Source organism: Micropterus salmoides, unplaced genomic scaffold, assembly GCF_014851395.1.
Source record: "Micropterus salmoides isolate LMB-PRFRI ecotype aquatic unplaced genomic scaffold, ASM1485139v1 Ms_hic_scaffold_1, whole genome shotgun sequence".
Lineage (NCBI taxonomy): Eukaryota > Metazoa > Chordata > Actinopteri > Centrarchiformes > Centrarchidae > Micropterus > Micropterus salmoides.
In genome coordinates, this window is record NW_024040040.1 from 65,753,837 (window position 1) to 65,825,304 (window position 71,468).

Genomic DNA, 71,468 nt, shown 5'->3' on the forward strand with positions numbered 1-71,468 from the left:
TTAAATAGTTATTTCTAATTCTAATTCATGGGTCCTTGGTGAAAAGGGAAGTACAGTCTCAGTCCAAAAGAGTTTGGCAAAAGTAGTCATAGTATGATGTTTTCACAATTCGTGTATGGGGAAATGAATGTTATTTTCAATTTTGTACAACAGGAAATAATAAACATAAACCAACAAATGTAAGCAAAACATTTCCCTAAGACCACTCCCCCATGTTCCTGTTTTCACCACTGTCCCCAACTGGTTTTAGTTAGTTTCTTACACTTACACTCCTCAATTTCTGTTGTGCCCTGCATTGTGGGGCAATAGTATCCAGTCTACGGCTCTAAATGAAGTGAATTATACATAGCAAACCTGTTTGAATGCACTTAATTGTGTCACTTTGCCAGTTTAGGCATGTAAATAGAGATGACTGATTGATAAGACTGCTGACCACCACTGTTCTAATGACCCATCATCTACTACTTCTATCTCTTGATAATGAACACATGGACTCCTTCAGACAGTTTTTGCCACATGAAATCCTCAGTGATGTCTCTACAAATCACGCAACCCCGTCTAACAATGCAAATGAGCTTTAAAACAAATATCCAGCTTTGTTTAGCTGACTTACGTTACGTTTGATACTTTGGACATGTCGTTATTATTACTAAATAGATAACGTTACGTGGCTATATCCAACTGTGAAAATATGTTCAGTTAGAAAATGTGGTGCGATGAAACGGAAGGTTTACCATTAAACGTACAGCGAAGCGGAGAGAAATGTCCGTTAAAGGCACGCATGTTGGCCAGAAAGCACAATTGATGCTTTAACGTCAGCTAACGTTAGTATGCTAGTGGGACCAGAAGCTACTGTCAAAGCCAACCCTAACCGTGTGTTTGTGTACAAACATCTGCCTAAATGCAAGCTTAACTGTTTAAAACATACCCATTTGTCTTTAGATTTCCAGTGACACAATTTCGTGTTGCGTTAGTTCCTCTTTAGATGACGTTAAGTTAGTTGGTTAGCTGACCTCTGTTAGCTTGAAGCTCAATCGAGCTCAGGCTTGTATTAAGGCCTACATTAGCTTGAGGTTTATGCAACCAGTGGCTGCGTCTTCAGTGGGACATACGCGGGGCCCGGAAGTTTCAAATTAAGCGGTGTATTATATAACTATATATTTGCTTTGATACCTTGACACAATCGATGGGGTACATAAGGCAGTGCTCCATGATTCCAGCCACGGATCCGGCCAGCATGTGCGTGCTGGTGGCTACTCCCTGAGGCAGCCCTTCATAGTCTATTTCTGGTTCGACAGAGGTCGAGGTCTCAGGAGTCGCTCGATGTAACACCGGGGCAAAGTCTTGTTCTCCAGCCATTCTCGGTGAAAGAGACCCGACAAATCCCCCCGTTGCGCCCAGGAGCCTGTCGCCGAGCCATCGAAACTCTGCCCCGGCCGCAGCGCTTGTGATCCGGCTGTCGACGCCCGGTGTTTCCACGGACGTTCGCCGGGACACGAACCCGTCCGCTTCCATTCCAAGCGTTTAGTCCGTTAAGTCAACTCAAATCGACGACCCCAGCGACCCGCCCGTTGCTGTTAGTCTTCCCGGCAGTGTATTAGTGTCCCAGCCGGCCAGAGAAAGTCGTGGCGGGTCGCTGCTACTGCGCGGTAAGCAGCTGAGGAGAGCCGAGACCGGGAACCCGGAGCACAGCGGGCGGGACCTTGGTGGGTTTGTCAATGAGTCACGATAGAAGCTGAAGCTGATTCGACAGACTGACTGTCAGTCACCGACAGTACTTTCAATTGGTCAAATCTGTCTTAAAATGAGGCGGGCAGGTAAAGTGGGCGGGGTTTCAGCGTCGGTGGGTGTGGAAGATTTTATAACAGCAGGAGGTCACATGCATGGACGGGAAATGTTTTAGGTAGGACGTCCCAAGTTGGAATTGAAACCACAACAAAATAAAAAATCTGAAATAGGGACTTAGCACTTATCTTAACTCCACTTAATTATCTGTAATATGTTTAAGGCATAATCGTGTAAAATTTATTAGGGACCCTAACCTTATCTACTCCACACCATATATTCTTCACAATGGTTTGGTCTCCGCTGCCCTTTTCAGACTTTCAGCGACTTTATTTGTAAAAAGCGACCAGCGACAAACCAAGTAAAGTGAGAAATATACTAAAGTCTAATATAATGTAGGCTAATTTATTTTTATGCACGTTGGTCAGAGTCATCTCAGTCACAGTATCTCCCTCTCCTCTGGCACGTGCGCCCACAAGGAGTGAAAGTAAATTATTATGGTTACGGGATGCTCTGCATCTTTATTGCTCTCAAACTTTGCAACAAAGTGTTGCTCCAGGTTCCTTCAAATTCTAAGTTCTTCTGATTAAAATTTCCAAACTTTAAGGCTACTGTAGGCGGTGAACTATATAATGTTTTTTGATCATTGCCTACTGTTGTGATCTGGCTGAATGATGGAGCTGGTGACATAATCTCTAAAAAAAAAATAATAGCAAATACTCTACAGCATGTTCTCATGTCTCCACATGTTGGCATATGTTGTCTCAGGTGTTGGCCGAGGTCCCTTTCAAATTCTAAGAATTTAGAAAAAGAAAGAAAAGAAATGCCCAAACTTTAAGGCCTTATAGGCTGCAGTCTATATACACCAGTTAATTGTGTGTGTGTGTGTGTGTGTGTGTGTGTGTGTAAATTCATATTTAGTTGTCGCATCACCAAGGACGCTATGCTCTTTCTCTATAATAATGTAACTATTTATACTGTATAAATAGCAGTAGTCCAGTAGTACATCTTCCTTCCTAGGGGCTCTCTGATCAGTCAATAATAGGATGCATCATCCCATTCCCAAATTTTTTAAATGTCTCAAAAATGTCACCTTGCTCAGTAGTTACTTTATTAATCACACCCAAATTCAGATCCATCGTTGAATAAAATCTTCAGTCACGTGACATGCGCGGCGACCTGGAGGGCAAAACAACAGACCAACGCTGCGACTCACAAAAGCTGTTAGATTTTATAGGATCACCTTTCAATTTATGAAAAATTAATATATGAGCACAAACTGCAAGTGTTATATGCAAGTGCATATCCAGGGGCGTAGGTATGTTTTACATACAAAAGTCTGTAGCAGTAGGCTGTAAGGTAGGCTATATAGTGAAATATATAAAATATACATTCCACAGATTCAACAGAATGATTTTAGTCTTATTTTCTTTGGTATTTGTGTCACATATCTACACATGCAGTGATGATTGCTTGGTAATATGTAAATGACTTCCCAATCTTAAGTTTCTATTTGATCATGTGACAATTGACAAGACTGCTGAACGCGAAATCTGACCAGTAGACTAACAGACCACACGTGCAAGCTGGAATTCGAGCTGTTCACACATAAAAGTAGTTTCATGAAGAGACAGGAGAGAAAAGAACAGGAGGAGAGGGTCACAAAACTCCCAGATAAGATTGTTTTGGATTACTGAGGACATTGTCAAAGATTTTGCTCAATGTAGGCTCGTCAGATGCCTTTCAAATAGGTGAGGAACTTTCATGCACGTGCAGAGGGGGGTGCAATGTGTGCTTTGGGCATCAAAGGGCAAAAGGGCAGGTGCTTTGCCCTTTGCCCTTTTGTGAAGGCCTGCCAAATCAAACTATTAGTAAAATGAAAATAAATGACCCACATTATGACCTTTCACCTGATGACCTCATCCGTGACGAGCCCTCCAGTTCAGGCACCGTTAGTGATTCAGCAGCTCTGCCTGCAGGACACCTGCGATCCTGCAGGTAAGAGGGGTTTGCCGCAACGTGCTTGTTGTGGGTTGTTGAAGGTATTTTGCAAGAAAGACGCAAAGAGAGCAGCACAGTAGTTGTATATTGCTGTGTGTGGCCTGTAGAAGTAACTTTAGCTGCCGACAAAACACTGTGCCCACAGCTAACTTTACTTCTACACACAGATAAACTAAAGGTGCTCTGTTCACTTCGTTCTTGCTGTTTGAGTTGAGAAAAATTTCTCAGGCATCGCGAGGTCTGGTATTTTTTATGTAATTTGTCTAAAAACCTTTCACTTCAACTAGGATTATTACAGTAACTTAATAAAAAACGTAGTGTGCCTTAAAATAATTATAACAGCGTTGGTAAAACAGGTTTATTAGTTATTCCTCTGAATTATAGTCTTTATCTGCCCGTTTTAAAACCATCATTTAAATCAGAACAGTATTTGAATAGATTTAATAGCAAACCTATTATATGAACTAAATAACTGGAAATACATGTGATAATGTCAGTGTCAATATGAAATAAACAATATTCCTGACATCAAAGTGAAGAGTGAAAAAGAAATAGATTTCAGAAAAAGGTATGAAATGTGTAATGTGAAAGGTAAATGCTGCTCTGTCATGGTTATTATTGGCAAACAATGAACACACATCTTTTTAGATTTATGATTAGACAGATAGTCAATCAAAATCCAAGTATATCTCAGATTCACAATACAATATATAAAATCATTATCACAATATTGCCTACACACACACACACACACACACACACACACACACACACACACACACCTGTCTATAGATTTGTCTCACTCTTACTTCCTGCCTTGGCTAACCTAGTCCTTTCTCCCAGTACTGTTTCGTTCCCAGATTATTTCCCACACTTTTTTGAACCTGGAATCTTATTTCCTCTCCCTGCAGCTCTCGGTGTGCAACAGTCTCTGAGAGCACCTCCCTCTTATTTTCTCATAGCAGTCAGCCTTGGCAGCGGCTGCAGCTACAGCAGGTCAGTCATACTGAGCCGGTCCCAAATACTGTCAGCAATCTTTTCATGGTCACATATTTGTTTCATCAGCTTATATATCTCCTATCCGAGGTTGTTGTGCTGAAGTTGCCCGAAAAAGTCTGCGTCTTTTCAGCAGGACACCTCCTGCACTCAGCTGTTTGTAGTGACGTCTCAGGATTTTGACAATGACAGCACTGGCCATGCTTCTTATAACTTTTTCTTTGACTTCTGTACTTTGCAAATTCTAGGTGACACAGTCCGACTCTAAAATCCATCACATAATGGTAATTTACTTTAGACTGCTGCGTCCAGGCGCACGCAACCCAGCGGCTGCAGCAGCAGCGTGTGTGTTGGAGAGACACGCACACAAAGAGAACTGTTGAATTTAAATCTAATCTTATCAGTTGTTAAACCGTGGCAAAACAAGGAAATAAGGCACATACATTTGCCAATATAGGGTTCTCTTCTAGACACAAACGCAGGGTGTGCTTTATAATGGTGTAGCCCAAGGGCCCATCATAACAGCCTACACTGGGGCCCGTTGTTACTACCTTACGCAGCTGGGCATATCAGATCCATTACCGTTAAAAACCGCCAGGTTCCTGCCGCCGCTGGACTGCGGTAATTGTTTACTTTTACCTTCTGGGGACTCCCTCACCACAACACAGCCCAGGCGGAATGTGACGTGACATGACAATTATGAATAGACATATTATAAAGTCAAAAAGACGTGTGTGTATGTATATTCTATTTTACCTAATTCCCAAGTTGTAAGCTTGTTATCTTGCTGATACACCCGACAAAGCATGACTTAATAATTTTAACAAATCGGCATCATGATTTAGTTAATTCGGCATCTGTTTGATCCGTTTATTGCAACCAAATCTCAGCAAAATGTTTGTTTTGGGTTCATACAGCTGTAGTAATGGCTGATGGTGGTTATTCACGTTGACGCGTTATGTGGGAACCATAGACTGTATATAATAAAAAAGTGTGAACACGTGGCGAGTAGTCCAGCGGTCAAACTCACTCAATGAAAGCTTCGTGCTGAAAAATCGCGTTGTGTGTGCAACCAGCATTATATTTCTCTGAGTAGTTCAGGTACATAGTTCTAATTTTTCCTACAGCACCCGAATGCAGCAGACATTCACTTCCTGACGTAGCCACGCCGGCTCACCGGAAGTCTGTTGGATTTTTCTGTCAGCTCCGCTTCTTCGCCTCGTCGTCTTCTTTTTTATAAGAATCTCCGTGAAGTACAGTGTGGGTGGAAAACATTTGATCACCGTTTCTGTCGAAGTAACAACACATTTAACTGACAGACTGAACTGTCATGGCGGATGGTAGGGATATTTAGGTAAGTTTTATAAGAGCTTGATGGCGTAGTGATACACTAACGTTAACGGTTCACGAACGTTAGCACCGGAGTCTGCGACCCATCAGATTCTGTGACCTAAATGTGAAGTTAAGCCCTCGGGACTTCCAGCCAGAAAGCGTTTATCATGCGGTTAACGTCGTGAAACGGTGGCATTTTGGTTATGTTTAGTTAGGTGGTTTGGTTAGGTTTGGTTAGGTTTGGAAACCAAAACCTGTTTGTACCTGAACAGTTGGTTACTTGCATTTAGCCACTGGTGTAGCTAAGGTTGGAAATGTTTTGTGTTGTTTGTTCCGTCCCCAAAGGCAAGCTAATCTGTTTTTTTTATGCAATAGTTATAGCTAGCTTATAGCTGGGAAAGAAGCCAGGAAACGTTACATATAATGTCCTTTCAAAATAATGGGTAACAAAAAACACAGCATTTTAGAGGGATTTCGCACAAATATTATAGGACAATTAAAAAAACATCATGGAGGTACAGTAGGAATATATCAGCAGGGTGCTGGATTGTGCTTACATGTATCAAAATTGAATTAACTGCGCATACATTGTATTTGTATAAACGCAGGTGTTAAGGTGTGTTATGCAACATGCAGGGATATAGGACACCATAATGGACAGAGGACATTCTAATAATAGCAATAGTTTGCACTTATTTATGTACACATGTGTATTTGTACCTATGGCTGTCTTTTGGGAAAAGTGAAAGAGAACAGCAGCAGAGTTCAACAACAGACAGTCAAAGTCTGATTTATCATTTTAAAAGTCTTCTCAGAGCTGACTATATCTTAAAGTACAATTGACCGCTAATACTCATACTCTGACATACTCTGAGTCATTTTCTTTTAATTTTGTGAAATAATTAAGCAGTATTGAGCCTATTCTGCCTCTTCTTTTCTTCAGGTAGAAGAAAAGTCACAACTCTGGACAGGGTCCTAATCAGACTGCAATCACCATGAGGTGACGACTGTGAAATCTTGTGTTTTTGCTGACGTGGACATATGGCAAGGTAATAAACTGATAACGGCCTCTGTGAGAAAATTCTCAAGAAGCCCTGATAAGTTTAGTGCTTTGTGATGTACAGTGTAACTTCATGTATATAACAGTATATGACCTGATTTTAATTCAGTCCCCCCACGGTATTTAATGTAGTTTTTCATTGTGTTCTTCCTCAACAGGATCACCTTTTCCTGCCTGCCGGCCTCCTGGTACTGCAGCGTGTCGCTGCTGTCTCTGGGCTGTGCACCCAGGCAGAGACTGCTGCTGCTGTTCTTCATTGCGTCCGCCCTCCTCCTCCTAGGAACCTACCAGAGACAGCTGTGGGGCCCACAGCGACGGCCGAGGGCCCAAGTCAACAAGTGAGTAGACCGATTCACTGATCATTGCAGAGATATGAAAAGTGTCAGAATGAGCTGGCGAGAGTTCTGCACAAACGTGATCTTTAAGTCTTGTGCAGACTACAGGACTTTCAGCGTCGGCCGATGGCCTTGCTCTTCACACTACACAACTTCCAATCTTGTGACGGGAGTCTTGAAGTCGTTCATACTACGTGACTGATCGGTGACAGGGGGTCACACACTACGTGAGCTGGCAGCGGCTGTGTCACCCAACGCTGGTCTCCAAACCACATTTTTTTAAGAAAACACGGGAAATGTGAAACAGGAAATGACGCGAACCTACACATGAAACAGCTGCTGTTTGTTATTATAAAGATAGCAATTATAAAGACAAAGAATCTGGGTGAAAGAATGGGTGAAAGAATGGATCAGCACACGCAGGTAGCAGGGGATCGTCTGAGCTACAGAGAGAGCTGGAGGTGAAAAAGTAGCTGCCTGCTCTGATTGGGTGGATGTGGATATCTGGTCGGCCGACTCCTCCAGATATTTGGCATGCTAGATATCTGGCAGACATCGTCATGTGTCGGGGAGCCGTTCTGATGCATCGTTGAGTAGTTCACACATAACGACTGGCGACCACCGATCGACCGCTGATTTACATTTACTCCCGATCACAGCCTGACGGTCACTGAGCGGCAAATCGGGCTAAAAGTCGTGTAGTGTGAGCTAGGCTTTAGGTTACGTAAGAGCTGAACGGAGAGGCAGTCTTGGCCTAAAACAACCCTATTATGCCGTCTTTCCATTATCAGTACCTCCGTTTTCCATTGCAGATAGCACCCAGAGATGGTACAACTCAATGTAGCTCGTCGTCATAGCGACGCCACACACAACTGCCTCAATGGAATATTCAATGCGACGCACACATCAGAGATCCACACAGCTTTCTCTTTTTTAAGTTAAAATGTTTCAACATTCCTCAGAATGTAAAGACAGATAAGCGGTATGAAAACCTTCCAGCTGTGTTTTCCTCTGCCGTTGTTGCTGCAGCGGTCTGTGTGACGGCGGGAGCAGAGGGCTCTGTGAGCGGGCGGCTGGCCGGCCTCACAAGCTCCTCCCGCAGGCTTCTTCTGCCGCCACGTGCGGAGCTCCTCAACTGCGAAAACTTTCAAGCACATTTTTGTTTCGCCATCACTTTTTGTAAAACTGTCAATATTTGAAATCTACACAGTTGATTTCTCACCTCAAACTTCTCAGAAGTGGATTTAAGGATAAAATATAAAACTTTCTGTTGCTGGCCTCTATCTGGTGCAGCAATGATGATGCAGTGAATAGTGAATATTCTCTCTGACCAATCAGCAGTCTGTCGTGTTTTCACGTTCCATTTTAACATTGCCTCAGCTCGCTTGGAACCTCGACAGAGGTGATACCTAAGTACCTGGTAGCAGGTACCGGTACAACTTTTCCACAATGGAAAACCAGAAAAAAGGCGAGGCGAGCTGGTACCGTGCAGTGGAAAAGGGGCTTTAGACATGCACCATCAACAAGGAACAATAGTTCCACATCTGATAGATTTGAACAGGTTTTGCCAGTTTAATTTGCAGGATTCTGAAAACAAAGGTGTCCTTCTTTGTAAAGAACAGGAGCATGAACTGCCCCTCATGTTTGTTTTAGTTTTGTTGTTTTTACTACGGATTAAAAGAAAAATAATACTCCATACGTATTGTCACCTCGCAGGGTGGTGAGGTTTTAATTCAAGAAATATTCCTTATTGATTAAAAAAACCCATTACATAGTTCAGTCATGTTGACCATATGCTGTTTCAACCTGAATATAAGTCAAGATTTCTTCTTTGCATGTGATTGGCTGTTTAATGCAAATCCCCCTCCTCTTTCATGTGAAACTGAAAACATGTGTAGCCTGGCTGGAAAATTCTCAGTAAACAGAGCGAGCTGATAACCAGCTTTGTGAGAATAGTAATCAAATTAGATTTTGAAGCTCAGTGAGTTGAACTTACTTGTGAGACTTTAGGTGCTTGTTTTAGTAACCAAGGACAGATAGACATACAGAAACGACTTGTATGAGTTAAAGGTACTTCGTCGTTTTATTTGCAGCTCCCTTCTGCTATGATAGCAGAGAGGCAGAGATTCCATTTCAATCCAGTGGACGCAGAGTTAGTAATGCATGTACAGTATTTGCAGACAGTGCACATTTAAAGACACTGAAAGATACAGTTGAGGATCTGAAAAAAATATATAGATCAAAGACATGATTGTAAGCTCACAATTTTATCAGGTTAAAGTTTGGTGATTTACCCTGGAAAAGGCATCAGATTAAACATACAGTAGATGTAGTAGATTTTACATTTCAGACATCTGTTTGGATTTTGGTTCAACAGCATTCAGTGGCTTTACTTAATGTACTTGCCACAAATGTAGTTAACTTAAACAAAGTCACTGAAATGCTGTTAAAACATGGTCAGACTATAAGCAGCCTATTAAAAAAAATCATACAATAACTATATTCTGCATACACTGCTTACTCAGAAAGATTAATGTATATATTCTCCAATATTATAGGAATTATGTTCCAGCAGGATGACCATTCAAATTATGAGTAATTACGCTTCACACTGAGTTTTACAATTTCAGCTAAGATAAGTCTTTATGTGTAATAAACATTTTAGTGGAATAGCTCTAACAAACTAACAGCTGTCTTGTGTCACAGTGTTATTAAAAAGAAAAAGGACATACAGAGGTCCTGTTCTGAGGGTGACTTGATTCTCCATGATAATTGAATGTGAGAGCAAAAGCAAGTAAAAGCAGTAACTTTAGATCAGGGGTCAGCAAATAAGTCTGGGCCAGAACATATTGATTATTTATGATCCATTACTTGTTAGGTCAGTAGTGCACAGGACTACCGTTCGAGGGGTTGTGTGTTCAATCCCCACTTGTTGCTGGTATTCTTTTTTTCTACCTTTTCAACAAATTGGTTATGAAGAGGTCGATTTACATCAAGCACAATTGAGCATGTGCAGCAGTGTGTGCTTCCCAGCGACTGGTCCACATCAAGCTATGGAGCTTAATTTCATTTCCCCAGTATCTCCAGGCAGAAAAAATTCTTGAGGGGAATCTGATCTCACGTTTTCTGACGGCTTTTTAAGAGGTGTGTCAAGCACGCCAGAGACTATGTAGAATTTCCTTCAAAACTTTTCAAAGTAAAAGCTCTCAATTAAAAACAACATAAAGTACTGCTGCAAAAACGATTGTGCACTTTTATTCTGAAGGCACAGTCACTTAAAAGGAAGTGATTATGTGAGTTACATTTGCTGCCATGACTGAGATCTGTTTTCAGCACCAGCCGCTAGCTTTTTTTTTTTTTTGTCGCTATTAAAGTAACATGGCCACGGGCCAGATATTATTGCTGGCCGGCCGGCTTTGGCTCGCAGGGCGCCTATTGCCGACCACTGCTTTAGATGGTCCAAAGTAACAAACTGATAACCAACCAGCATTTAGATTCTAACATAAAGTAAACTAATACACTTTGATATGTACTGAAACAATGAGGAAATGAAGCGTGTCTGGCTCTGTGAGAGGGAGGATACAGAGAGAAACTCAGAGTTTGTTGCAGAAAACCTGCCAGTGAGCAGCTTATGAATAAGTTAAGAGTTTTCACTAAACCCGCTTTCTGAAACGGGGCTCTGTACGCCTTACTGTTGCCAGACATGAGAATATATCATATGTTCATTCATTCCTACGCTTCTTTTAAGTACGCTATATTGTCACTGTTCAGGAGTATATTCTTCTTCTCATTATGTCTCTGTGTTTGTTCTCCTCCAGGTACCTCTCCATCGCAGAGTCCATGGAGTCCACTGACGTCCTCAACCCTGCTCTGAATTATGGGATCGTGGTGGACTGTGGCAGCAGTGGTTCTCGCATCTTTGTGTACTATTGGCCCCCCCATAACGGAAACCCTCACACCCTGCTGGACATCAGACAGATGAGGGACCATGACCGCAAACCTGTCGTCAAGAAGATCAAACCTGGTGAGGACGACTTTATCACAGCAGTGTTTTTGTTTTGTTTTTGTCACATGTTCTGATTGTTTTCTTCTTAGCTTTGCTCTCTTCATGAAACTATCGAGCGTTTTAGTGTTTTCTTGTTAAAGTGTGTTTGATTTTTAAGATGATGATTGTAAATTGTTGATGCTGTGTAAAAAGTCTTGCACACAAGCAAACCAACAGGCAGACACAACTTTGGGCTTGCTGAGGGCGTAACTGTGTATTCATGCATGAATGTTTCTACAGTCCTCCATGGACGACTGTAGTTCCTTTGTGCACGACAGACTTAGAGCGTACTCACACTAGGCCCCATTGGCTTGTACCGTGCCCGAGCACGATTGCCCCCCCCACCCCCCCCCTTCTTTAAATCTGTCTGTCAAATCTGTCCAACACAACTGTCAATGTCGGGGACGCACCTTAAGGAGCGTAGCTAATATGGAGAGCTATCTTAATGTTAGATCACAGCTGGGTTGTTGAGTTTAGCACACTGCACCTAGCTCGACTGTCATTCTGTGAAAAAAAGCGCTCTCTTTCGCACGGCACAGTAGAGTTTGTGACGGGTTCTGTGCTCGGGCACGGTTAGCGATCACACTAGATGCATACTGTGGCTAAACGAACCGGACTTTGGGAGTTAAACGTGCTCGAGCACGGTACAGATTGCCCAGTGTGAGTACACCCTTATTTTTTCCTCTGCAAACCTAAGCAGCAGCTTTCTGTTGCTTTATTTATTTCATTTTAGTAGTTTTAATCATTTAAAATCAAACTTAAACCATGGTTATGTGTGGAGAGCAAATGCAGCTAAATTTGTGGTGAACGTCATCTCTTAAACTTGTTAAGCAATCCCTATTTTCTTATTGCGTAACCTTACAGTGGTGCCAGACAGAGACAGAATTCACTCAGTGTTGTTGAACATGTTAGTGCCAGCGTGAGGATCATTACTTAACATTGTTTGTTCCTTTGGCTCACTGCCAAAAAGTGAAAGGCTGAGTGTTTGAAAGAGAAAGGAGAGAGCATTCATGGAAAATGTAAAGCAGAACGAAGGAAAATTACTCTGTAGCTGTTTCTCATTGTATGGTAACCTTGCTGGTTTCATCTGGAGTTAAGGAGTTTGTTGAGAGCAGTATTTCTGCTGACATTAGTCATAGCAACAGAATGGATCATTCAGTCCTTGTGTCTTTTTGTCTCAGTCACAGCTGGCAGATCAAATACACTGGCTTTGTTCCAGAAGTAGCAGTTAAAGGCCACGTGGCACTTCGAACCCTGCGACATCATACAACAACCTGAATGGAACAACGTGTTCTCATGCATTGATTTCAGAAAGGACAGTGTGGGCTGCACGATAATAATCCTAATTAGTCATATATTGCCATAATTTATAATTGGTTTTGGGAATTAAAGTATCGTTTATTTGCTTTTAATTAGTCATCATTGTCATTTTATTTTAACTAGAGTCCAACTATTGAATTGGCCTGGTGCTGATGGTGCTTATGTCAACCTAATAACAGATGTTTCTGAGTCAGCGTAAATATGTCAGCTGATAAATAACGAGAAATGAAAACCCCTTATTCAGTCTTCTCTTATCTCTAAAGAGATGAATCATTTCACTGTGGGTATAGTGTTTTAAATGTGTCTTGCTGTGTCCATATAATTTGCTGTTTTACGGTCAGCATTTAGTTTTTAACCTCATTGTGCTAAAGTGTGTGTGTGTGTGTGTGTGTGTGTGTGTGTGTGTGTGTGTGTGTGTGGTGGTTTTCTCAGGTATCTCCACCCTGGCGAAGACACCAACGCAGGCCAGTGAATACCTCTATCCTCTCCTCAGCTACGCCGCTGCTCATGTCCCAAAGAGCAAACACAAAGAGACACCACTCTACATCCTCTGCACTGCTGGCATGAGGCTGCTGCCAGAGAGGTAGACAGAACGACATGTGATAGTGTAGTATGTTTGAATACATCAGTTTTTGAGTTAGTCTGTGGTTACACTCTAATACATCACTGGCTTAAACTATTATGATTCAACAGCCCTGCAATAAATTCTTCCATCGTGAAGGTTATAATGTTGAAACTGTTTTGGAGAGGTGGTGATTAAACTGTATGATCATTTTGGAGGACGCAGTTTATGATGCGGTTAAACTGTATTGCGTTATACTGAGAGGCGTTTTTGTTATTTAGTCTACCCTCATAGATATTAATGGCGTGGACAAAATATATAGAAACACCTGTCAGTATGATGCAATACAATTCAACAGCAGCACAAACGCAACATTATAACCTTCATGAAGGGAGAATTTATAACCGGACTTTTGAATTAGAATGCATTAGTTTTACACAGGGCTACCTAATGAACCGGCAACTGAGTGTATATAGTGTTTTCTGCTCTTCATGCTTGATACCCTGTCAGTGTTTTCTTTTCCTCATCTTAATTGGAGCATTCAAGGAAGCTAAAGCAGAAGTCACTGCTGAAAAGCGACCCTTCCTTTTATTTTGGGATTAAAAAGCAGAAGAAACATAAAGAAGAATCAAAGATTTGCTGTCAATTGTAGATCTGTTGTATTAGACTTGACCGTACACGGCACTGCCTGCTGCTTGTGTTATTTGTGTTCAACCCTCTTCACCTATGTTACATTTCTTGTTTCTCTGCATGTAGCCAACAGGCAGACATCTTGGAGGACCTGGTCACTGATGTTCCCCTGGCGTTTGACTTTCTGTTTTCCCGTTCCCATGCAGAGGTCATCTCTGGGAAACAGGAAGGTGAGATGACATGCTTTCTTGCTATGATGCTATTAATTAGCATGATAGTATATGTTTACCGAATTAAGAGAATTTAGCACTTAACTATGGCAGGACTTATCCTTAAATCTGTCATTTCTAATTGCTGCCTGCTGTATTTTGTGTCTCCCTATCTTGGTTGTGATGACATGTTCCTGTTGCCTGTCAACCCTGAAGGAGTGTATGCATGGATTGGCATTAATTTTGTGTTGGGCCGCTTTGATCATGCTGATGAGGGTGAGTGTGAAGGTGTAATGTTAACGAGAAGTATCTGAAAATGACACAAATGTTTTGCTTTATTTACTGTTTGGGCTTTGTTTGTACAAAATAACATAATACCATAATTCCTTCGTGCTTCTCAGAGGACGCCACAGTTGATGTGACAACGGGGTCTCAGAACCAGCAGCCAATCAGCAGGCGGCGCACAGTGGGCATCATGGATATGGGCGGAGCTTCACTGCAGATCGCCTACGAGGTGCCCAGTGCCATCACCTTCAGTTCACCACAAGAAGTAAGGAAATGCAGTGAGACATAATTGGAGGAGTAATGGTTTTAACTCCTGACACAGGAAAATTGTTATTGATTAGGTCTAAAGTAACTTCTATCTTGATAAATGTTTTGATTATTTTCTTGATTAATCATTTGGTCTATACAACTTAGGAAAGAGTTATATTAAAGGCCAAATGTGACATCAAAATATTCAGTTTACAGTAATGTAAGACCAAGAAAAGCATTTGAATGCTTGGATCCATCAAATATTTGGCATTTGTGCTTAAAATCTTACCTGAACAATTCATCAGCTATCATAATAAAAAAAAAAAATTATGTCAGTTGACTAATGGGTGAATTGTTCCAGCTCTGTCATTGACATTAAAGATACATTTGTTAAGGTTGAGCCCTTGTGTTAGACTTGACAGCTGGCCTGGGGCGAGTTCAGCGCAGACAAAACGTATCAAAGCGTTTTTTTCAACGGAAACGGTGGTCCCCTGAACACCCTGTTGTGTACACAAGCGCACTGCATTTTCCTGCCTTTTTAACACCGTTGTGTCTACAAAGTTTACACAGCTGATTGGGTAACACCTGAGACACGCCCACCAAACAGGAGCAAACATACCTCGATTACCTCGTTTCAGGGAAACATGCTGTTCAATCTGCAAAACGTTTTGACATTGAACTCAATGGTTTGCAGCAATGTAATGTCTCTGTTTTCTTTTTTTTTTCTTCTTTTTTTTTAGGAGGAGGCGGGGAAGAGTGTTCTCGCAGAGTTTAATCTGGGCTGCGATGTTGAGCGCACACAACATGTCTACAGAGTCTACGTCACCACGTTCCTCGGCTTCGGAGGAAACATGGCCAGGCAGCGTTACGAGGACCAGCTGGTCAACAACACACTGTCCAAGAACAGGTTTGTAGAAAAGTGGCAGAGTGGGCCTTTTACTTTTGATTGGGGGTGTGGTTTGACCAGGAGGAGATAAATAAGGCACCTGTGAGGGGGGACGACAAACATTTCATGCATGGAGTAGAACAGAGGAGTGAGAAGTTCACAGGGAAGAGAAAGTTAGCTGAATTATTCCAGTTTTGAGGCATCCTGGCCCTGGAGTGAAATTGTGATGCATATAGAAGTGCTAGAGAAGCAGCGGTACCAAGATACGCCCTTATTCACCTCTCACTGCAACTCAGTTGAACTGGACTACACACACCTACTACACACCCAAGCCCTCTCACACCAGAACTTAAATGAACTAAACCAAACTGCTAGCTTTTGAGTTCAATGGACTTAACTGCCTGATTTCCCCCTGAACACACACATCCACACACACATCCACACACACGCCACTCACCCCCTTCCTCCTCAAGTTGGAGCACTAGTCTGTTTCTTTATCATTTGAATTGTGGACATTTAATTTGGTATATGATTGATATATTTTGAAAGGTTCTTTGTTTTCGTGTTTGTGTACCAACCATATGGTGCATTATTGTTTGACTTAGAATACAACCAGCTTTATTTGGAGTAATTGAATTAGCGTTTGGTGGTTTTCCTTTATTGGTGTATGTTTGTGGCGAAGGCAGCTAGTGATCGGGGCTATCTAATATCCTACTCATTGACCGTTTTGAGTGACAGGTTAGGATTAAGGTTATTCTCCTGTCTGGTGCTCAACCTATTTTGGATATTTTAATAAACCTCCGCTACAGGTTCAGACCTACACATGCGCGCACACACTGCATTATTTTTTTGGGCCACTATGCATGCCTTTTTATATGTTATAGCTGCAATGTTTTTTTTAAATTGCAATAACTTAGATAACTCAATAGTGAGACAGTGGTCTAGATGATTTGTAGCCTCTAATCTCCTCTAATGCCGGATTTAGTACATTTCTCACAACCTCTGTCAGTATTTACTTTATGGTCAAAGGTTTTATTATAGGTTATAAATGAAGTATTTAAAATGCTAAGCTTTTTCCATCAGCATTTTACTGCTACCAACACCTGGAAAAACTGAAATATTCAGCTGTTCATTGTGAAAACGGCACCCTTCTTTTGGCTTTGTGTCTCCAAGCACAAAGCATATTTTCTGTGACATCCAACCAGATGGTAACTGACTTAGTGTAATTCAGAAGCCCATCAGTACTGGCCGTCTGTTGTTTATGGCAATACCACTAATATCTCAAAATGAATATGCTAATTAAAACATTCTATAATAGATCATTTTATCAAAGTCTATTTTGATGATTATTATCTAAAATGTGGGCATAGATTGACAGAACTGCTGAAACACTTCCGTCCTTGAGCATTTTGTGTTTTATTCATGTTCCTGTCTGTCCAGGTTTCTAACCGCACAGACAGGCCTGAGTGAGGACAAACCGTACCTGGACCCCTGTCTGCCAGCTGGTCTGTCAGACAGAGTTGTGAGGGACAACCGCACATTGTACCTTAGGGGTCAGGGTGACTGGACTCGGTGTCAAGAGGCCGTACGACCCTTTCTGGGTCTCCACAATGGCACCATGTCACCAGGGGGCGTCTACCAGGTATGAATGTCATATTAATAATAAACTTTTAAGACAGATGAAAATTTTTACCTTACAAGTGGGTTTTGTTCGCACAATGATATAGTGGCATGGTGTCTTTAGCATTTTCAGTTCAATCCTGTTTTTTTTATTCATTAAGTCCTATTGAACTCACTGTTCACTGGACATCCTGGGTTTGTTTCTTCAGGAAGCAGAAATGCCAAACAAATCACTTTTATAATGCCATGTCTTTTCAGGCTCCCATCAACTTCAGCAACAGTGAGTTCTACGGCTTCTCAGAGTTTTTTTACTGCACGGAGGACGTGCTGAGGTTAGGAGGACAGTACGACAGTGAGAAGTACTCCCGAGCTGCTATGGTATGCAGACACACACCTGAGTCTTTTCATAAGTAACTTTGCTGAAATGTAGGCTTTTATTCTTTTAATTTTATTTGTGTTCATAGAAAGGTTACCAGCTGTGTGTGTGTGTGTGTGTTTTTGGTTTTTCTGCAGGACTACTGCTCAACCAAGTGGCCGACACTGAAACAGCGTCTGGACAACAAGCTTTTCTCTCAGCAGGCTGACATGAGCAGACTCAGGTAAGTTCATCTCTCTTCCCAAACTGTCTTCATTCATACAATAATGTATGAATGAAGCACATCTTTCATTGTATTTCCCATCAAGTATGGGTTTCTGTAGGTGGTGGTCTTTTCTTTCTCTGTTCAGCCATGGAGGTTGTTGCTTTGCATGCTAGATAGCTAGTTAGTTCATCTTCGGTTTATTCCCAGGAAAACACACACACCTCAGCTGCGACGTTCTGAGAACTTATCCCTTCTGTGTGCCAGAGGTTTTTCCAGGAAAGAGCTTAAATATCTATGCTGTAGAACAAATATGTACAGGCATTCATGAACATGAAATAGAGTAGGGTTAAGTATTCTTCTGAGTAGGGTTAAGTATTCTTCTGTCATATTGTATCAGTGCAGTGATATATATTCTGTCATTTATTTTGTCATTTTGATGTTGAACTGTTTCATGTTTGAAAACCCTGCTGCTTTATTCAGTTGATTTTGTATTGCTTACAGGAAGTAACAGATTTTTTTTTAGATGTTAAGCATGTAATTTAGTCACAAACTCACCCATTCACATTTAGCAGGCTGCAGTTTCTCCACAAGGAGGTGCTGTGCAGTGAGTGATAGACTAGCTCTTCACCTGCCGACCTGCACCGCCAACAGGAAAGGAGACTCAAACCTCCAGTGGATGTAAAATACTCAAATAGAAATTCAGTAGGACTAAAGGCTGAAAAAACACCAACTGTTCTGAGGGTTTTGTATATCTAATTTTAAAATGTAGCTGTAAATTATTTTCCTTTCTAAATATAACAGTAAGCTTTGACATGGAATCGATATTTGGACAATAAACTCTTATGCTCATGCTTGACAACTGAGCCGAAGTGTTTTTCTTGAGAAAGAATCAGAGCCAAACCTTCTACCAGTGAACTACAAATATAGTATGTAATTGATTTCAACAACAACAAAGTTTATAGCTCAATCTTTTGGCACCAAAGACAGAACTTAGTCAACCTGCTTAAATAAAATTCCTTTTTACTTCCCTGTTCCTAAAGTAACCAGGTCATCTTTCCTGCAGGGTAGGGAACACATCATGACCCCCGAGCAAAGCAATCTTCCCAGTATTTATAAGGAAATGTGTTCTAGTTAACATCTTAACATTTTGCTGGTTTGAAATTCAAAATATAAAATCTCAAACACAAACAGCAGCTTTAAAAAACAGAGCACAAATTTGCAGCTTCAACACTGAAGTGTCAAAATTGTAGAAGTGAATACCATTTTTCCTGACTGTGGCCCTCACTGGCATGTGTATACCTACAGTCTATGGTGTAACTTTTCTTGCCTGTAGGTGGCTCAGGTTGGACTTGAACTGTTTCAGGGGCAGCTCTGCAGCTGGCTATATGTGATAGTCACTGTCCCTTTGCAGACGTGTACTGAATAAACACCAGTTCATTCGTCCCTCTAATCATGCTCTTGTTAAACTAGGTATCAGTGCTTCAAGTCAGCCTGGATGTACGAGGTGTTGCACTCCGGCTTCCGTTTCCCCACCGACTACGCAAGTCTGAAAACAGCCCAGCTGGTTTATGACAAGGAGGTCCAGTGGACTCTAGGAGCCATCCTGTTTAAAACCCGCTTCCTGCCTCTCAGGTAAACACACGCATACAGACCGGGACAGCACGGGTGAAAAATCTCACAATTGAAAATATCATGCTTTCAGAGGAATAGTTTTCGACGTCATCGCAATAGTTAGTGTTTCATTTTTTTTATCTCCGGCTCCTACCCTCCCCGTACTGAGTCACCTTTTAATCTTGAGCCTGGGGATTCACAATATGCACAGTTTTTCAGAGGAATATGCAAAGTATGACATAATGAAAGAAAACATAGTAGCCCTCCATGATAGAAGATGGTGTGTCCCGTCTTCTAGACTCTAGTAGACAGAAAGCATATGTCTTTATGAGACAGAAATATTTAAATTGGTGCTGGGCAATGATTAAAATTTTGTATCGCGATTAATCCCATGATTTTCTGCGATTAATCTCATTGTCATGCGCAAAATTGAATAATGAATTCTAAAGTGGTGTATTGTGCACTTTTAAATGAAATGCACTGCTATATAAACAAAAGTGCAATAACGTGATTTGAAAACACTTTAAACAAATAAGGTTCTTTTTACCAGCAGTATTCCCTTTTACACAGTAGCAATAAAATATTTCTTGTAAATCTCAATTTAACATTAATGTAAACAAAAACAAAAACAAAGCTATTTGCCACTGCCAGGGCGTTACCTTTTATCTAGCTTGTTAAAACAAGTTAGAGTCCAGAGCCACGGTCATAAAATAACTGGCTCCTACTGAGCAACAGGTTAACATAGAAACATTTTCCTTCTATCAGGGAGCAGCAGAAACAGTCTGTTCAGTAGCAGGTGTCCCTGTTAGAGTTAGGTGAAGTTGAATTGTCTTGAACTTTTTGTATGAGACGCGGAGCACAAATCATTGGAAGAGAGACTGATTGTCTCTTTTGGATGAAGGCCAATCAGGTAAAGTTATGTAGCCTATAATTTTAACTTTGGTAAAATAGGCTACAGCTGTGTAGCGCACAGAAGTCGTTTCCATGGTTACTATCCATTCCTTCTCCCACATGCTGCTTCTAATGTAGTCTGCCTTTTTGGGTGCCTGCTTGGGTGGCTGATCAACATCCCACCCTTCCCTTGTGACCCATGGTTTGACTGTATGTGTATTTTTGTATGAAACATGTGCCAGCATGTCTGTTCATATCTGTTGCCCCTCCTATTGTCGCCAGGGACCTGCAGCAGGAAACGTTGCGGCAGAGCCACCCCAGCTGGCTGCGCTCCTCCTTTGTTTACAACCACCACCTGTTCTCACTTTGCATCCTGGTGGTGGTGCTAGCCATCCTGCTCTACATCCTGCGCCTGCGGAGGATCCACCAACGAGAGCAGCGGCAGGCCGAGGCCCTGAACCTCCTCTGGGCTGAAGAGGGAGAGGCCCTCCACCCCTGAGAAATGCGTATGTGGGACCTTCCAGACTGATAACCTGAAGGGTCTTGCATCCTCTGTGACATGATTGACTTATTAGACTCAAACCACAATACCAAAACTTAAAAATGTGAGTATGGAGGACAGATGAGGAACCTGGAATTTAACTCACCATCCCAGGATGTGACTAGGATATATGGGAAGATCCAAGATTTTACTGCGTGGAAAAACATCACAGTACTGAGATGGTTCATTGAGCCTGGAAATCAAACTCCTCTGTTTATTCTTTGATCGTGCAGCTTTAAACACAGAGCCAATTTCTCACTGAAAAAACTCTGTGTTCTCTTTCTTCTTTTTAAGACTCCTGTGGAAGAAAAAAAATCAAGTTAGGGTAACAGGAATGAAGAACTATCATTAGTTTGCTACCCATTTCTCCTAAGATCAAAAGCCATGTCTCTGTGTAGGTGCTCATCTTAGTTTAATGGCAGTCTGGACCTGGATTCAGCGGCTTGATGAATGTCTCAACTACTGAGTGAGAAGGAAGAGGTGGCAATAATCTCCAAAAGAGAACATTTAACATAGGAATATGGATTTGTTGACCATTCAACATCAGAGAGGCTGTCTGAAGGCACGTAAGAAAGAAATGACTCGTCCCAAGTGACTCTGTTAGGATTCATGTGTTTCTTTCCATGAATTAATATTCATGTGGTAGAAAGTCCATTGCAACGCCTGCTAGCAGTGTGGCTCTATTGAAGTCCATATTAGTCTGTCCACAGTGAAAGTCCATCTCAACCAATCCAATGAGCATGCAGTTTGGCATCGGCATTCATCTTCACTAGTTAATTAAACCTAATGACTCTGTACCACTAAAGTTACACCTGTCCAACACTCCCAAGTTATGACAGGATACCTTCAAAACAAATGTAGTTTACTTCAGCTGTACTTTAAGATTAACATAGCAGGCCATGTCATATGGGAGGGTTGAAGGGGATGAGAAAGATTGAAAGACAGAGTACTGACAATATAATGCAGCTTTCAGTTTCCCAGTCATAGGCTTGACGTATTGGATGATGAAAACAGCTGTTAAAGCTGGGGTAGACAATTTTATTTAAACTTTTTTGTTGAAATTCAATTTACATCCGACTGCAATCAAAAAATCAAATGCTCTCTGTGGTGCCTGTCATAGGACTGTAATAAGAACACCTGCATGTCTACCTGTGCGCGCTCTGAGAAGGGAGGGGGGGATTTTTTTTTGGTTGGATACTTTCAAAATCTAGCTGTCTCTTGCTAGTTCCTGCAATGTTTCCTACCCCAACTTAACTTAACAGTATGACGTGAACATGGCAGACCATGCTAATTAATTAGCATGTTACCATGCCAACTGCACCCATGTTAAGAAGCTGAACATTAACGCTCCAATGCTAATGTTAGCTGACATGTTAATGTAGCTTGACGAGAAAGAACCTTTATTAAGTATGTTAACATGCCAGTTTAATGTTAAAAAAAACAATTTAGCTTAAAGTACAGCTGAGTCTAGCTGACACTGAGGAAAGCTGAGCCAAGTCTGAAATGTCCCAAAATGGCCACACTGCAGGTGTTCAGATAAAAACTTAATTCTTCATGTGGTGACACCCTGAGGCCAAACCTCACATTTTTTGCCACTAGTGGTAAGGATAAGAAAAAAAGTGTTCCCTCTATGTTTCTTCCATTTAACAACGTTGGCTTAAGGCTTTTTAGTTTCCTAGTTAGACCAGTGTGTCCTTCACGTCAACATATAAGCTACATGTGACCTTTGAGTATCGTCATCTGGTTATAGGTAACAGATTTGAACATGACATTCCCTCTTGCAAACAGAGACGGTAAAGATTAAGAGCTGTCACTTAGCTGGCAACTGATTTTTATTTCACCTTGAATCTTAGTGATGAGTCACCTCCTCAAATTCCTTTTCTTTTACCATAATCTCAACTAGCAGCTGAAATGCTTACTCTGCAAATTTGATTCAGCATTTCACTTAAATGAATTATAGCAGTAATATCATAGCGGCAGTACTTTTCTGCCATCCAGAATAGTGTTTCATCTGCACCTCTGTCCGTCCCGATGGGAAGATTTCCTCGAAAGCAATCCTGCAGACCTATGATGTCAGCCGCAGAGCTCTGGCCTCACATTGTGCTTTGATACTTGAATGCCACTGTTGTCCTGCCAAGACCCGTCCAGCACATTTTCTTTCTTTTTTTTTTTTTTTTTTTTTATCAGAGTAAAGACCGAGCCAGGAGGCATTTTAGCTGAAATAAGTGGAGAGATCTACTCCGTTTTTGGACGAAGGCGCTGAAACCAGACGAACCCCCCCGGAGGCCTGATTTAAGCAGATGGCGTCTGATTTCTGAATCCAATAACTCCATGAAAGGCAAGAAACTTTTCTCATGCCATTGGCCAAAATGGATGCTGGGACATGGCAAAAATGTGTTAAACATCTAAAATGGTTTCACTTTAAAGCCATTTTTGAGGGAAAAAGCCTTACTCTGAGAAAGGTGGTTCTATTTTATTCAGTTTTTACGTCTGCTGTATTTCATAGCTGTATAATGAAACCACTGTTTTGTTGTTATTATGTCATGTGCAGACACACTGACAGAGTTTTGTAGCAAACCGTGACGATGCAAATGTGTGTCTGAGTAGCCCCACTTCCTGCGAAGTAAAACAGTGCATTGATCCCACAGTGGGAGATATTGTATGTCCAAATGTCGGATTTTGTAACTTAATTTACTGATTTCAGTAAAATAATTTACTGATTCATTTTACTGATTTCTGTCAGTTGTGGGGCATGATTCATCAAACTAAATGATGACTCCCTTATTTTGAAAGGAAAAGCTGTTTGTAACTGTGCTTACATGTCTTGAGAGGGAACTGTTTGGAAGCTTTCCATGACCTAAAAATGTGATTTAGCTTTTGTTAAAATGTTCTGTACAACTCGTTCTCCTCCCTTTCCTGTTCGTCCTGACACAGATGAGTCCTGACACGTCCTTGTCAAACTGTCAGTGTGTGTTTGTGACTTTTGTCTGCTTATCTGTACCTTTTTTTTAAAAATAGTTGTGAATCCTGAACCAGTAACAGGAGTTTATTGAAATCTGAATGCTTATTTCCGATGCCCTCATATACTTTACACTGTCGGGTGACTGTGGACCTCCTCCTCATTCACCCTGATGTGGTTTCTAGGATTTCTGCTGCTCCATTGATGTTCTGACTCCTGACAAGGGACCAATGGTTGGGTGTGTCTTTTCAGAGCTGGGTATTGTGCAATGTTGAACTAATTCACTGAAAGGGACACTTGACTTTGATGTTTTTAATCTAAGTACATTTAACATCATTGTGAATAGAAACATTTCCCATCCAATAAAGCATCCATTTGTAATATCAGTTTTGAATCTCATCTGTTGTTTGCAGGATCGTGGGGTATTTAAGTCCTCAGCACTGTCTACAGGCAGACTCAACCTTTATGCCCCTTTTTGAAGTCAGGTCCCAGAGACTCTGGAACGGCCTGCACGAAGAAATGAAGTCAGCTGAGTCAGCTACTCCTCCCTTCTTAAAACATACCTACTGTATATTGGAGAGTCTTCCCTGAATTTTTTATTATTCTTAGAAGGAAAAATGGTTTTATGCAGAAATTGCTTTATTTAGGCCTTGGAGGTTAAACACTCAGTTCACCCTTATCACAAAATCTAGGCTACAAAGTGCCTATCCCCCCCATGCGTGACCCTCTCTGTGTGACCTGCTGGTGGCGCTGTGCAGCATTTATGAACTTGTGATCCCCCAGTGGAAATGCACATCCTGTCTTCTGTTGCTGCTAGATGTAATGAACAAAGCAACACCTTAAATTGGTCACACCGTCACCTCCCGGCCTAACAATTAACAAGTAAAACATTAATTTTCCTCAAAGAGTGGCTTATGAAGGCTGATTTTGATTTGATTATATAAAAACTAATAAGTTTTACCTTCTTTACAGGAATCATTTTGCCCAAAAAAGTGTCACCACAAACTTCATTCAGCAAGTACTTTTCTTAGTAGATACTGTAGCTATATTTAAAGGAACACGGCCCTCATTTTAATTTAAAAATATACTTTAATACAACAGCTGCATATAAATATTAAAATATACATTATACAGGTGTACAGTACACTCACACAAAACCAAAACAAAAAATATTAGGCTTCTATTTGTACGGCACTTCTTGTTTTGTTTTTTTTAATGATTTTTGTTCTATTTTTCTTAAAGGTTACTTACTGACAAAGGAGTTGTACGTGTTAATGTGTTAACAGGTCCAAAGTATTACTGTAGTATTGTGATTACTGGGTTACAGAAAGACGGAGGGGGGAGGAAAAGGGAAGAAGAGAAGTAAGGTTTTCTGTACAGTATATGACATGGCATTGTGGAATGTTTGCTAGTCTCTTGATTTTCCTTCCCTCCCATCATTCAACATGTTTTCAGATTGATTAAAGAACCAGCAGGGATGTGATTATTCAGTCTTCATTCTCTCCACGGGATGTCTTTCTTGGATACCAAAGTATCATTTCATTTCCAACGAGACATCACGTCCTTTTTCCTGCTCACATCCACAACGGGCCTTTAATCTCAACTCGTCGATTTCAACAGAAACGACTGACTAGGTTTTGGTTAAAGCCACGAGGTGTCTCTCAGCTGCCTCTCAGACATCATTATTACATTTCAGATACAGAGCTAAGAATCTGCCAATGATTCAAAACCCAAAGCGGTCTTGTTAACTTTTAACCACCCACTGTTCTCCCATGGAAGGCTAGCACCGTGTAGAACCTTTGCAGACAGCTAGTACAATGAGGAGTTTCATGTGTTAAAAGTGTCAGTAGATTAGACTCATGAGTTCAGTCGCTGTCGTGACAGAAAGGCCAAGAAATTGTCCCACACAAAACCCAATAAACCCACAAATCTTCATTTTTCCTGTTTTTGTACAAATAAAGTGAAATATCACATGTTAATTAAAGAGCTTTAGAAGTGCTGGTAGGTGGACTTTGTTACCTTTGAACCGAAGCCAGGCTAACTGTTTCCAGTCTTTAACTCTCAGCAAGAAAGCGAATAAGTGCATTTGTGAATATGTTCCATTTCTTCAAACCTTAAAATAATGGTCTCACTGCCTGAATTCAAAGAAGTCAGGCAAACCGACAATGGGATAAATCCTTAAAAGCTTTATGTGTAAATCTGTTGCAAGCGTGTAATGATCAAATGTCAATTAATTTTGATTCAAGGCCAACCCCTCCCCAAAATGGGGGGAAACTTCCCACAGTTTTAAAGGTCAGTAACTCTTGTTTATTCAGACATAAAAATATTCTATCCTCTGCAGCATAAACAAGATACGAAGCAAGCAAGTAGCTGTGTCACCAGATACTATATTATTTTTATATTATTTTATTAAGAATAGACTCACAACTTGGAAAACGGGTTAACGGGTTTATTTTGCAGCGGACTGAATATTAAATTAAAATGAATTGTTAAAAATGGCTTGAAAACAACAAGCAAGGATATTTTGAAAAAAGAACATCTTCAGGCTGTTTGCAAAAAGCCATTAAGACTGGGTAGGGGTTTCTCACATTTGATTGATCACATTTTGATTTAAATGTTGCTGAATCCTGATTAGTGCATGGAAATATGTAACATCCTCCTTTTCTAACAGAGCCCCGCCCCCCTCAAACCAGTGAGGACAGCACAGAGAAAAAGACAAATACAGAAAATTTTTAAATAATGGAAACTGTTCTAACACTGGCAGACAATTGTGTGTACATGTAAGATCCCATTGCTCATACTAAGAAGCTGACTGAGGAAGCAGGTTTTTCAGGGTCTTTCATTGACCTGGGTTTTTTGAAAGATTGCCAGAGATTTTATAAAAACAGATGCTTTGCTCTGTGACAAGAATGTAGTTATAAGACATGAGAGGCACAGACTGGAGCTAGATTCAGCCAGCTTCATCCACCTCAGCTTCACTGATAAGAAATCTGTGGACCCGCAGGTCTAAACTAAACACCTTTCTCCACTTGGATTCTTCCCAGATGAGAGTTTCCAGGTCAGTGACAAAGGGGACAGGGGCATCAAGATGCATGCTGCCGCCACAGCAGGCAGCAGTGATTCCTCCTCCTCCTCCTCCTATGCAGTTGTCAGAGTGTGAAAGGGGGCGGAGGTGGTGGAGGGGATTAAAGGGTTTCGGATAAACTATTCCGAGGCCCTGTTTAAGTGCTGTTTCCCCCAGCCTCCTCTGCACGGAGGCCCGTCGCCTTTGAAACCGGAGAAGCCTGAGTGTCTCCGACAATGTGAGCGCTGGGGCAGAGTGGGGACGGGCACCCGGAGGTCAGCAGTGTCCCACCAGTTTAGGCTTACTGATGGGTCTATTCAGCCCGCTGGTCCAAAACCCCACTGCTCTCACGTGAAAGGTGGTGAAGGAGGGAGGCCAACAGCTTCTCCCTGTCCATGTCCCTCCATCACTACTACTCCATATGGGTTACTCAAATCAACTTAGTGTTTTCCAAGTAAGGGCTATTTTAGACCTTGGATATCTTAACCCAAGCATACCAGCGCAGGTACAAGTGGAGGGAAACAGAAACAGTTTCAAACGGTTTGTTTTTCCAACTAATGGTTCAATGCCAAAATATATTAAATTTAGAATAATATAAAACAGAGAAATGCAGCAAATATAACAGACGCCGAAAACAGCAAATGTTATTTAAACGACTAGAATAATAAATTCATTATCAAAATTGTTGTTGTATCTCAATTTTGTTGACTGACTAAGCCCAGATGCTTCCCAGATGTGGCTGCACGCAGCTCTGTTCTGTCTCCGTCACAGTTCAAATGCCCACCAAAGAATTTCAGGAGAAAATAGTTGTTTTGCTGACATTCTGGGTGTTTTACAAGCATACTGAAGAGTTGCAGTTGCAGCTCATCTATGATCAATGTGGTTGTTTTAATTACTGTACTACAGTATGCCTCGTTTTCTTGAGTATCTGTCTGTCTTTTTAATAGTTCATACTAGCTGAAGGAAAACAACTGCATTCCTTCTTCTGCTTCACAAACTTTGGGGACTCAGGTATAAATCTGTACATTATGGGAGATTTGCTTATTTACTTTCCTGCCTTTAGTAAGATATTTAGAAGAAAATTGAAACCACTCTGATGAGAGGGATAGCTTAGCTTAAAGACTGGAAACGGGGGGAAACAGCTATCCTGCTCTCTCCAAAAGGTAACAACATGTATCTACCAGCACCTCTACAGCTCACCAATACCACGGCAAGGGTGACTTCCTGGAGTTTTGTCATCACCGTGAGGACCAGTGGAGACCCAAGGAAGTTAGTGTGGCTGGCCAAGAGAAGTCCTGGCATTTGGCACATTGGCTTCATTGTCAGCAGATCGTCTCCGGCAGCCACAACAGAGCTGTAACACAGCACAACCAGTGTGCCAGTGATTATTCGACTACTTCTTTCACCACTGCAGCCAAATTTAGAGGAAAGTACGTCCTCCAAACACGGGGCAGTTATCCATGGATGTGACTAACAGAAGACAATCTGGTGGTACCAGACTTGAGTTAATGCATTAAAAAAAACAGATTTCTTCATTTGCAGCCCTACTTAAACACTAACATCTAAGGAATATGGGGACCTCCATCTCTTCTGTCTGTGTACATTTGACATCAAGTGTGCTCTTAGGGCTTTCAAGCTGTCACTGTCCCCTCTGCAGCTGAGGTGGATTCAGCTTTCACTCTTAAGGGCAGAAAATCTCTCTTTCCCCATAACTTTCTCTTTCTCAGAAAGAGCCACTGAGCGCACCAACAACAGTTTCGGGACTGTTTACTTCTCTCTGTCTGGCAGACGGTGACACCCATTGAGGAAGTAACTCAGATAACAATGGCCAAAATAATGCAAAGTCATTGTCCATATTAGGTCAGAGTTGGCCAAGTTTGTGAGTTATGAGCATCAGTTCTGTATTCTTTAAATCCATGCTGATCCTTGGTTGACCCGGGACCCGAGCTCACCCTGTGATGACCATCGTGTTAACAGCTACAGAAACGTGACCAAACAGAGGACATTTTTGGGTCATTCCAGTTTTTCCCCCTCACATATCGGCCCCTTGCTTCCAGGTATACATAAGCAGAAGCTTTCTGGGAAGCTCAGTCAGGAATGTGAGCAGAAATCAGTGGCCTTGCCAAAGCTGGCCACTCCCTGTTAAAGCTTTACAGTTAAAGGGATTTTCCATGATACAAAAATGTCAAGATGTTTCTCTAAAGAGGAATAATGCTACAGCATCAATTTAAGCCCTTACACGAGCTCGCTAGTTGCGTAAAATCCGGCGTCATGTCTTGTTTGTTGTTTGGATCTGTGGCAGGAATGCACTTTCACAACAGTTTTCAGTTCAGTTTTTGGCATATAGATGAATGTACACAGCAGATGGTGTTTTGTGTTACGTAACACCACTTTGGAGGAAGGAAAACATCAGGACAAACTTGTGCATTCAAAGTGGAATCCCTCTTAAACCTCGTCCTCCTCCGACGTGACAGATGGGTTGCACATTTTAAACTTCAGCAATATGTACGGTTGTTTTCTGTTTTGTTTGTTGTTGTGCGAGGGCATGTGAAGGAAGCTGCTGCCAGCATGAGATCCTGTGACACCGCTGGCAGTGTCGGCAGCTTGCCAAGCCTCAAGGGAAAGTGGGTTGAGGAAGGAACTGCTTCTCAGCGGCAGAAAGAGTGCAGACTGCACCTTTAATCAACATAGTTTAACTCTCCTGGCCTTAATGAGCTTTTCCTAGATCATCTGTCATTTTTTCTAACTGTAAAATGATCACACAAAAAACACCTGACCAGGTTTCTGTGGTGATGTTTAAGAAGCCTCAGTGACATCAGTCCCAAACTGCTGTTTCAACTATCTTTTCACGCAAAGCCAGTCTATCTGTCTTTGGCATCAGAGCTGAAAAGCTCTGTTTACCAGAGGCAGACCTCCGCAATGAAACCTTTCCAGCTAAATGACAGGAATCCTCTGTTTACAGTACAGTTCTATACTCATATGACCGTGAGCAACATTTCCCAGAATAAAAAAGGAAACCGAAACCTAAACAGGAGCAAGACAAACTGCCCTGGACTGGAGACCTCAAGGAGGTGGAGAGTTTATGGTTAACTGCTCCTCTCCTGGTTGAGACAGGAAATGGAGTTTCCATAGGAGGGGAACAGTGTGTTATACAGCAGCAGCTTTGGAACGCAGCCCAGACGGATACTCGTCAAGGTTAAAAAACAAAATGGGATTGCTTAGCTAACAGCCACTCCACTACTTATATTTCCCAGAGATGATGTTCACAGAAACCTGTGCCAGCTACTGTTTCCATGTGTAAGTTTAAATCTGACAGCAAAATGTTTTGGTTGACTTTTAGCTGAGTATGTGTTGGGACCTAACACAGGCCTGCAGTTTTGTTTCCCACTAAGTCAAGTCAAGTGAGGCCAAACTCGGAGCAGTAGTCATGGGTTACGTTTTACTTTGTAATAGGGTTTAAGATCCGGCATAATAACACAGGTCCCTGTGGCTTTAAGCTCCAGGCACTTCAGAAAGGCGTCATTATGCAAACAAACTGCCTATTACAACAGTACGTGCTCGCAGGCCAAAACCCAGTCAGCAGTTACTGCCTGATGCCTCCACTCAGGTTTGCATTGCTTTTTATTTTTTCACAACACAGTAGCACCATACTGAAACAATCCAAAACCGCCAGTCTGTCAAAAAGCGCTGAGCGCCCACGACAAGTCTCTCAATCAATATCTGTCTTTAGACAAAGGTGCCAAGAGTCTTTTTTGTCTTTTTTTTCTCTTTTGGAGGATCTGGAGCCCTCTTCAAAGGTGCTTAGTTGCTTTTACCACAGTGCAATTCAAAGGGTCCTTGACTTTTTTTATGTCCACATTTAGAGACCTTGGACAGGTTGGTCTTCAGCTTCAGCAAAGACCACAGAAGAAAGGCAGATTTCAAAACTCTCATGACTGACACCCACTATGTGGGCTGTGGCATTGCCAAATAACAATAAAATCATAATAAAAACAAATCAAACTTATTTGCTTACTAGATCTACAAGTGTTTTCCTCTATTTGTCATTGCAATTCAGGAAGGTGCGCTACATAATCAGGTCAGGGGTTGAGGAGAGGGCTTGGGGAAGGCATTGAGGAAACTTCCCTTTGTGGGTAAAAATAAAGCCACTGCAGATAAGCTAAAGGAGCACCAGGCTGCAGAGCTAAAAGGCTGAACTGTTCCTGTCTGTCACACCACAGGCTCTCAGGTCCATGATAGTAGTGCATTTTGGTGACGGGAATTAAAGTCCGTTCAATAATGTCATCCCTTAGGGATGCATGCGGGTAAACATGACGACAATCAAAATCTTTCAGTCACTTATCCCTCACTTCCCAAAACAAAATGATGTGTTAATGGTTGGCAGCAGTGAGAGGTTTTGGTGTCCAAGTAGCAGTATCAGTTATCTTTGGTCATTTTGAATTAAGGTGCAGTTTTTCTCTTTCATTTTTGACTTTGCTTACATTTTGATGGGGTGAAGGGCTGTTAAAGAAGGAGGGGTATTAAAGCTCCAAGGACTTTTCCACAACAAACCGGCTGTTGTCTCCATCAACAGCTGGTCTGGCATCAGGACTCCATCACTTGTTGTGTCTCACAACACTTACTGACATTTCAGCTGCCGATGCAATCCAAATGGTATGCAGTGCTTCTATAGGAGCCCAGCCAAACAAAAAAAAAAAAACACACACCCGCTTCTTTGTCCTCAAGGCCTGGGCTCCTCCCACTTTCTTATTTTAGTACTTCCTCTATCCTCAAATGCCCCCTCGCCCTCGGCTCACTACCGGTCCCCTGCCGGCAACTACGACCATCTACAAAACAGTGCAATGTCTATTCATAGGCACACTGGGATACAAATACAGCACACAGAGGGAGAGAGGAACACTATGCACACTCATACAGTATGTTACATGTCCAACACGCACACACATACGCACACACAGACAGAACACAGAATACAGAGAAGTCAGCAGCAGCAGCAGCAGCAGCAGCTCTGGCCTGGTGGTGGTTGTGGTACAGCCTGCAGAGACAGAGCGGTGAAGACGGCTGCTGTTTGGAGGGCCAACAGGAGAGGACCAGGAGCACGGTGGCAATTTACTCCCATGTTGTTTAGGCTGCTCCTTCCTCCTCCTCCTCGTCTTCTTCTTTCCCAGCATCTCCACCTCTTCATCGCTTTGCTCTTACTCAAATGTGTACAGTGTGAGAGTGGAGGCGGTGTAGAGAAGCTCGGTCAGGTCGGGTTGGTTGGTGGTGCTGGGAGGGGAGGGCGTGGAAGAGGTTGGAGGAGAGGGGATGCTGGGTGAGTTTAGCCCGCCGCCTCATCATCCCCTTGCTCGGCCTCTTTGCGCTGGTTCTGGCCACCAGCGCTAGCCGCCAAAATCCTCTCTACAAAGTCTTTGGTCCGCCCGGCAACTAAAGGACCTGCAGTTGTCATGGAAATAAATTCAGGAAGTGTGATGGAAAGAAGAGGACAAGACAGACATAGCCGTACATAAAAACATACTGTAAGGGTAAATGTGCGAGGATTTTTATGTTTTATAAAATAGTTAACAGTACAGATTTAGTAAACACGAGATTAAGGACACAACATATTTTAAAAATAATACACACAAATTTAAAGTGTTTTTATGGCATATTGGACTAACTGATCCACTGTTAAATAAAATAATTATGCATAACATAGTCTAGGTTAGTATGAACTGCTATGAAGCTCCACAGGGACACAGTTAATCATCTGGGGAGCTTCGGATTCATCGCGTAAAAGGACAAAATGTATGTATTTCTTTAAGATTTGGGGTGTTGGTGTGTTTGTGTTTCTCACCGCTGGACTCTCGGAGAATGTCTTCCAGGCGTTGGGTCATCCCTCGCTCATCAGTGTCCTCTTCCTCGCTGCTCTCCACCCGCAGTCGGATCACCTCCTTGATTCGCAGCAGAGCTCCCAACAGGTTCTCTGTGCGACGACAAAATTGTTCATGTCAAAACACAAAATTAGCACTCCAGGGCAGAAAACTGATGTCAAAGTAGGTATTCTGCTTCTGAATGTTGATGAAATTAATCGGGACCAATACCTCTGATGCCAAAACAATACCTTACTTTGAAGAATAAATACTTTTTTCACAAATACTTTTGTTCATTAAACAAACCAAACTATTTAAACGCATCCATGTTTAAGGTTGTTTTAACGCAAGGCAGCCATTCAAGAATTTTGCCTAAATAAAATACTTAATACTTTTGGTATTTGACAATTTTCAGACTTCAGTTGGGCCCTGCGATGGACTGGCGACCTGTCCAGGGTGTACCCCGCCTTTCTCCCGATGTCAGCTGGGACTGACTCCAGCCCCCCGCGACCCTGTACGCAGGATAAGCGTTTGATGATCGATGGATGGATGGATGGATTTCAGTTGGGACTGAGGTTTGATAACCAGCCCTAGCTACACATAGCATTTTGTTTCTCAAAAATACACAGACCACATTACCCAAAAACCCCTGGTGTTTCACAGGATGCAGAGGATGTTTGTTTGGTTTTAAAAAGCAAAAGGTAAAGTACAGGAAAAGAAAAATTAAAGTAAACTAAGTTAAAACTAAGAGAAGTCAGGGTGAAATAAGGGCAGTGGTGGCCTAAAGGTTAGAGAAGTGGGCTTTAGACCAGATGGATAGATTTATGTGTGGAAAGTAAAAGAGCAGTACTTGTCCCTCCCTCATTACTGCCACTTTGAGCAAGACCGTTAACCCCTAACAGCCCCAGTGGAGCTGCTCAGTGGCAGGGGCAGCTTTCAAGTGTGAATGTGTGATGATCAGACAGGGTGTTGCTGAAAAAGACATCAATGCTTTCTTGGTTAAATAAAGGTCACAAAAATGTGTATATTCTGTGCAAAGTAGACATGTTCACTGTTTTTGTTTAAAATGCCAGCAACACATTCAGACTAGAAAATGACATAATGGTAAAATGAATCATTTCAGTCTGTTCTCTAAAGCACCAAACTGTCTTCAGCTTCTCCAATCTGAGGATCTGCTGCTTTTCTCTCTCTTTTTTCAGAGGCTTTATTTATCATATCATTTATTTATATCATATATCATAAACTTAAAAAATGTGGGTTTTGGAGTGTTGATCAACAAAACAAACATCTTGGGTTCTGGGAAACTGGGATGGATTTTTTTCCCCACAAGATTTGGTTATTTTATAAAAGCTAATGAACATAATCAGTAGCTAGCTCACACACTGCAGTGGCTCCCAACTTTTGTTTGTTTACAGTTATTATTATTAACTTACTATTCTGTAATATGTGGTAAGAATTTGCTGATGAGCTATGCATGCATCTTGAAGGCACAAAAGTGAAACTTTTAGAGTATAACACTTATAGCGCCTTACAGGACCAGGATGTTTTCTAACGCGGCGGCTACTGCCCGCTAGTGCCCTGCTCTACTGTCCGCACTACTACTTCATTTTGACATCGCGTCCATATCAGCTGTCTTTCCTCACTCCAGAACAGGATTTGTTTGATGTTTATCTCTGCTGCTGATGCTGTGAATTATCAGTACCTTTCTATGATTCTGGCTCATGTGACCTAACGGCGCCACGACACTCCCACCTGTCAGTATACATTATTCTCGTTTAGCTCTGATTCCTCTTTTGTCCAGTGCTCGTCTCAGCAGGGGACTGTGTGTGTGGGCGAAGGACCACAGGCGGTCTGACCATTTCTTGTTTCAGACCCCAAACGCTGTCTCTCTCTCTCTCACACACACACACACAAACACACACACACTGTAAATGAAGTCTGGATGTTTCCCGGCACTAGCTTGGCACTATATGTTTGAAGTTTCCTTTTGAATCTGCTGCAAAGCATATAAAGTGTGTTTTGTATAGATGCAAATTACAGTGGAGAGAGACCGAGAGGACAGAGAGAGCAAGTGAATGAGACAATAAAAAAAAGGGAGGAAAGACTCACAGGAGCGAGAGGAGGGAGAGAGGAAGCGAGGGAATCTGTGAGGTTAAGCCTCGTGTGTTTCTGCTTCCTGCTTGTAGGGCAAAAAATGTGTGTGAGCCACAACTAAAGCCTTTGCAATGAAATGCCGGCGCGAGGGATCAGGAATGACTGGAATGTTAAAAAAAATGAGAGGAAAAAAAGGACAAAGGAAGTGGGACGCTGTTTGGGGTTGAATTCAAAGAAGTCGAACATAACCAGACGAGGAGGAGGAGGAGGAGGAGGAGGCAGGCAGGACCGGGCTGGCAGATTTTAGAGGTGTTGATTATCAGGAACAAGGTGAAGTCACCCTTCTCAGGTTTTTCCTCAATCAGTGTGTTTACATGGTCTTCAGTGGTCTTGTTATTATCATCTTTCCACAGTAACCTGATTTCTTAAACAGGGCATCGATCAATCAATTAAACATTATGTAAACGTGGTTCCCTTCGCTAGATACATTTTTGCTGGAGACATCTGATATATAAATAAACTTTTTAACTAAATGAGTCCAATGTCAATAAGGTTATTTATAAAACTTAGTCAAATTTACACAGCAAAGAAAAAAGGGTGCTAAATCCGTCCGCTCATGGCCAACCTTGTTTTCCTTTTAGAGTGATGACACTGACTCATACGCTGAGGCCTATTTTGTGAATCCTCACTGTCCTCAAGTCAAATCCTTGAACTGTCCATTAATAAATAAACAGTCTTATCTTAAGATTGACAGCACATTTCTGAGTTTATCCAATTTGATCCAAATGAGTTTAATAAAGCCAACACATTTCTCAGCAGAGCAAGAAGAATGTAATCCTTCAGTTGGCATTAAAATGGTCAAAATAGGAGTTAGATGTGTGGTATGTGTCCAGTCTGCAGTACTGACCATACTCCTGGTTGAGCCCCCACAGCTTGATCTTATTAGCTTCGTGCTGGGCCTTCTTCTTCAGCCGGCAGGCCCTGGAAAGAGGAAAAACAAAGCACCGTCATTCTCTGGATTAGGAAACTCTGTTCTAGTATTCCCGTTCTCCACGCGATCGACCTGTTACCGTGCCTGTGGGTTCACACTGAAAGCAGCTGGAGAGCGATGAGTGGAGGATGTATTTCCAAACTGTGAGGGAGATTGATTGGAGAGCTCCCTCATCCCTCAACTCCTCCAGCAGCCATTTGACACCACGACTCTACAGGCATACGGCCGGTTTGGTTTCAGAGTATTTGGGGTTGAAAAACGGCAGCAGAGAATGACTCAATCAATGCATGTTAAATATTAATGCGTCTCACGGGGACTATACTCTGCAGCGTGCAGAGAATTTCTCTTTTCTTGTGGCTGTGAGTCAGCTAAAAGAAACTTAAAGAAACAAAACACTTGCAGGCCAGTAGTGTTGGACAGAACACTCATTCTTTGTTTCTTTGCATGTTGAAATGCAGGATTTTGCCTGTCAGCCACATTTTTCTCTTTCCAATTTATACCACACTCCCTGCTGGTTTGGGAAGAACGTATATGACCACACAACAATTGAGCTGTTCCTAATCATTGCGGCGACTGGACTGATAGCAGAGTATGCTCCAACTTGTACCGCAGGTTTTTTAATTTGTAATTGTGTTTCCCTACCTTCCCAAAAGCCCCAAGGTCCCTGCTCTCAATTCAAAACCAAAAATAGCCCCAAAGAAGACATGCTGTTGATTGTGATGGCTTACCTACAGCTGCAAATTGATTTAAGTGGCGTGCTGAATGAGAAGAAACCCGTGGCTGCCTGGAAGGTAGGAAAAACATATTCACCAAATTAAAAGCTTCTGGTACTTAAATGGGTTTGAAAAATGGCCACTGTGCTTTGTCTTTACGATACTTTGGAGATGTAGCCTTACCTATTCCTGAGATCAAACCTAGCAACCAATCACATGACAAGAGATGTCTGTAGGGAAAGAAAGACTCAGAAGGCGCACAGCAATGTCACTATGATGTGAACAATGATTCAGCTGGGGGCTCTCTGACTGATAATTTGATTCATTAACTTTAAAGAAATACTCCAACATTTTCATCACCCGACATCCTGGGCAACATGCTTATTCTACATCTTTACAGGAGCTATGAAAAAGTGGTGCTGGATGTTTGGTGACACAGTGTCCACTCTCGATCCCATATACGCCATAAGTTAACGTATTTCTACCACCATCAGCTCCTGACTGCAAACCATACTCCAGCAGAGATAATATACATTTAGATTGTGTGACCAAGCTAATACATAGATTGCTTTTTTTTTTGGACTGTGTTGCATCAAAGCTCAGCGCTAACAAGACTATAAGAAGTTGGTCAACGGAGCCAAATCGCATTTGTCATGTCATTAAAGTTCGCCCAAAGCTGCACCCGGACTTCTTCGCTACTGTGAGAAAATTGACAGATTATGGCAATTCCAAAGTAGTTAATGGTCTAGTTTAGCACAAAGTTACTGCGTGTGGTCATCTGTTGTTATTTCTATACATGTTAAATACACAAGACATACTGAAGATTTGTATTAATTAATGAGGTCCAAAGCGGCGTACAAATGAGGTACAATCCAGCCACAGTATATCGAGAAGAAACCTCAACACTCAGTTCCACGAGAGCGAGAGAAGGATTGAGAAATAGAGAGAGAGATTAGGTGAAGAGGTGGGTCTTCGAACAGTGTTGCTGCTGCACTTAATCCTGTCTGTTAACTTGTTCCACCACTGAGGAACCACACAGGAGTTGTAGTGATTGTGTTTATAAAATATCTTTGAGCTGTTTGAAGCACCATTGATGGAGCTAGGCTAACAGTTTCCACCGGCCACCAGTCTTTGCGCTAAACTAAACAAAACATGTCTTGAACCAGTCTTTGTACTGAACACACACAGATTAAATTGATATCAATCTCCTCACGTAGCTGCAGCTAAGAAAGTAAACAATCACATTTCCCAAAATGATGGAGTATTCCTGTTAGTCCACTAGATCCATTATTACTAGATCGGAGACCGTGGCATGACCTTTCCGCAGATAACTGTGTTTTTTGTTGGCGCGTCCGGCCAATGCGGAGCCACCACAGCTAAGAACTGGGCGAGTGTTTTTCCTCTACGACCGCCTGAACGCCCCGAGTAGATTGTTTTTTGAGAAGCTCGAGAAAAGAATGGGAGAGACTAGTGGCGGTTAAGATAATCCCACTGCTAACTCTGACCCGTTCTCAGGCAGCCACAAGAATGACAGCACAAAAAAGACGTGAATCTTCACAGAGGAAATTCCTGCATATTAAATTAAAACATGAACTCAGTCACATTTCAGTACAAGTAAAGTACACCGTGACTTTAACCGTGCACTTCCCATCAACCCTCGCTGCCTGCCTTAGCTTTCTGCTTTTTCTTCATTCTTCCTCCAACTTTCTGTTTGATGGCGTGTTTGTGTCGTGTTTAATATGTTTGGAATAATAAGATATTCCCAGAGTCCCTCTCCTCTTTAAATTGCCTGTAATAATGTCCTTTCCTCCAAATTCTCCGCCTCCCTTCCTCCCTCCTTTCTTCCACAGATGAACTCTCTATGACCCTCCCTCCTCATCTCCCTCTTTGTCTGCCTCCTCAAACCTGCCCTGATTTCCGCCTATGCAGCCTTTCATTGTTCCTTCCCTCCATCTCATCGCCTCTGTAGTTTCCCTCTGCTTCCCTCTATCTTTCCTTTATTTATCATCATGCTCATGTTCAAAGCAAACTCATTAAAAAAGTGCCACTCAACTCAAAAATACACTCATGACCTACATTTTAAAATCATTTATGTTGTGTCTGTCATCCTCAGGGATATCTTTTAATGTCTTTAAATGTAAATTTAAAATGGAAGAAAGCTTATTATGGCTTTCTAAGAGGGGGAGTTTTAAAAGGTCATCTTCGGTATGGTACACTGTGTTCCACTGGGGATGGGTTGAAATCAAATGCTTCCTGACACTTCAAGAAACTGGAATTAAGACCATTTTCAATCTAGTCAAATCAGCAATGCCTTAAATTCCACTAAGATTAGATGTATTTTTTTCAATGTATTCTTCTCTTCTTCTGTCCTCCAGAAGCACTATTAGAAGGTCAACCACTTGAATGCACCACATATGTGAAAACCGATGTTGCCATGGCTAAATACTGCAGATACCAAACCACGGAGCCCTGCAGGATTCTTTTCTATTTTTTTTTTTTTTTTGCAAACGATTTACAAACACTGAAAACTTGAAAACTCAAAATGCCCACTCATGACTGGCAAATCGATACAGAAAGTCTCCTGGGTGCAGAAGATGTAGGAGGGGAGTAAGTGGTGTCTGCTACCTGGAGGCCAGCTTGTTCTTCTCCTTACGGGACCGGGCTCTGGCCACAGCGGGCAGGTCGTTGACCGGACCCATGCCGTCGATGGCAGCGTTCAGCTTCTCCAGCTGCTCCCCGATGTTGTGGAGCTTCTGGGGGTTTGGTGTCAAGTCGCTGGCGTCTGTCTTGCGAGCTTTGCGGCGCCCTTTTTTGCCTGTACAAAAGGAGGATGAAATGACTTCAATAACAGTCTGAAAAAGCCTTTAAATCCTCTTTAATTCACTGTTGTTGCCCATAAGTCCAACAATTTATGCTGTGCGGCCAAACGTTGCTCAGATGCACCTAAATTAGTCTTAAAATTCTTGTTAGCACCCCAAATTCTAACCATGCTGTCATCTGCAAAATGTTAAGAAATGGCTGAAGAAGACTTTTTTTTTCAAATTGATTTGATAGTGCAGCTACAAAAATGACATCCTGCCTTATAACATCTCAATAATGTTTTTCCTTTCCATTTTTGTGATTTAATTGTACCCGGATCAATGGACAGCATTGTGTCAGATTCTTCTGCACAAGGCTGCCAAACTGCTGCACAGCTACAGTTGTGCCTGACATTAGACTCACTTGTCAGGGAAATGCTGAAAAATTCAGATTTTGACATTAAATTTGTATGTAGGGCACATGCCTGAGGGTTCCAATCTGATTTGTGTCACATGAGAGAAAAGAAATGGGACACTTTCTGCTTCAGTGTGAATGTTGCCTTAATGACTCCTGCAGCTAAAAGGCTTTCATTCTCAGACCAGCGGTCAAAAAACAACTACATGAAAACATCTTGTTATTTTTACCTAATAAGTTTATCAAAATTTCCATAAATAAATGATCTTGTTCAATGATTGATCTATTAATGGTCTGATCGTTTCAGCACTTTGACAGTGAATGACAGTGAGTCAGTGCTGCAGTGTTCTCACCCTCTCGGCGGTACAGCGTGCTGGGTAGAGTGCTGGAGCTCCAGGACAGAGACCAGTGGACGTCTCCGCCCAGCTTCTTCTTTGTGGCTGACTCTCGAGCACGTCGGTACTCCCAGAAACAGCGACGCTTCGACGGGCGCTCGCCTGGCTGCCTCACTGTCTCGGCCTCCACCTCTGAAGGGAAACACATCCAAACACATGCACGCAGAATTTAGAATTTGAGCACTAATGCAAATGCAGTAAAGGATTTGCACTTGTGTCACATCTCTTCTCACTTTCTATTTATTTCAGGGTAGCTGACTGGATTTTCATGATGTGAAAAAAGCTGATAACATTTCTTAAAATTCAGACAACAATCAACCAACACGGGGAAACATGGGGCCCTGAAAACAATACTAATCTAAAGCATTACTTAATAAGCAATTTAGAAAAAGAATATTCATTGGATAAAAAATAGATGACCTTGCTATTCTCAGATCTTTACCACAAACGGGTAAATAATGTTAAGTTTGGTTTAAGCATGGTGCCACAGGAAAGACCATGTTGTTATCTAAATGAAAAGGTCAGCAGGAAAGGGTTCATGGACTTGCATGGCAGTTCTCCCTCGTTTTGGCCAGAGGGTAGGGCTGGGCGATAAAACAATGATGATATAATAATGAACTATCACAATAAATTTTATTAATAATAATAATAATAAATGTTCAATATATCGTCAGTAAATGTGTGACTGAGTTGATTTGAATCACAAACAAATTAGAACTTAATTTTTCTATTATTAGATATTTATTTTGCTGAGGAAAAAGGACTGAAAAAAGATTTACTAATCATATTTTTTGAAAAAGGATTTTTATCATAATAGTTTTGAATGTTTGACCTCAGATATGTGAAGTGATCCACAGTTTGGTGTTTGTCACGTTATGACAATAAAGAAAAGTTCAACCACACAGTTTCAGGAGCAAAAATCAGCCTTTAAACTTGACAGAAATAATGATTTGACATTTATCGTGTTAATTATCAATATCGAATGGTATGAAACTTTTTATTAAGATAACATCTTTGGCCCTATCGCCCAGCCCTACAAGAGGGTGAGGAAAAGCAAGAAGAAATGGCACGACTTAATCTAAACGATCAGGATTTATCCCCTGAAGACGGTGATTAACTACGACAAACTTCATGGAAATGCATATCAGAATTCATCCTCTGGGTACCATGAATTTCTGTCTATCAAACAGTGGTTGAGATATTTCACATTACATCACTGCTAGTCTGGCTAAAGATGACAACAACAGAGAAAACCCTGCAACTTGATGATGTAAATGATTTCCTCTCTGTCAGCAGTTTACAAATGAGTTTCTCTTTTGCTCTTGTTTCTTTGACTCTGATTAACCTGTGAAAACATGTATCATAACTTCTCCCTCAGATTAAAAAGATTACTGCATCACTCTGGTGCAACTTTTAGTTTCATCCGCTCGTCGTTTTGATTCCAGAAACACAACTAGAATTCGACAAATAGGGTTTTACAACGCATCATCATCATTTTTTGACCTGTATCTTCAAGTATCATTTTCACGCAAAAAAATTCCAGTTTTTTATTATTAGTGTTTCCAAAATGTATTCTTAGCACGGCAGAAACTGAAAGCTTGAGAAATGGCATTTAGAAAATAAAATATTCAATCGATCACTCTCTTTTTATGATAAAAAAAACAACAATTATTGAACGTAAATTGTTTTAGATGTTGCATCAGACTCACTTGAGGTTTTGGACCTACCATAGAAAATCAGTGATGCAATGATCCCAATACAAAATTAAGACTCCGGGCAGTTTTATTAAATATATTATGAAGAAAACAGACTGTCATCCATTATTACGGAGGTGGACAACATTGACAGCCATATATAAGATAATTATTAGAGGAGAAATACCCTTCAAGTTAACATGACAGATGAAACCTAATCATAACTGACAGGTATTAATGTTTATGTTTTCCTGGTATCAAATCGTGCTGTGAACCCTAATCCACAAACACATACTGTATGTCCCAATGACAAAGTCACCACCAGCTAAAACTGTATGCATGTATGCTGTTTCAGAGGCAGACACCTACACGAGCACACAGACGTCACAGCAGATTAGCCTCAGGCGCGCAGAGCCATGAATAATGGTATCATAAATAATACAACATGCAAAGCTCCACCAGCAGGAGAAGAGAAGAGACGCTTCTTCAAATCCACCAGAGCTGAGTTAAACGGAAATAAAAAAACAAGCTGCAAATAATGAAAATAGAAGCGGGATTAAATCAGGCTGAAAGTTAATAACCATGAAGTCCTATCCTTGCCATCAGCCAGGGATGTCCATTTCTCACACACACACACACACACACACAGAAAGATGGCTTATATAACATCATGTGGTCTGGTCCACGATTGTCTGCCCTGTTCCCTCAACTCAATCTTTTGCGCCATGGCTCTTTTTTTAATAGTTTTATACACACACACACACCTACACAATACTCCTAAACCTTCTGTCCAGTCTCCTAAACACACTTTTCCATCCATCATATAGCCCTTTGCATTCGCCACAGGCTAACAGTAAGAATAGCTCACACACACACACACACACACACACACAGAGCCACAACAATAGAGAGCGACAATGGTGTCTTGCGACTGTCGAAATATGACCCAGGCCGGTCTTTGAGAGTGAGCCAACGACCTCTCCATTACCTTGCAACAAGAGTCCTGAGATTTGTTTATTTAATGCAAGGACGACCAGAGAGAGAGAGAGCCTGGGAAAAGATGGTAATCTGAAGTGAAGTCAGTTTGTTATCTAATACACGTGTTTATATTTTGTGTCCTGTGGTCTGGACGTGAAATCACCTCTGGCATTAAAGCCCTTTAGCTGATACTCTAAGCTAGCAGTTAAATGCATTTGAAAAAAAAGTTGTTACCTTTGTCAAGAAGCCTTAAATGTAGTCCTGTTTAGTCTGTATATTGATTAGCAATTAAGGGGACGCTCCAGCAAATTATCATTGTACTTTCATAAAATTGAAGGACTCAAAAGAGACAAAAGATTAAAAACTGATGCAGCAGAGGATGAGATATCCCGATTTTTAGTCCCTAGAATACGTTAAGCTCCAAAAACACTATACTGCTTGACAGGTTAAACATTTATGACACATTACACATGACTAGCAAACTGAATGTAACATCAGCAGAGTGCAGTTTAAATTAAAAATTATTCATAAGCGAGACTATAGGCCAAAGAAGTGACTTGTTTTTTGGTGTAAAGAGTTTGTCGAGGATTTTTTTCACATTGGGTGATAGGGACTTCAGTTAGTTGTATGGAAAAGTAAATCATGAGCAAAAATCATTTATCAATCTAATGATTTTCTGTTAGTATGACTATCTTTATGCAGGTCTGAATTCAGAGGACGATTAAGCATTTCTAAGCATTTTCAGCTGATAAAATAACAAATCACAGATCTGTGTACCCTCGGGGGAGGGATTCGTTCACTGGGCCATAGCAATACTGAGGTCATGATTATAACAATGCCTTGTCCAGACTAGCAAGAAGAAAACTCCGGTGGAGGAATAATGATTGAAATTTAGATATATTGAAAATGCAGGAACAAAAATTTCAGTGGGCCAATTAACCCCGGAGAAGTCCTCAATGATAGCTACTGTCCTGTGTGAGTGTGCGTCCTCCTTAAATTCACGTTAACATGGTGCAAATGTGGAAGAGGAAGGTTAAGTCAGTAGCAACTGGACTTGGTTGAAGATACTTCAAGATGTTTTGTCCATAATCCTACAGGCTTCATCAGTTCTGAGTCACAAAGTAAACATTTTCTCACAAAAGTTTTTGGGTTACAAAATAATTCAATGAAAAGTTTAATTGGTTGTGCTGATTTGTCAAATTTGTGATCAGTCATTTAAACAAGGGCAACAATACGTAAAACAAATCATATTGTGATTATTTTGACTGACGGATCCCAATGGATTGAAAACGGATTGAATGAAATTTTAGATTTTACTTTAACTGTAAAAAAAAAAATAAAAAAAAAAAAAAATAATAAAATGATGCCAATGAGATTTTTGCTGCGGTCTGTACTAGAGGGTGACACAGGAGTGTGTTTCACTCCTGTACCATTCTGCTCCCACAAAAATACTCCTGTACAGTCCCACTCCCATCCCGTTCCCGACAAAAAAAAATAAGGAAATAGCATTTAATGATATTGGAACTGCAAATTTATATATAAAAACAGACCTATGATTATCATCTTGCCAGCTCCCATTGACTTATTTTCCTGTCCCCGACCCAGTCCCGTAATAAATAGTGAAATTGACTTCCATCCCACGGGAATCCCACAGGAATCCACGTGACCCGCAGGATTCCCGAAAATGTCAGCCTCTGGCCTATATCAAACAAGCATGTTTCCTCACGTCTGGAAAATATCATCTGTAGCACCACACTAATTTATGATGGTATGTTGTGACACATTTTACCTTTATCAAAAAACTGCAGCTCATGAGATTTGGATATTGCACATGGCCATATTGCGATTTCCATTATATATTTCAATTAATTATCCAGCCCTTATCGTAACCAACAGTTCTGTTAAGAGGTTTTTAACTTGAAGTTAAATTCACTTGGAAGCTCTACAGCGTCCGTGTACTGTATATGTACAGACATGAATAAAGGAAGTGAGTCAGTCTATGTATAGTGTTTGCTTAGCAGTCATCATGTAGTTGACCTCCATTCCAAACATATGACTGAAATGCATATTGGCAGCAACCTTCTTCCTTGCAGCAGGTGAATGCACAGTCAGTCACGCAATGTCAGTTGGGAAAAGTCAAAGCTGCAGCACCGGGAATAGCTCATGCACCAGGGCTGCAATTAACAATTATTTCCATTATCGACTGATCTGAAAATCAGTTTCCAAATTAACCAAGTAATTGCTCATCTATGAAATTACAGAAAATATGAAAAATGTCCAGTTTCTCAGAGACCAGGTGGACGGCTTCAGAGGTCTTTGTTCTGTTCGTCCAACAGTCCAAAACCTAAAGATTACCAGTTTACTGTGATGTAAGACAGAGAAAAGCATCAAATCCTCAAACTTGAGAAGCTGAAACAACCAAATCGTTGGCAAAAAAAAAAAAAAAGGTTAATCAATGATCAAAATAACTGCAGATTTAACTAATAAGGTAAGTGATTCAGCTGCACTGTGCACATACAGTACTTGTGAATGAGAGAGAAGTGAGGTATAAAGAAAGAATGAGACAAGAAAAACAATATTTTTGGTAATGAGCCACCTACTGAATGCATTGCTTTTGAAGCTGCTTAAAAATCCGGCTCCTACTGTAATGGCTGTTTAACAATCTGTACCAACTTTCATACCCTATTTAACATGTTCAACTACAAGCCCCCGCAACCCTAACAAAGACAGCAGCGTGGCGGTTACAGATGGTATTTGAATACATGAAGAGACTCCAACCCTCAAAGCCATTTCATAACAGTAAAATTGTAGCCACTGAAGCGGCATGTTGTCCGGGAATTACACCCGCAACTTTGGTATTTAATGTGCCTCTGCTCAGCCAACCAAGTCTGAGGTCTCGTCTGGACCTGAGACAGATTGAAATGGTTTCCGTGTGGGCAGACAGGCTGCTGGCAGCGCCGTGATGAGCTGAGATGTCCTCGCCACACAGATACAGACAAACTGAAAGCAGAACTCACCACATTCAGTTTCTGAGGAGCTGGAGAGTTCAGCTTCCACTGCCGTCTCCTCTGCTCCCTCCTCTCCTTCTTCCTCCTCCTCCTCCTCTTCCTCCTCCTCCTCCTCTTCTTCCTCCTCCTCTTCTTCCTCATGCTCCTCGTCCTCGTCGTCCAGATCTAGCTCAATCTTGGTCTGGTTCTCCTCTCTGCCCCGCACCTCCTGCTGTGTCTCCCCCACCCTGACCCCCTCTGTCTGGGAGTTGTGACGGGGCCCCGCCCCCAGCTCCTCACCCTGGCTCAGGGAGTAGTTGTGCTCCTCGCTGCAGTGCTCCAGAGCCAAACCTGCAGCAGCTGCTGCCGCCACCGCTTCCTCTTCCTCCTCCTGTGCCACTTGATACACCTCCACTGTACGCTCCCTCGGCATCCCCCCATCCTGTCCTCCTCCGGCCGCTCTTCCTGCAACACATAACTCCCTTTCTGTTGTTGTGGCAACAGAGATAGGCCCCTCCTCCCTTCCTGCAGCAGTGGCCTGGACTTCCTGGGTGATGGGAGGTGCCGTGTGTCTGTTCCTCCTCCTCCTCTCCTCTTCCTCTTCCTCCTCCTGTTCCTCCCGGCTTCTCCCCCAGCGGCCCATCAGGACGGCCTCCTCCGAGCAGGCCAGCAGCTCCCCTCCCACTCCGAGGCCCAGCTTGGTGTAGCGAGCCATCTCATCCAACGCAGACACGTCCCAGCGCTCCGGGTGCAGGTCCTCACCAAAGCCACCGTCGTCCACCAGGTCGCTTAGTAACTCAAAGGGCCTTTTTCTTGGCGATGCCGGGGAGCCCAGCATGAGGAGCACGCTCTAAAAGGGGACAGAGACGCACTTAAATGTGTGACTGATTGGAACAAACGTTTTTCCAAATCCTGTATAACATTACTCCTGTACCACACGTCAGCATGTGCTGTTATATTACAGGGGGCGTTCGGTAATAAAACATTTGCCCTGCTGCTTGGTAATTAAACTCATTGTTCCAGGCTGCATTTTAGCCATTGGCAAATTTTAGAAGTTTGTTTTATACATGGATAATCTACAGGAAAATCATGCTTCTTCATCAAAGGAAGGCTCATAAAATCATCCAGTTTTCACAGTCTACATAAGAAATAATCTACACAGACAGCTCTGACAAGTCACAAAGTTTTGACCTCATTTTGTAATGTGCTCAGGGAAAACCTTCCAGAACCTGAGATGCATAAATTAACTTTAACCCAAATAGGCCTTTTTCACTAAAAACTTTTTTTACACGTCACAGCAGAAAAAGCACGGGCTTAAATGATTAAATGAATGAATGCTGAATTCCAAACATTACTACAATAACAAGTCAAATCACTTCTGTCTTCTTTCCAGGTATCATAATCAAGGTCATTATTCAATTTTTATAGAAAATACATCATACTCTTAAAAAGCCATCAACTCACTTCCTCAGAAAAATAAGGGCCATATTTTGCTCTTCTCAAACAAACATTTTCAAGCATATTCAAAGCCCTTGAAGTCTCACTATGAGCCATGTGACTTGTGACTTGTGCCTCTTTTCATCATATGTCTTCTCACCTGGTCGTACTCAGTCCTGCCCCCTTGTGGCGACATGGCCAGAGGGTAGGGGCTCAGCAGACCCCTGTGTCCCCCGTAGGCCTCGCCAAACGCAGGCTCCATCCCATTCATACCCGGCTGAGAGGGAGGAAGCGCAAACACAAAGTGAGAAAGGAAGAGCACAGTATGATTCAGAGTTGATGGGTGACTGCAGGTTTCAGAGGTGTTCCTACTTTACCTGAGGCATGCCCGAGGCGTGAGGGTGTCAGGTCGCAGTCACAACGTCAGTTCAAGTGAATTCTGCGGCAAAAAACATAACCAAGTTAAAATCTGAACATTGAGATGAAACAAGGAGACAGGAAAGAAAAACATGACGACAGGAGTCGAGGCTGTAATATACCTAAGGTTGAAAGTTGAGAGGGTCAAGGGGTGGAGGTCTTTTCACATGTCGCAGCCCTGCAGCTCTCAGCCTCCCAGCCTGGAGAGAAGAAAGAGCAGAGGAGGAACGGGAAAGGAAGAAATCAGACATGGTCTTAACAAAGGCCACAATGCAAATTGTACTGTAATAAAACAGTGAAAGTAACCGTTAAAGCTGTAGAGAAGTAAGAGGATGTAATGTGTATCTGTATAGAGTCTACAGTACGAGCTTAACGTAGACATTGTCAGTTTAACAGTTACATTGTTTTATAGCACAAGTTAGACAGTTGTCACTGAATTTATTTTGTTTGATTCATCACAATAAGAAGAGTTGACAACAGTAAAGAAAACATGCAGGCTTTAAATGTGTCATTTCATGCTTTCCTGCATTTCTACTTTTTTAAATCTATCACCAAAAAAACTCCTCACAGAAGTAACCTGTGAAATTCAGTTTTGTTTTTTGTTTGTTTGCTGTGATTTTTCTCGTATTCTGTGCTTATGAAGTTAAACATCAATGTGGTTGGATCTCTTATTGTCTGTTCAGCCATGGCAGCTATTGTTGCTTACATTAGCAGGCTAGTTTTTCTATTAATACATCTATTTATTCAACATGAAAAAACATGGTGCTGCTACTGCCAGAAATGTAGGACATATCATTTCCTGAGAAAGACCTGCCAACAATCAGTATTTAAAATAGCAAATGCAGAAGCTTTTGTGCACTAGATAAAGGTTGAATTTTACTGTGCAGAGTAGCAAAGTATTCGTGTTACATTTGTAGATGAATATGTGGATAATTACCAACTTGAGGACAACATTTGTCATTTCAGTACTATGTGTTGTTACCATCACAAGCTGCATCAAAGAATTACTTTGGTGCTCATTTGTTGAAATTGACACAAACTGCACAAGAAGACATGAGCCGCAAAGGAGGAGAGTTTAGAAAAAGATAAGGACACATATAAAAACAGGTTAGAGCTCAAGTTAAACATTTCTCAGAGGCAAATATCAACTCACTGTTTGTAGACACAGGAGGAAGCTAAAATGTAACATTTAGCTCAGGCTTAACATTAGCACACCTCCAGCTAACTGGAAAATGTGCTAAGCTAGCTAGGTTAGCTGAGTGTCAAGTTGAATTTAGCAGTGAAAGCTTGTGTCATGACTGCCATTGATGTGAATGAACAAAAAAGACAAGTCATTACCCTGCATAATTTGTCCTTCTCTGCTACACAGTTTTACAGGAATAAAACTGGAGTTATTTCATCAATTTCGTACCGTCAATAACTCCCATGAAAAGACCAAAACATGACTCAAGCAGGAGGTATTTGTTGGGGACTATTTCCTCTAATGGATTAATACATATTTGATGCTCCAGTGAGTATTTCAAGCAGCAGGACGGTGGATGTGGGACTGAGACAAAATAAACTACAGTGTGTGTGTTCACGGTGATGTAGGCACGTGTCAACCAGTGAAGCAGAGTGGCTCATTCGTGTGTTTTTAATAGTTTTTGGAAAACAATGGAGCTCTATGGAACAGAGGAAGACAATATATCAAGATACAAACACAATACTTGTTAGTGGGATCCATTCATTGTTGGGTTTGGTCATTTCATGCCATTTCTTGACAATCCTTTATCCTAGCTAACTTGTCCTCTAAAGAACTGCGTCTTCCGACTCCACCCAATACGGTTAAACTCGACCAATGAGATCTTCTCTGCCTGCGGAGCAGCTCTGCATCAGTTAATGTTTGTGTAACCAAAACTCATATTCTCCACTAGCGACGAGGCCACAGCGCAAACTACTGATCAGACCGAGCTCCTTTCAGACAGGGACATGATGAAACACCGAGCAACACTCCTACACACACACACACACACACACACACTGAGGGAACAATGCAGACCTACTGTTCAGTACCTGTGGAAAACCAGGAGAAAGCAGCTCACACTGACCCCGGTTCAGTGATTCGAGAACAATGCCATAATACGTTCTCTGTGGATTGACCTCAGGCACACAAGAATGAGGAAATGAGGATTGGCTGGGCGGTTATGACACTACCTTGGCACGCCACATGGAAAACTGGTATTTGGCAGACGGAGCAAGCCAGCTACCAACATGCTGTGTACACAAACACTTATCACACATATACAGTGTTTTGAAGTAGATAACAAACTAGTGGAAGGAATGTAATAATCCCAGCAAGCTATGAACATACAAAGGATACACCTCTTTATCAAGAAGTTCCAGCAGTAGTGTTAACAACAAAAGCATTTGAGACAGAACGCACTGTGAGTTTACGTAAGAATTCAGAATGTGGACATTTTCTGTCAGCAGTTTGCTTGCATCCACGGTGTCGTTTATGAGTGTTTCTTCCCTTATTTAAAATAATAATTTTAAAAGATCTGTTTACATGCAAATACGTCCCTTAGTGCAAACAATAGGGTTACATGCAAACTCACCCTCCCTTAATGTCGTATGTGTTTTTACAAGGTAAATTTACACAGTCAAACCAATGTACCTAACACAGAGTTATTTATATTTGTTCATACTTCGGTTGATATAAGTGGGATGCCTCTATACAATAACAATCCTGCAATCATTTAATGTGTGTTGGTTCAACATAGGCTTAGTCCAAAGGTCTCCATGCTCATAAACACACTCTGACAGGCAGAGTTCACGTAAGGCAACAGGGAAACAAAAGGAAATTGCTTCATCTAAACCACTGTGGGTCAATAACCATTGGCTTTACATTCAGCCAACGATCCCTTTAGTCTTTGTAAACAAGACTCCGCAAGCAAAGCAGATGCCAGCACAACTGCGGCTTACAGTATGTAACAACTAGCCTACGCCAAATACATAGCCTACTGACAAAACAAACACGAATGTTTACGTTCACAGTGTGGTAAGATCATGGCTCATGTAGTGCAGGTTGTGCATGACAGAAGTTACTTTTACTTGTTGCACAGACCAGTCCACACAGGACATTTTAATGCCTTAACCTTACCACAGGTTTGGTCATATCTAGTGTGTGTTACTAATGCACTGGAGCAATTATGCTGGACACAGAAAATGCTAACTAAAAATGACCCCATAGCCTTGCAGCTTGTTATGTAACACAGGGCAGGCTGTTCAGATGAATTTGCATCATGCCATAATGTACCAACTAGCAAAGCATTGCTATATTTTAGGGCTGCAAAGATTATGTTGATAAAACAAGGCCATCACAATTTCCTCAAGTCCAAGAAGATGTATTTAAATTGCATCAAAAATCTAACTATATTATGTTTACAATCACATAAGCTGGAGAAATGGGCAAAAAGAAACAAAAAACTGTTTGGCATTTTTGCTTGTAAAATGACTAATTAATCAAGTTAATTTAATTTTTTTATATATAAAATTCAGTTTTTATATCCCATTAGTACTCTGATGTGTGTGTAGTTTCAAATGAACTTAAGATGTTTATATCCCATATGTTATCTCTTCTTTATGAAAACTTGTTTTTATAGTAGTAACTTTCAAAATAAAAGGTATACAATAACTGCTAGCTGGGTATAACCATAGGTTATAACGCACAATTACTTGAAATCAAACACGTGCCGAACATATGTAGGAGTGGAAGCGAGTCATTGTTACAGTGGACATGAGACAAATTTAGTGCATGAGCAGTCTGACCAGACAATGAACCTTTAGCAGCTGGAGGCCTCTTTAGAAAAAAACCCTTCCAGTATGATTGAAGGCAGCGCGGTTACGGGCGGATGGAGGTTACGCATGGAGAGACGACAACGGGTTAAGAAAAAAGTAAATTAGACAAGAGTCCATAAAGAGGGTGTGATGGCGGGGAGTATGCCCGAAAACAACAAGGAAGAGACGGGAGAGCAGGGGAGGAGAGACAGCCTGGTGTCGGTCTGTCTGGGAGGCTAATTTGCCAAATTAAAGCGAAAAAAAAAAATCTGGGTTGAGGACAAAGCTCCGTCTCGCCTGGGAAATCTCCCTTTTTCTCCTCTTGAATCCCAGCAATTTAATAAAAAGAACAAACACCATAAACGACCTGGATGCGCCCCCTGTCTCTCCTCTCCGTGTCCTTGGAGCTCCGTTTCCCGTAACGGATGGAGAGCCAAAGTGGCCCCGTCTGCCGCCCCTCACCTCGCTCCGTGTCCATGCTGTGCGCGTCCGGCTCTCCCCGGGAAAACAAAACTGTCGATGTGCCGATGAACCGATCAGTGCAACAGAAGTGATGATGGGGCATGGCGGTGTGCGTCCGCACAGCTGGATAGAACAACAGCAGCACATACAGAGGCAGAGCGGGGAAGAGAAGGTGCCATGGTGGCAGCCAGCAGTGTGTCCCGCATGGCACGGCGAGCCGAGGAGCCGCGCTTCCACATCCAGACCCTCTTTTCTGTTTCACACTGCACATTTATCACAATTCATGCATTTTTATATTTTTAAATAAAGCATTAATTCCTACCAAAAGCAGCCACCACGCGTCGCGAAGTATCCAGCGGAGACAACAGGGATCCTTTCAGCGCAAGACAACAATAAAAATGGGGCGCAGCTGGCAGTGCCACCGGATGTCCAATATTAATTGTTAATACGGCCGATTTCTGAGCATGTGGATCGGCTTCAACGTTTAAAAGGTCCTACTACATGCAGGTATAAAGTCTGTTTCTGTGCACGCTACCTCGGACATTTGTTAAATATTAAAGTTAACGCGAAGAATAAATCACAATCACAGAACAACTTTGGCTGCTGTTCGTCCACCTGCAGGTGCTGCTGCCGATTGGTGGTGGTGGTAATGTTAAAGGCCCAGGCAAGTTGTACTCTGTGTAGGACGTATAGATTTATTATAATAAAATTGTAAAGTTTGCCACGGAAAAAAACACAAGTGGGAGCAATTTTATTTTTCTAAATATGCGCAAGACTACGAGAAACATAAGCAAAAATGTATTATAAGTAGCTATACGTGCATAATGCATGGTGGAAATCGTTGCAAAATGTTATTAAACACTAGTTTTACAGTATAAATATGTTACAAATTTACTAATAATATAATATACAAATAATGTTTCCTGGGATCAATCTCATATTTCCAATCAGTCTTTAGATATGATGCATTTAGAATATTTCAAGTGTAGTTCAGTGCCATGCATGCTACTGTGTGTAAATCCGTGTGAAAGTAGCCATTTTTATCACAGAAGACCGTTAAAAGCCTTGTTAATTTGTCCTCTCTATGGCGTAAATATTTGTCAATAACTTCCCAGTCGTTAAACTTGGTGTAAACGCGCATATATTTGCCTACGGGCAGAAAGCTGTGAGGTGTGCTTTACCTTATCGCGTGTCCTCGGATGTCCCCACGGAGTTAAGGCTCCTCCGGACCGGGGTAAAATGTCGGCCTCGGCCTCTCCAGATGAAATTATCACGCACCATCCACAGAGAGTAGAAGCGCCCGCATGGACAACAGCAGCGGCCGCGCAGCCCAGAAATCCCGTCCAACCTACAGCCACATGCAGGAAGTTAGTTTACAGTAGTACCGAGCTGGCCTATATGGCGGATAAACGGGACAGAGAATATGGTTATAGGACTGTTAAACACCCCCCTCGCCTCCACCGCCACCTCCTCCTCCTTATGCCTCTCACTCCCCTCCATTGGTGCGGAAGCCTACCGTTGAGATGAGCGGGTGGGAGAATAAAATCCGCCACCTCTCCCCCGAAGCTAAGTCCTTTATTAAATAAAGTTTTACAGGCTTGTGCGGCAGACCCCCTCTGTGGTTCACGTGGTGCGGTCCGCAGGGCGCACAAACCCGGACAGGAGGACACTTTCTCTGCCGGTTTAAACCCACTTCTTTTTTGGGACAGAGAAGGAGGCACAAGCGTAAAGCGAGAGATGGAGGGCGTGGATCCGCGAGGCTGGGAAGTGTTCTATAGGCTATGGGTCTTCTTTGTTGTTGTTGTTGTTGTTGTTGTTGTTGTGTACCAGTGTTGCTGTTGTTTACGCAGCTACATGTTGCAGGTGCCGGTGGACCGTCAATGTGGAGGAAGTCGCTGTGAGTGACTAACCTGGTTGAAATGGGAAGTGTGTCAGCTGTAAAAACAGTTGTAGCTCTCATCGGCGGATTGGGGGCACATGAGTTCACGTATAATCCCGTAGACCGATTGTCAATCTCGAGAGATTATCGCATCGGACTTCTGATAGGGAGGTTTCAAAATAAAGGTCGCTCTGGGGAATACGGCGCAAAATTTGAATTGTACATCGGTATTGTTATTGGTTTACTACAATATTACCAATAGGCCTACCATTTTTTAGTAGACTGTTTTAAATGAGTGCTTTTGGAAATGGGATAAATAACTTAATTAAGTTTTGTGAGGTCTACAGCAATTTAGAAGACACAAAACACTACAGTGAATTTAATAATAATATTAGAAGAATATTCCAGTCAGATATTAATCTATGATAGGTTGTCGCCAGACTGTTCCTACGCTTGTCTTTTTACTGATAATTTAACTGTGATATAGCCTTGCCTGTTTTCCAAAAGCATTTTAGTATAGTACTTAGCCAACACTTACAAATTAATCTTGAAACCATCTATAAAAATAAAAAAAAACACATTTTTAAATTTCACATAAATCTAGTGGACCTGTCCAGGGTGTATCCCGCCTTTCACCTGATGTCAGCTGGGATTGACTCCAGCCCCCCGCGACCCTGTAGGCCTACTCAGGATAAGCGGTTGACGATGGATGGATAAATCTAGTGATGGATGTTTGTTAATAGGCTAGGTATCAACTTGAAAACAAAAGAGCAGAATATGAGTAATCCTGTAGAAAGTTTGATAAGAATCTGCCTATCAACACCAGTGTTTAAATACTGAGCAGTTCTGCTAAAGGTATTGCTATTGAATGAGCTTTGTTTTATGGAAGCTGATTTGTGTGGCTGAAATAGAGATTGAAAAAGAACGAACAAAACCTTATTTTACATTTAACTCTGCTAAACCATGACATAAAAACTTAGCTCAACCATAAAGCTGATATAACCTACCCTGCGTTGCTCTTATTATGAAATGCACACTACCTCGTTTCCGGCTGCATACTAGTGGACTGTTGATAGCTTGACTCTTGTTGAAGCCAGTGAAAACGGATATGGTTTGTATCTACGACACGGCGTCGTCAGAGGGGCGGGGTCGCACGACCCGTGTTTAAGGACACTGGGGAGGACTGGGGCTGTGAACCCGCTGACCCCAGCAGGCTCCCGGGCTGCTTCAGAGCAGATCTCCGCTGGAACCGCTTCACCTTCTTAAACAGAGGAGCAGACCCCCTCCACAGCAGGTTTACTACAACTTAACAGCCACCGTAAAACTCCTCTTAACCTCTGTAAACTCACCGTGGATCCCGGTGCTCAGCGTTTTACTTTCAGATGAATAAAAGTGAACATACCCTTATAAGGTATTAGAAACACCACAAACTACAGCTGACAAAATGATCAAACAGTTGAATCGACACCTCTCTAAAACAGTTTCAACAAAAATGTAATATAACATTATGGAGGATGTTTTTTTTATTGCTGGGCTGCTGTAAACTGACAAATTAGCAAATGAGTTTAAGTTTAAGAATGAGAAAGGCAGAATTCTAATATATATTTGTTAATAATAATAATAATAATAATAATAATAGGCCTATATAGGGTACATTTATTAGAGCACACGCAATATCAGCTCATCAGCCTAAAAATCCCATCTGCCAGGCTCTACTTTACAGTATGGCCTGTATTTAAATGAAGAGATTGAAATATGCATCAACAACCTTGCAGTGGCTCCCTTGTGATGAAAGGAAACAACCTTCTACAGCACCGCAAGTGTTATTTAGGCCAGCGCATATACATCTGCTTGCATAAAGATTGTTAATGCTTTTGGAGAAAAGTAGGTTGTCATGGGACATCCACATTTTATGAATATTACAGAGGATAAGCTGTGGGGTGTTTGTGTTTATCTGTGTCTGTCAGTTAAATCCTATATGTGTGTGCCTGTAGGCTGTGTGTGTGTGTGTGTGTGTGTGTGTGTGTGTGTGTGCGCACGGCCTTAAATAATGTGTATTAATTCAGCTTCATCTGTTTAAACAGAGATGTAGGCCACTGCTTGAATATATAATACTTAAAGCACAATACCGCCATTTTTGGTGTGTGGGCTCTCAAGGAAGAGCTGAAACAAATCACTCTGTTGATCAGTCACAAATACAGCTGCTGCTTTTTCAATATCAAGATTGTATGAGCTGTTTACTCATTAATCAGCATCCATTATGACACTGCAGTGCTGCACCACCGCTCATTGATCTACAACTGTGAATTATTGATGATTGTTTGTGCTTTTAGGTAGTAAAGAAATAAGTTTTATTTTACATAACATAACCATAATTCAGCACAACAATTTGTGCTGACCCTGCAGAAACATTACTGCTACATTTTCCCCAACAGTAAATATAAATAATTGCAGGCATGATTCAACATGTTATTGATTTTTTGTTTATGAACTTTAATAAAGCATTGCTGCCTGTGGGTTCACACTGATGTCGGTGGAAGATTAAAGTTGAGGTCATCCGTTTAGCCAACATTTAAGTTAAGTTATTAAGTTCTTTAATGGAATAATGTTTGAAATATGAACTCATCGGAGAAAAAGGGATTCTCAGTGACCTATTGAAATAAGAAATATATAGAGAAATAAAGAAATAAAGAGAAATAAAGTCGACAATGTGGAGTGTAAACTAATAAAAACTGAGTTTGCTCTGATGGAATGAAGATGATTTTGATTAAAGTCATAACCAGGCACATAAAAATAAACTAAAGGTGGCCTAAAATGTCTTTTTCGTTCAAAGACGGGAGGTCTGCTCAGCAGCCTTTCGCTTACAGTCTATGAACTGCATGGGGTATATTTCCAGGTAAACCAATGTGCTGATTAAAACTGTCCAGAACCAACTGTTACAGATATACTGTATGGACACCCATATTTACAGCTCATTCAGCACCACACACAGAACTCAGAAGTCAAGCAAAGTAAATTTGGTGCTTTTTTCTTCAAACACATTCTTTTAATAAAAAGTTACAGAAATGGTTAGACACAACCCTGTTCCAAAGTTGGAAAGGTTTTGGTTAAGCAATGTTTTCTTTCCTAGAAATGGAGAAGGCATGATCCACCTAACTGTGCTTACCCTGATATTCATACCCTGACCCTAACCAATCTCACTCCTCTTGCTGACCTTTGCCGACTTGATGGTTTTGTCTAACGTGAGCTGCAGGTGACTGTAGGGCCGGGGTATAAAAACTACCGTGAGCTGAGATCACATTAAGTCAAACGCACCTAATAACTTGCAGCTGCAGCTGCAGTTGGCACCAGTGTCAAAATGGCAGAAGCTGTTACCTTCTTTGCCTATAGATGGTGCACATAAGCATGTCTACCTCTGTAGGATTGAATTGTTGCTGTTACTTTACTTTGCCTGTAGGTTTTGCAGGTTGGACTGGAAATGGTCCATAACTGCAGCTTTGCAAGTGGATAACATTGCCTGGGCCTGGTTTCAGGTGCTTCACATCAATGGAACTGCGTGTCCTTGTCAAATAAAAGTCTACAGTATAAACCTGCAATGGAATTCTAATTGCAATTTTGCAATAAGAACAGTGTCATTGCACTTCTTCATTAAATGTACCAGTTTCAGTGAAATCCTTGATATATGGAGTAAATTCTGTTATAAGCATTTTTGACCTTGATAGAATTCTTAACGAAACACAGAATCCTTGTTTTGGTTTGTCATGAAAACAGTAAATTGATTAATATTGGCTCAAATGATCAGCTGAAGTCCAGCAGCACCGGTATCAGTTTCAGCCTTTAAAAGTAAATCATCTTATTTGTAAACAGGCAAATGCACCTTACCTTTTAGTCTTTCGCTTTGAATTTGAGGGAATATCTTCCTATAGTTCACTCATGAATTTGACAGAGAAGTATTTGAGTGGTCAAACATTCAATTGACCCTCGTGCAGATGCATATTTTGCCGAAGGCCCTTCCTGCAAAATGCCTGCCCCTGATAGAAGAATGAAATGAGTACGTGGGAATCATGCGGCCGTGCCTTCCTGTGTCATTGTGGGAATTTTGTGTGAGGGACTCAACCTTGTCCTTGATTACCAGGGTAACTTGAACAAAATGCCTCAGTCCTTCATCAGGGGCCCCTCCCTCTCACAGGCAGTGCAACAACATCGGCAGAGATGCAACAGGAAGGTCGACATGCATCAGCTTTATTTTTCTCTTATGCACAAACACACACACAGGACTCTTCGGTGGCAAATAACCTCAAAGAAACCACATTTTTGGAATTAAGTGAGGTGTGTGCGTGTTTGTGCCCATGTGTATTTGTTATTGTATGGTTCTGAGATAGGATTAAGTTTATATAAAGGTTATGTTTAGTTATTTGTGACGCACGGAGTCATGCAGAGAATTTAGATCCTCTCTAAAGGCTTAGCAGTCAGTTGTAGTGTTTCCATCGAAACCGCAGCATTTGGGTGTGTACGGTGTTTATCCCTGTGTGTTCATCAATCAATCAAAACATACATTCCAGCTTGCTCACGAAGAATGTTAATGTCAACAGAGAAGAAAGGTTTTATGAGACATATTTTTTTATTGGGTGTTTCACATACAATGCCACTCACATAGAAGCATTTACATCACACTAATACAGGGTCACATATAGGATCTCATCTCCACCAACAATCAGGTCTGTGAATTAGTCAATTTTTGTAACCATGGTGACTCTTCACTCACACAAAAAAAATCTATCTCTATCTCCATCTATGTTGCCAGGAATATTTAACAGATAAACAGCAGCCATTATTAAAAGAACTCAACAAATTCGTATGAAAAGGAAACCTAAGAATTGAACATTTTTAAGGTCAGTCCACACCAGCATGTTTGAAGAGGTTTATGGAAACTGTGGAGGGGTAACTACTTTAGTTTAGTTAGTTTGGCCGGATCTATTTGTTGTCAGATGATTCACCGACACTGAAAATGTGACTCCGTCCTTCTTGCAAGCTAACTGTAGCACGCTTCATTATGAGTGGGATTGGGAATGTCATCCAAACCAACTACGGAAACAAAATCCAAAACACAGGGGTTTATGGGTACATCGGATAGTCAGCAGTCAATGGTTGGAACGCCTGAAGTGAGAGCAAACCACAGTCTGGACCCATGCTCACATTCAGCTTTTTCTTCATGCGCTTTCAACTGGTATGAACAACAGAGACCTTAACACAACACGGAGCTTAAGTTAAGGTGTGAGATTTGTTTTGAGTCTCTGCCAGCACTTGGCAGGTTGAAAGGTGACCAAAAACTCAGTCCAATAACTGAACTATTTGTGTATCCACGTGACTTTGGTTTACAAACTCTGGTCCACTTGAAATAGCACAAAGTGAAACTAAATACTAGTATTCTGGCACGGAAAGCCTTCCTTTGTTGTGTGTGATCAGGTGTGATCACACTCTATTTGATGTGGGTCCCCACTGGTGCAAGTTAATGTGTATCCACATTTAGATGCGCGCCACCACCACAACTACTGAAGAGGGCTGGAGGAAAAGATACAACGTAATTTGGTCTTTCTAAAAAGTAGCTGTATATTGATTTTGATTCTTTTTGGCTGAAGCAAAGTGGTTTTAGAGAGGAGGGCGGGGAGGAGCAGTGTTAAGGAAGGAGGGAGGGAGGGGTTCTCAGGGTAGATGTAGTTGTGGTAATGGCTGGCAGCTCAAACTCTTAAAGCATCAGGAGGAGGTGGCGTCATCCCGGCATCTTATTCAAAACAAATGTTAAAATAAAACTTGAAATAAGCAACCTTGGTATCTTAATATTTCAGAAACAATATATATGCTGTTATGCCGATGTACCAAAGAACAAACACAGACATAAACTACATTTCTGACCCTTTATGTTCTGCTATGAAGCACTTCACCATACTGTTTCTCTGCCTGTTGACTGATCTGAGCTAGCTAGTACTGAGAATGGCGTATCAGCGCTAATGTTTGACTGGCCATCGGCGGTTGACCTGCTGCAGCTGACTATTCTGCACTGACAGAGGAGACCACAGTCAACAGAAATAACTTTGACCTCTTGACCTCTGGTGACCTACTTTTCCAACTTGCTCCATTCACACGCATGTGTACAAATTCCCCACACACACTCTGTAGCATACAGGTTAGTATAGTTAGTAGAGTACAGTTAGCACATACCGTACGTGTTCACAACAATTAATTACAATGGTTAGTCTTGTCCCCCGCGACCCTGTACGCAGGATAAGCGGTTGACGATGGATAGTTGGATGGATGGATTAGTCGTGTTCTTATGAACATTGAACATTAATAGTATTTTAAAGATTTTCATTATTTCCTGCAACTTTATTTCTACAGTAAATCCTTACTTTCTAGCAGCAGAAAATTCATTATGCAGCTGGATAAATTACAAACTAGGGGTGATTGTGATCTGATATACGGTTTGCTTTTCAGTAAATATCCATCAACAGCCAGTCAGAAGCATCCATCCCTCATGTGATGGTAGTTTCTAAAACATTACAGCTGTCTGGACAACATGCAACAGAATAACACTTTGTTTTGTTAAATTTACTTCTTTCATTGCTTTGTTTTGGGGCATATAAATATGCATTATATCCATTTAAAAGCAACTATTTTTTCTGCTACTGAAAAGATATGAGGGGTCACTCTGCCTTAATGAGCTCCTAACCACAGAAGAATTAATTAGCTTTAAGTTTAAATTAGGAAATTGGTCGAACTGCCCCTTCAAAGGCTGATTCTCAGGGAAAATTATTTTTTTTCTTCTGGGGAATTAAATTAGTTAGATAGTACATATCACCAGATCTATCCGCAGCTACCAGCAGCTTCAATCCAAAAACATGTCTCTACAGTACGAGCTACAGTACATCTGTACACAAGCAGGCGGGAATGGGCAGGGTTTCATCAAAAGGGGTCGAGTGGAGCGGGACTGAATTGAGCGATGTGATCACCATGGCAACGAGGACCTCCGCGGTGTAGAGCATGAGGGGAATGTGGGAGGGAGTTTCATGGTGAAGTGGTCTAAAGTGGAGGGAATCGCTCTTCACTTTTATGGTTTTGGGAGATTCTGATGGCTGTGGACCAAGCACTCACAGTAATGAACTCTTCACACACACTCACACACACACCATTACATCACAGATAATAACAGTTATATAACAAGACTGTGTGGACACTGAGGTAATTACAACGCGCTTACATCAGCACCCGCAGGCTAAATAAATACACTTAGAAATTCATGTTCCCTGATGGCAGCTTCACAAAACCAAAAAAAGTAAACAAACACAAAATAAACTAAAGTATCTAAGGATTGCACATCTCAGAGATGGAAGATTAACAGATGATGTAATGGTTTCACTGGAAATCATTCTCATCAGTAACAGACACAAGAAACACTCAATGCTTTCCTTATTTTTGATTTGTTCACGAATCTTGCTCTTAACTAAGTCACAGCTTGCGTGCATTGTATTGGGATAACAAGAAGAGTTTAAGTGTATCATCCTTGTATTGAATCCCACAACATGTGTCTACATAAACTCTAAATCTTAAATTCCAGGTAGTGTGCATAATTGTAAATATTTCCAAAGGCTGCAAAGAAAACTGATGCTGACTTTTCAGTAGTTGTCTCATCAATTTTGCAGATTCTAGGAATGTTTAATGGTTAAGAGTTACGTTGAAATTAAGTCCAGATAGGAATGATGAGATGCAAGCCGTCACACAACCCTGGAACAGAGAGAAAAACAGAGTGATTTCAGCACAAACCGAAATATATTACATTTCTTTACTTGCAATCAGTAGTATTGACTGTGAGGGTCAAAGCATGATGTGAAATAGCTCAATAATTTAAAGAACTGCTCGGTCCGAAGTGGCTCAGAGCAAACGTGTCTTTGAAAAGTCATGATGAAATGTCTTGTTCCTTCTTTTTGGCATTTCACCCAGCTCATTTTCTTTTCATAGAGTTGATAAATATTCACAGATGAATGCCACTCCTGTCACTGTAGGCAGTTATGTGGCACGGGCTTTTCTTGCCACTGCCTTCTGAGAGAGAAGAACTGAGTGGTTTAAAATTTGCAAACATGCAAGTATAGTACACAGCCTGAAGGATCAAAAACGGCTGGTACAAAGAAGCCAGCAGAAAAGAAGATATACAAAAATATAATGTTTCGCATCTTCTTTCAGATCACTGTATCTCTTCTCACAATTTACTCTACTTTTGGTCATTTCTTGTTGCCTTTTGAATTCTTGTTGACACACATTTATCATACACATGGTGAAATGTGCCAAAAGGTCTACATGACAGATTCATATGTGGTATTCCTAGCAAAATGTGTTTCTTAATTCATCACAATTTATTGTATTTGACTGGTTTTGATTCAATTATATTGCATTCAAATTTCTAGCGTAGGTGATTTGTAAGGAAATGGGGTTTATCTTTGTTAAGTATAATTAAATAAATAAAAAGAGCCATAATGAGAAAAAGCAGTATGAAGATATATATTGTGCCAATGGGTTTTTAAAATGTTCACAGTGAACTTGTGAGTTTGAATCAAACTCAGTGCTTTTACACAGACTTAAACTCAGTCGTGGTCATTTTTACAAAGAACTGGGTTGTTAGCTTTTATTTTGGAAAGCCATGTTCTATGTGTGGATGCAGTTAATGATCTGGGATACTGCAGTGACTGTTGAGCTATTACTTTATGATACTACTTACAGTACTGTAATCAATCTTTATATGTTTGAAAGTTTACCAGATGTTTTGGTTTTCATTTGCTATCTGTAGTAATAGTGATAATGGCTGGACATGGCATTCAGGTAAAACCTCCAGTGAGTTTAGATTTGGATCTATAGGTTGTAGCTTTAAGTGTTCTTCTGACAGACTTACCATGTTTACTCCCAGAAGTAGCGCAGATACCATATAGTTTCATTCTTCAGCTGAGGGCCGAACAGAGGGTTGGTCTGGGCCAAAATGGCTATCAACCAGCTGAGAGAGAGAAAAAGAGGCAGGGAGGTATTATCAAAACACACAGGCACAATCTAGAACTGATCTCTGCATTTACAGGCTGGGTCTTGTTGCTGTACTTCTGGGCAATATACCAATAGATCATATTACTGTAATCACCACCATTACTGTAAAGATACCAAGCAAGAGCAAACCACAGGAATAGGCTTTGCAACAAGTTTAAAGAGGCAAAGGACACAAGAGACTCTACCATCTTTCAAACAAATGCAACTTTAACCAACTCCTCAAGCTCTTATTTAGATGTCTAACTGTAAGAATAATACTGTGAACATTATTTTATCCACCTATGAATCCACCATGATTTTCCATTGCCTTTCAAAGCTACTAATGTGTTCACCCTGCAGGCTGACCTGGTTACCACCACTGTGAATTCACACACAATGAGACATCATGCAGATGGTTTAAATGCAGCAGCTTTGCAGCCTTGAGAAGCTGTTTTAAGGTCTGTAGTTATTTGGCCCCGCTGAACTCAGTTGTTAAATAGCTTCCAGCACTAATGTCTGCAGTCTCCACAATAATGGTGGTAAAGTGAATACAATGCTCCTACAACGTTTCTGTATTTGAATTAGCAAAAATTCAAAAATGGCTGTAAGCTTCTTCACTGTTTACCGGACTTTATGTCAGGCAGGCTGTTGGCCACCTGTTACAGAGCTCAGCTAGGGTGAATCTACATAAGGACCCTTTGATCACCTGTGCCATGTGCTTGTCAGGCAAAGAGTACTATTGAGTCTGTCTGTGCCATTAGCCATGATAAATTATATTTTGTGTTGAGTTGTTTGTGCTGCAAAGTACATTCACCTGTTTTTTTACATTATTCACTCAAGTTTAGCACAACTAGTATTTGTAGTTTGATTTAAGCTAGTAGCTGGCAGCAACTGACAAGGCTAGCTTGATGTGATTATGTTACTTGGCATCTTCAATGCTGGTTTATGGTAGGGTATTTTTGTTGCCTGTTGCAGTTGAGCTAAATGCTAATGCTACATAGGCTACTAATGGACGACGGCTACACTGTGGGTTTTTGACCTAATGAATTTAATTACAGGTGTGTTTTTTGTTTTGTAATCATTTTGTTATATTTCAACTTCACGGCTCTGTGACTTTTTGTAAACATTTGGTTTTTTGTAGAAACACAAACTCTTGAACAGACAACTTTCTGGGATTAATAAAGTTTGAGTGGTAGATAAGGTTAGCTTATTTGCAGTAAATATCACATTTCAAATGTCTTATCAGACAATATGAAGAAACACTACAACACATAAAGTATTAAAAATGTGTGTGTGTGTATATATATAAAAATAATGACATCTTACGTGTATTATATTTTATTAGTAAAACATTTTGATCGTATAAAACTGACACAGCTAGAACAAGAAGAGCCGATACACAGGACTTAAACAATACAGAGCTAAGAAGTAGCAGTTGAAGGTATTTAATTAGGTATGCTACAGAACATAAAAACATGGTCTTGAAGCTATAACGTAAGTGATCCATATTATCCATTTCTCAACTATCAGTTCTGCATTTTTTAATGATCCCTAAAATTACATATATTCTGTACAATAAATCAATCTGTTCTTCAACATCATTTTCCTTCCAACTCATCCAGGTATGTCATTTTCTAAATCTAATCTACCATCTACAATCTGTGGTTTGTTAGTGAGGCGATAGTCACTAGCTGAAGGAGCTGCGGTTCCCTCTAGTGGTGGAATTATAATCCTGCGTGCACATGCTACTTTTCCTAGCCCTCCATTTCTTTATCACTTCATCTGCATGATCATGGCCCCAAAAACGTCACTAACGCAGATCTTTTTCAGTTTCAAACTGCCAAATATTAAAGGTGACAGACCTCAGTGTTATGACAAGCTCAGTGTTTAAGAGTGAAAATACCTTTGTATCTTCTGGTTCTCCGTAAATCTATTTATTTATCTTGGCCTCTACTGTCCAGAGCTGTCACTTTCTCTTGCAGGTTGTTTTGGTACAGTAGTAGCAGTAAAGCTGCCGATACTCATCTCTTGTTCTATGCTGATAGCCTGGCCTAGAGCTTGTATGACTGTGGTGGTCTCAGTAAGCCTCTGAATAATGTCTTGTTTCAGTTCACTGGTTAAAGTCATGTCTTCTGTAAGATCCATTTGGTAGCAGTTTCCAAGGTCTCCGTTTCACGTTGCGTAGGTTATGAAATGCTCATTTCTCTGCTTTCTTAAAGCCTTGTTGTTCTTCCCTTATTTCTATCATGCACAGTTACAGGCATATGATTGTAAAATATTCAAGTGAGGGACACTTTTTCTTTTTTAATTGACTGAAGTAGTTTGTAACTATTGTATGCTTCCCATGATACACCAGCAGCCTCAACAGAAGCCATTTAATTTGAAAGCACTAGCAATACCAAACTGCTTTTACTTTAATACTACACTTCACTGCACATTCATAAAGGTTAGCGGAAACATTTTAATGTTTTACTGTTTTATTATGCACGTGTAATCTGAGCACCAGGTCAATACATCAGTCACATCAACATGCAAAATGACAGCAGCTTCAAAGCAAAGAAGAGTTTATACTTACAATAAGTAACAGCAGACCGCTGTGAGGATGAGACTGGTGACAATCACACTGTCAAAGAAAACAGAGGGAGTTACATTAATGCAGCTCTGTCCACTCACTATAAACACAGGGACTGGGAGTTTGTCCAATATTAATGTTAATGTCCATGTAACAATAACATTGATGATATTTAAGCAATAAGTGCTCAGTTATTAGGACTAAATGGATAAAGTAGATCAACACGAAACAGATTTTTGTTCTAAAACATTTAGGTCAGTAGGATGTAAACAGCTACTTTACCTTGTCGATTGTGAACACTTTAATAAATAGTGCTGTGATAATTATTGTTGTATTAGTTTAGTCTCTATCCCACACCTAATTTAAAGTAGCAATGCATGGAATGGATGAATGGTCTCTCTTTAATATCTCCGGTTGTATTGTGCTGTTGCAATGTTAAAGAAATATCACGTTTTAAACTGTTGCGTGAATGAGGTACCTTGATTTCTCAGGTGTTTTCTGTAAATAGTTTCTGGATCTTTAAATACCTATCAATGTCCCAATATTCAATTGTGCATACTGTGAGATATTCTATACACATTTCCCACAACTATCTTTAGTAAAAGGTTTTTTCCCCCCTGATAAAATACTAAACTAATTCAATTTTATTTGCAGTCTGATTGCACGGAATGTGAACCACTGTAACTTAAAGGCTTCAGCATGCCGTTTCCCAGAACAAGACTTGTTTTAACATTAAAACCTAACACTATCTAATAGCCTATCTTCAAATAATTCACCCAAATGAGCTTTGCATGCTTATCTGTTATTGAATTCACCCTTTAACCTTATTGCCGTGTAGTGATGGATGGATGGTAGAAATGGATTTTGGGATGGACGCAAGATGACGCGCAGGGCCTCATCACATCAACAGGAGCACGCTCATGTAGGCTATTTGTGCAGATACGATGCAGCTGAGCACGGAGTACATATTGACTTTGAATGATAAAAAATAGCCTTATAGCTGAATATGAATGTTATTGTATAAAATTTAAAAGAAACGCTACATAATCGCCGTAAATTGCAGCCAATTAACGGCAGCTCGATTAGTACCTACCCCCGGTTGGGTCCTTTGGGCACTAAAAATGGAGCCACGACCCCCACAAGCGCCCATAGCGTGGTGAAGCAGATCATCGGCAGGGCGAGAGAGTGAGACACCATGGCTTCAGTCCGCAGAAAAACGCAGATATGGAAGAATTAATCCCGATTTGTCCCCTTACAAATAAGGCGCATCAATGGCTGCTGAGCCAGCCCGTAGCTTCCGCAATGTCCTCGCCCAATTAAGCCAACTCGACATATGATTGGTCCAGATTCAGGAGACAGCGATTTCTGATTGGTTCAGCCGACTGTCTATCCGTATTACAGTGAGAGGGATTGGACGGATGCGTGTGCCAGCCAGCAGATTGCAGGAAAATGTCTTTTTTTTTTTTTTAATCTCCATCTTCATCCCAATAATGTTGATCCATTAGCCTGTCTGTGATTTTATTTCCTGAGCAGACACAGAAATCAATACAATAAAACTACTGAAAGCCTGTTGACTTTCAGCAGTAAATACATTGACCCATGTTCTGAAATCTACAAACAACTCAAACTTGTTGTGAATTTTGTCATGATTGTATGTAGCATTTTAATATATTGTGTTTCTGTATGGCTGCTACCTTGGCCAGGCCTCTCTTGTAAAAGAGATTTTTGATCTCAATGAGACTTCCTGGTAAATAAAAGGTAAAATAGAATAAATAGTTTTTGAGGAATTCATGGAAGCCTTTGTCAGGATGTACTGAGAATCCTGTCTTGATATATTTTATATGCTGTTGATGTCACTCCCACCTGCATCTGACAGCAACTATTCTGCATTTCTATACTGATAGCACAATGACAACTGCAAAACAGACTACTATACCTCCACTGGAGCATTTAGTACAGTGAAGTTAATAGTGCATTTGCTGCATTTTAAAACATTAAACATTAAAGAGATCTATGGCATTAAAATGGTCTCACTTGTGGCAAAATTAAGTCTTATAGATGCATTATATTTGAAATCTGACATGTGCTGAAACCCAGGAGTGCATAATGTGCAACTTAATATTACACAGGTGTCACAAGCCAACTCTTAGCCCGTGACAAAAAGGAGGTGAGGCACAACAGGTTTGCAAGCCAATGGTATGATTTATTATAAAAGTAAAAGAAGGATCAAATTATCACCAATAATATGTGGTGTGGCAAAGTATGACTATCAGTTGTGTCAGCAGTGAATGGATGAGTTAGATGTGTATGTGTGTGTTGTCAGGATTAACCAAAGAAGAAACACAAGACAAACCTGGTAGGACGTCAGCCTAGGTGGAGAGAGACAAAAGACTGATCAGTCCTGGCTAAATAAGGTCTGAAGGTAGAGCTGCACGGGTGATTGCCCAGCCCAATCGCACTCCCTGCCTGCAGCCTCCTGCAGGAGAAGGAAGCAGTAAGGGGAAGGATCCGTAACACAGGTTTAGTTAATTTTACATCTAAAACTACACTGAACACAGATGCATTCACCATATAGCTGTTGATTTTCCAGTGCACCAGTTGTTTAACTTGCACTAAACTAGATTATGCTGTTGTCTGGAAAGAACAAGATGTGCAGGTACCAGGTTTGCATACTCCATCATCCCCACACATACACAGCACCTCCTGATATAGTCTGGGTGTAATGATATGAAAGTATGTAAATTTATTTGGAGTCTTGTGTTCTCTGGGGTTGTTACATATTTATAGGATAAAAAGAAAAACGGGGCCACACAAATAAAACAAAACTGCAACACTTTATCAAAATATAGCCTAATAGGAGTATTCGAATGTGAATAACATCACTTGTGAAGGTGGCCTCTATGTGGAACCTCCTCACTTTACAGTGACAGGGGGTACAGTATTACCACCCAGTGGACAAAAGTGCAGTCTGTTCCTAATTCCCGGTGCAGTTTCCTGCAATTCATGTTGGTCTTACTAAACCCATACATATTCATTCCAGATCAGAGACCACTGCTCTCCAGTAAGTTGTTAAGTAGGTCATCTTGCCAGGAAATACCAGATGGCTTACAGGCTGCTGTTCTCAGGATATTTCTCCGTTCTTGGCTAGACTGGTAGATTTGTCCCTTATGAGAAAATGGAGACAAAGTTCTTAAACAGTTATGTCAAGTTTAAGCAGTTTGGATTTCTATTTGTTGTTGTGTGCTTGCTTGTAGACACATTAGCATGTTTGCATTTGGCTGTAATGGGAATTCCAAACACATTGCATGTAACCCTGGAATCAGGGAGACTCATGTGTGATGTGGCACTTCAGCGGGTTTCGAGCAGGAACATGGGGCCAGTAGGTGGGCTGCAACCACTGATCCTGCAGGCTCTATAGCTCTAGAGGCAGAAACACCTGCAGACATGAGGAGAGTCCAGAAAGCACAAAACTACGGGAGAAGAAGAAGTCGAGTTTGTTACATACTTTAATTAGAAAAGAATTTATACAGAGGGAGAGGAGGAGCTAAGTGCATCATGGGAGTCTCCCCACAGTCTAGGCCTATAACAGGATGGGGACAGGGATGGTTCAGGGCTCACCTGACCCTAACTATAAGCTTTATCAAAGAGGAAAGTCTTAAGCCTACTCTTATGTGGAGGTGGTGTTTGGCGCCCACAGCAAAGTGGGACCTGATTCAACAGGAGAGTAGCTTGACAGCTGAGGGCTCTGGCTCTAAGAACCATAAGAAACCCTGGATTCTGGACGTACAGTGTTTTAGGAGCATGTTAATGCACTATAAGCTCACTATAAGCTCTTTAAGATATGATTGTGCCTGACCACTGAGTGCTTTATAGGTGCAGAAGGATTTTAAAAAACAAACAAGTTTAAATCTGTATCTTCCAAAGGATTTCTAGTTAGCCTACATATTAGGTCATTTACTAGGTTTTATAGTAAACTATAAAAGTGTTGCTAAAGATCACATAAAGTGAAAATTTGTCAAATAAAATGAAATGGCCTACAAATGTAAACATGAAGGTAAAGGATAGTAATAAGTTGTGCCAAATGTAATACCACAACAAAGAAATATGACCACATTACCTCTGTTTTAGCTTCATTACACTGGCTCACAGTTTGCTTTAGAATGGACTTTAAAATTCTATTGATCACTTTTAAAGCTCTTCATGGCCTCTTGCCTTGTTATATTTCTGAACTTTTAGTCCCATACACACCAGCACGTACCTTGAGATCCTTGGGCAGAGGTCTGTTGTCTGTTCCAGAGTCTCGACTGAAAACTAAAGTGGACAGAGCGTTTGCTGTCAGGGCCCCGAGGCTCTGGAACAGCCTGCCCGAGGAAATCAGGTCGGCTGAGTCAGTGAACTCTTTTAAGTCCCTTCTTAAAACATGCTTTTATAGGAGAGCCTTTCCCGATCTTATTTGACTTTATTTTATCCCTTTATTTTATTCTACTTTACTTATTTTATATTATCTTAAACATGTATTTTAGTCTTTTCAGCGTTTTCTTGCTTTTATCATGTATTGTTTTTGTATTATTGTCTTTACACTTTGTAACTCGTTTTTGAAAAGTGCTCTGCAAATAAAGATCATTATTATTATTAATAATAAAGGAAATAAAACTGTGGGCTAATGGACTAATTAATTAATCAATTAAATCGCACAGTAGAACAAGAGTTTTTAACTTTAAAAAAGATAGATTATGTTACTTGCATTTACTCTGAATCCTAAATCATTTAATATTATTCCACGGAGCTGAAAAGGCTTATTTCAAACATTTTGTGATTTTACTTTGATGGTAGAAACCGGAAGTCATCTTCAAATTCTGCCTGTCATTGTTTTATTGTTGAAAGTGACTACCGGATGTCGCATCAGTTGTGACCCACAGCGGTGAGCTGACGGCGGCGGAGAGAATAACCAGCGGTCGGAATTTCACATGAACCGGTCGGTAGCCTCACCGGTGAGGTGTCAGCGGTAGATGAAGATTGAAAACTTGTCGTCTTGTACGGTGTGAAAGTTTAAATTTAATTTAGTGCGTGGGCCGATAATGCTAGACGGAAAACCCTGATGAAGTTCACCCGAGATATCTGCCGACTGCTGGGCTTAGGAGGCGGTGAGTAAAACTGCCAGTCAGCCGTTACCAACTTTGGGTTTTTCAGTTAGTTAGTGCCACAGGTTGTTATGTGGAGTTTATATCTTTTATCTCACAGCCGCGGCCAGGTTGTGACAGCACTGATAACCCCACACTGAAACAATACATTTCACATAATAACTTCTAAATAACGTAGACAAATGTGCAGAAACATACGGCTTCTGTAACTTAGTTATGAGCAGAGCAGGTATGGTGATAAATACAGCACGGATCTGCTTACAGGTAAATGGCTAAATACGAATGAATGCCAATTACAGTTTTGGGGTTTTTAGTTTTTTAACTTATTTATTTAGCCTGGCAAAATGTGAATTTACAATTTTTATTTTGCTTTATTGTGTTTGTTTGCCTGCCTTTTGGTGGGGATATGGAACTATGTGATGGAGAAATGTAATACAAGTTGGATGTCAGACTTTAAAGTTATGTTAACACCCATATTTTGTGTTTTATATAGTGGTTATATCAAATTGTGGGTGAGAGGGGCTGCATGTTTTGTGTAAAAGTCACTTTTTAACTGCATCGAGTAGTGTTTCACAATGAAAGGCTGATTGTCTTTGCCTGGGCCGTTTTAGTGTGGATGTTGATGTCACCAGAGAAGCTTTTTTTCTGAGCTTATTAAAGAAGTTAAAAAAGTGGATCACTGTTCAAGGTAATTTTTGCATGACACAAAGACCACAGAGGAAGGGTGACACACACACACACAGTATAAATGTGGCCAGTAGGGAATTTTTTTTACTATTGCTATTGACTTGTGGTGTGCCATTCC

The 71,468-nt window shown here is 41.2% G+C and overlaps 5 protein-coding genes across 9 annotated transcripts in view; 2 read left to right on the top strand and 3 right to left on the bottom strand.

The window, feature by feature from the left end:
- LOC119898194 (mitoferrin-2-like) overlaps positions 1–1,515 on the bottom strand; it is a 10,393-nt gene extending 8,878 nt beyond the window's left edge. The window contains exon 1 of the mRNA XM_038712387.1: positions 1,174–1,515. Coding sequence (XP_038568315.1) covers positions 1,174–1,515 — 342 coding nt within the window. The remainder of the gene's footprint in view (positions 1–1,173) is intronic.
- Positions 1,516–5,954: 4,439 nt separating this feature from the next.
- LOC119897963 (ectonucleoside triphosphate diphosphohydrolase 7-like) lies at positions 5,955–24,284 on the top strand. The gene is made up of 14 exons (XM_038712028.1): positions 5,955–6,136; positions 7,058–7,163; positions 7,333–7,512; positions 11,328–11,533; positions 13,307–13,457; positions 14,193–14,296; positions 14,492–14,551; positions 14,677–14,825; positions 15,550–15,716; positions 17,136–17,337; positions 17,574–17,693; positions 17,829–17,914; positions 19,367–19,528; positions 20,681–24,284. Exons 2-14 carry the CDS (start codon positions 7,156–7,158, stop codon positions 20,895–20,897), a joined length of 1,812 nt encoding a protein of 603 aa, XP_038567956.1. The 5' UTR covers positions 5,955–6,136; positions 7,058–7,155; the 3' UTR covers positions 20,898–24,284.
- A 927-nt stretch (positions 24,285–25,211) lies between these two features.
- LOC119898036 (CREB3 regulatory factor-like) lies at positions 25,212–54,029 on the bottom strand. Of its 5 annotated transcripts, none has more exons than XM_038712168.1 (11): positions 53,922–54,029; positions 53,193–53,359; positions 47,856–47,933; positions 47,694–47,755; positions 47,477–47,593; positions 45,910–46,729; positions 40,179–40,352; positions 39,238–39,427; positions 35,816–35,889; positions 32,799–32,927; positions 25,212–32,398 (listed from the first exon to the last, which is right to left on the bottom strand). In XM_038712168.1, exons 4-11 carry the CDS (start codon positions 47,700–47,702, stop codon positions 32,283–32,285), a joined length of 1,629 nt encoding a protein of 542 aa, XP_038568096.1. In that variant the 5' UTR covers positions 47,703–47,755; positions 47,856–47,933; positions 53,193–53,359; positions 53,922–54,029; the 3' UTR covers positions 25,212–32,282. The 5 variants fall into 5 exon arrangements, with proteins under 5 accessions (XP_038568096.1, XP_038568078.1, XP_038568086.1 ...); XM_038712150.1 differs by lacking the exon at positions 53,922–54,029 and adding an exon at positions 53,528–53,915; XM_038712158.1 differs by lacking the exon at positions 53,922–54,029 and having other exon boundaries at positions 53,193–53,480.
- A 4,458-nt stretch (positions 54,030–58,487) lies between these two features.
- Positions 58,488–66,834, bottom strand: atpv0e2 (ATPase H+ transporting V0 subunit e2). Its single transcript, XM_038713191.1, has 4 exons — positions 66,616–66,834; positions 65,526–65,573; positions 62,829–62,927; positions 58,488–61,669 (listed from the first exon to the last, which is right to left on the bottom strand). Exons 1-3 carry the CDS (start codon positions 66,717–66,719, stop codon positions 62,834–62,836), a joined length of 246 nt encoding a protein of 81 aa, XP_038569119.1. The 5' UTR covers positions 66,720–66,834; the 3' UTR covers positions 58,488–61,669; positions 62,829–62,833.
- A 3,595-nt stretch (positions 66,835–70,429) lies between these two features.
- Positions 70,430–71,468, top strand: part of LOC119898090 (STI1-like protein) — a 22,400-nt gene continuing 21,361 nt past the window's right edge. Inside the window, exon 1 of the mRNA XM_038712249.1 lies at positions 70,430–70,666. Within this exon, the coding sequence (XP_038568177.1) occupies positions 70,621–70,666 (46 nt within the window). The 5' untranslated portion in view covers positions 70,430–70,620. The remainder of the gene's footprint in view (positions 70,667–71,468) is intronic.

Excerpts from the sequence above, each read along its gene's own strand:
- LOC119897963 (XM_038712028.1), top strand. Across the intron at positions 13,458-14,192 it reads ATGAGGCTGCTGCCAGAGAG|CCAACAGGCAGACATCTTGG; the intron begins GTAGACAGAACG and ends CTCTGCATGTAG. Across the intron at positions 14,826-15,549 it reads CCTTCAGTTCACCACAAGAA|GAGGAGGCGGGGAAGAGTGT; the intron begins GTAAGGAAATGC and ends CTTTTTTTTTAG.
- LOC119898036 (XM_038712168.1), bottom strand. Across the intron at positions 40,353-45,909 it reads CTCCTCAGAAACTGAATGTG|AGGTGGAGGCCGAGACAGTG; the intron begins GTGAGTTCTGCT and ends GTTTCCCTTCAG. Across the intron at positions 35,890-39,237 it reads AAGAACAAGCTGGCCTCCAG|GGCCTGCCGGCTGAAGAAGA; the intron begins GTAGCAGACACC and ends TCCTCTTTCCAG.
- atpv0e2 (XM_038713191.1), bottom strand. The coding sequence starts at position 66,719 with ATGGTGTCTCACTCTCTCGCCCTGCCGATGATCTGCTTCACCACGCTA. Across the intron at positions 65,574-66,615 it reads CCCAAAGGACCCAACCGGGG|TGTGATTGTCACCAGTCTCA; the intron begins GTAGGTACTAAT and ends TTTCTTTGACAG. Across the intron at positions 62,928-65,525 it reads GCGGTCTGCTGTTACTTATT|CTGGTTGATAGCCATTTTGG; the intron begins GTAAGTATAAAC and ends TCTCTCTCTCAG.